At 40.0% G+C, this 72,089-nt stretch overlaps 1 protein-coding gene and 1 long non-coding RNA gene across 2 annotated transcripts; one reads left to right on the top strand and one right to left on the bottom strand.

Moving 5' to 3' along the window:
- Positions 1-32,744: 32,744 nt before the first annotated feature.
- LOC148412847 (uncharacterized) lies at positions 32,745-37,342 on the bottom strand. The gene is made up of 3 exons (XR_015867711.1): positions 37,246-37,342; positions 33,789-33,938; positions 32,745-33,109 (listed from the first exon to the last, which is right to left on the bottom strand). It is a non-coding gene; the product is annotated as an uncharacterized LOC148412847 (long non-coding RNA).
- A 24,755-nt stretch (positions 37,343-62,097) lies between these two features.
- On the top strand, positions 62,098-65,255 carry sox11a (SRY-box transcription factor 11a). Its single transcript, XM_088433270.1, has one exon. It carries the CDS (start codon positions 62,258-62,260, stop codon positions 63,410-63,412), a length of 1,155 nt encoding a protein of 384 aa, XP_088289396.1. The 5' UTR covers positions 62,098-62,257; the 3' UTR covers positions 63,413-65,255.
- Positions 65,256-72,089: the final 6,834 nt, after the last annotated feature.

The following is a 72,089-nucleotide window of genomic DNA, read 5'->3' as shown; positions in this document are numbered from 1 at the left end:
TATAGCATTCAGCCACTAAAAAAAAAATGCAGTGATTAACTATATTTTCACAAGCAAATCAAAAAAACAATGAGGTCTGTATGTATACAGTATATGATTATATAGTGGGCGCATTTCGACATACCGAAATTCAAGACCCTGTGCATAGCTTTTGACTTGTTTCAAGCAGTCACGATTCACTTGTTTGTCTCTAAAATGGTCTTAACACTGAATGCAATCAGTGACTGACCTCTCTTACATGAATTTGTTAGTCTTTGGGATTTGGGGAGCCCGCCCGTCTGTGTACATCTAGAAGAGTGACAGAGAGAGGAAGGAGGCATGCAACTAACTCCCTGTCCTCCACATGAACCCCTGATATTGTCCTATATGTTATATTCAGCCATTTCACTTGTCAAATGGTTGATGTGTAGAGAACAAACATGTGCGATGAATAATGCTATGCGGCGATTTGACCTCTATGCGTATTTATGCGCAAGTACATGTTTTGTTTGAATATAAGCAATCTGTAACCTGAGTGACACTGCTTGGTAGACTCCCACCCGAAAAAAAAAATAACCAATAGAAATGTGATTGGAGAATTAGAGGAAAAATAGGAAATAAAATGAAGGGACAAGAGGGTGGGTACGTAAGGAATATATTGGTCAAGCACACAAGCGTGTCAACCAAGCGGTGTAAAGATATGTCACTTTTGGTCAGCGCTCTTACTGCTCGGCGACTGGCGAGGAATGCGTTGGGTCATTCAGCTCTTTAGAATAGGCAGTGCTCCTTTGGCCCTTTCTCCCTGTGCTCCACCATTGTATCTGCGAGAACATTGTTCATCAGGTTCTTTTGTCCCTTTGGAGGTCCATTCTCAGACGTCCACCAAGACCCCCTGTGCAGTTCGACCCTTGTTGGTCTTCAAACAGCTGTGCAGGGTCTAGCCAGAGACACCATAAGCCTCGCTCCAATTTGAGCCAATGCATTACAGATGTTTATCCTACAGAGTTAGGCTTCAGACCAGATGATAATGCATACCTCTATCTTTTAGCGCTGAGGTCTTGGACCAAGTTGACCTTCGCTAAGGATTTCTCCGTTCTGCCCTTTCCAATGTGATTGAATTGAGCCTAGCTTAGTGGGCCGTAATAAGCTCTTCCCAATGCTCCGCAGAGCAGATCTCCAATCCACAAACGGTGACCTGACTCCATTGTAATGTTTACAAGGTCAAGGTTGAGGGGGGTCACTGTTTCTGGCTTAGTTAAATTGCAGTGCCCTTTTTCTTTTTTTAAGCAATGGATTACCAACTTGGTGATGGTTTCATGATCTGTGTCAATTGTATCAAGGGCAGTGGAATATTATGAGGACCAGCAAAGAATTTAAGGCTAAATGCAGACAATTGTAGCATCACAATAGATATCGAACACATAGCGCAGTGGCGGTATGATTTGCATAACCTGGACGGAGGCAGATAGTGTAGGAACACACTCTCTTGGAGCTGATCGTCTGAAGGAACATTTGAGTGATTTATGCAGGAAATTGTATTTGCGAAGCAAGGGAGATAATTTAATAAAGCGGGCCTGGCCAAGTCCTTAAGAACAGGAGGGGGGGGGGGGGGGGTTCTTTGCTGAAAAATGATACGGCCTCCTGTCTGAGGGGAATGCAGATAGTGAAGGCCAATATTTACTGTGGATCTGTGCTCCTTCTATTTCCTGTCTTAGTCTTAAACATTATCTCGCCTTGTTTCCTGAAATGTATTATAGGCATACATATAAATGTTTAATATATGCAAATGTAACCTCTTTCATTTCCTTTTATGCAAATGTTGTTTCATTATTATTTGCGGGGAAAAGGACGAGAATATCAGCGAATCACCGTGCGGCTTTAACTATGGCGGTGAATAATCACACAATTACAGAGGCAAAGAGAGCTGATAACGTCATGTTCATCACATGCGCAGCGACAATCCTTGACACGTTATTAGGTACTTTGTTCAAAATTGTTATTTTGAAAACAGCGGGCAGCAGTAACAAGGCAGCAGGCATCGACAATGAGCTGAAAAGGCCCCAGGATCATATGGCTTTTCACACTTGTCAAAGTTGGTTAAAACGAACTCTGGCATGATTGCACTGATTGTTCATTGGTCACGTGTGAATCTTGGTGCGAGCCAAGCAAGGTGACTGCGGCCACTTGATTGGTTGGCATTGTCTGAAACACATGTTTACTCTCAATCGCTCACAGCAGTGGTGCCAAGTTGAGGGGGTGAGTGATGGCAACTCAAAAGGCCCATGAATGGCAGCTATCAGAAAAAAAAAATGTCTGGAATACAAGGCAAAGACATGGAGGGACACAAAATCATTTTATTTTTTCCCTGGGAATTCCTGCTGAGTCTCATAGCACTTGTGTTAACCATAATTTCTCAAGAATATCCATCCATTCATTCATTCTCTAGAGCCACTTATTCTTACTATAATTGCAGGCTTTCTGGTGCTTATATATATATATATATATATATATATATATATTTTTTTTTTTTTTTTTTTTTTTTTTTTTTTTTTTTTTTGACTTAAACTGTGGTCCCTAAAGAACAATCTACAGAACACATAGTCCGCGAAGTGCTGCGGTAAAAAATGTGTGCATTCTCATGCTGTAGATTCAATTGACATTACACATTTGCTTTCAGAGGAGGAGGAAGTCACGTAATGCAGAAGAGGACAGCACCCAACCTGTGCTACCTACTGAGGGTGAAACAAGTACTTAAAAATGAATTTGGAGGTTAAAAAAAAAACACCATTTTACATTAATACATTTACTGTATGCTTATTTGAAGTATACCAACGTGCCAAGGAAGGCATCACAACGTAATGTTGCCAACTTCAAAATAAACACAGCACATAATAAATGGACGTCATTGCAATAGCCTTGTCAAAGTTTTAATTTGAATGTTTTCCTTGAAGATTGTTCCAATTAGTCTGACACGTCCTCACAACTCTTTTATTCCGAGTGATTGCCATCATATTACACAGCCATCAACATCAACACATCACCATTAAAGAATCATATTCAACCCCTGATTAAAGACGCTAAGAAGGTGCTCGTCAGTTACGCTATCATTGAATGATAAGACAAGTCTCCACTAGCAGCCAGTATGAGGATGACATGTGGTGCATTCAAATGCTGTTGGACTAAGTACCCAGACAGATAAAAAGGTTATTGATGCATTGAAGATTAATGACTGTAATACTACTACTACTACTACTACTATAATAATAATAATAATAATAATAATAATAATAATAATAATAATAATAATAATAATAATGATGATAATATTCATCACCATCATCTTCATAATACTCATAATTATTGTTATTAATGTCATATTATTGTTTAATGCAAAATTTTGCTTCGGGTCCCTGGAAAGAAAAGTGAAAAAAAAGTGCCACAAAATTGGACAATTTCTTCTCAAATTAAGTCAGTGATTGACAGAACTTCTCTTTAAGAGTGATTAGCACATAAGCCTCACAGTGAAGAGGTCGCTGGTTTAATTACAGATCAGTCTTCCTGTGTAGACTTGATAGGTCCTCCTCATGCCCATGTGGATTTTCTCCAGGTACTTCGGTTTCCTCCCATATTCTGGAAAACATGCAATGGTAGGAATAAAAGACTCTCCAAATTGCCCTTAGGTCTGTTTGTGAGAATGAATGGATTATGGTCTATGTGTGTCCAGAGATTGAATGGCAACCAGTTCAGGGCGTACCTAAAGACAGCTGGGATAGCCTTCAGCACGCCCGCGACCCTAGTGAAGATAGGTGGCTAAGAAAATGGATAATTCAAGCCTTGTGATATCATTTTCCTGGGAGTATGGAATGTTATACTCTGGAGTGGAAGACCAGGTTGTTTGCATTGTCTCCAGACCCGTTGGCTCTGTGATTTACTTGAGGTGGTTGAACCTCGGGTGCCTAAATTTACCCACAACCACGCTGAAATGTGAAGCATTTCTTCTAATGGTCACCATGCTGCCCGTCAAGAAATCCCCGTACATTCATTAGTGGTTGGTTCAAGTTCCAGTGTGTATGTTTTGACTGGGCAACTTTTACTTCACGAATAAAAATGCCCACAGCAAGGTCCGTATTGGGTCCATCAAAACAGTTTGAAACATTGTCCTCATGCATGTTAACATATGTTGGGAACCGTTAAGATATGTCCTTTTTTTTTTCAATAACATCTCCATTTTTACTCAATACACTGTTTCACCTCATTAGTGCACAGCTGGCTAGAGCCTTGCTGCTTCACGGTGCTCCTCAAATGTGCCTTTGCATGAACATTTAGGAGGTTTCACGATATTGTATAAGTACGCCGAATGACTTGGCCCCCGCTTAATGTTGCATGTCAGCCGAGTAAGGGTCTCTCTCGTTCCTCCCGCGGTAAGTCTGTTAATGTTTAGAGTCAGGAGGCCCAGGGGACTCTAAATCCCATGGACACAAAGAGCCTCTGTGTGCCGGCGAGGTCACATCTGCCCAATGACTCTGCGTGCATATAGGGAGCACTCTATGGGCCATCACAGGGGCTTGCTGCAATTGCCCCACTTCCATAATACTCGTCTGTGTGCACCGCACTGGCCAGTGGGCTTGAAAGAGCTTGACATTTCACCGCACGCTCTTAAATTTGCTGTCACGTACTGCCCCATCCACTTAAAAAGCTAAGTCAAGTAATTTGACATACAGTAAATAATTTTTTTTCTTTATGTTGCATTTGTTTTTTATGGTTGGTTACATTTTTTATAGTTGGCCATTAAACTATATGCTAAATGCTATTGTAACTCACTTTTCACTCGACTCCGTTAACTTTATACATCACTAGTATTTTTTCGAACGATAAAATGAAGTCTTAAAGTGATTGTTTAGATGTAAAGATGACTGTAAGCTGCGTGAATGCAGCTCCTCTCATGTTTGTGCTGTACTACTTTTCCAGCGAAGTTTGCATTCACATCACAGCTAATTTGTTATGAGCGTTTATATTTCTAGAAACATATACTCACATCTGCACCAACAAAACACATTCAAGCCAGTTTGTTGCTTAAGGGTGTTTCTATAACAAATGTCTTTCCCAACTGCTGGTTTAGCATGCAAATTCCAACTATTGCTTTTGCCAATCAGGGTTGTTGCCAATCAGTGATGGGTTTCCATTCCAGTTTTTCACAAAATAAAAGTAATATTTGTATAATTTTGATCAAGTATAATTTCAACTTGTGTTTCCATTGAAGTGTTTTTTTGTTTCTCAGTCCAATCAGGGTGCCAAACCAGCTGAGTGGGTGCCAAACAAAGGGAAACACTTTTTAAAGAATCTTTGATTTTCCTTCTTTTATTTAACTTCAAATCCACACTCTGGGAGATAAGACAATTGGGAAGGCATGCACACGGGCATCCACACAAAGCCCTAAACATGAGTATGCAACACCTAAAGTTGTTTATTAAACCTCCGTGGTGTTGTTAGGATTACTTATTTTTTCGCTTCATGTTGTGGAGCCACCAGGAATCCAAAGATAAGACAAATAGGAGCCGTGTTCTTCCCGTGGACGTGACTGGTGGGTCACATGACTAGTAGTAATACATAAAGGTTGGTTTTTTTTCGTGACACATTATACTTGTATTTCCACCCATCTCAAAAGACTCATGAGAGCGTAAAAACTAATTTGTAATATTTGATTTTTCTTTCCAATACAAACTTGCTTTTGCGCAACTTGGATTTTTTTAGTGTTAGGGTTGTGGAAATAGTCCTGGTTTTGACTTGTGATTAAAAAAAAACACATTGCTTGATAGTCGCACAAACACTTCTAGTTGGACTGAACATTTTCTTTCACCATGTCTACCAAAACAATGTCAGCAAAGTTTCAATCATCAGATGTGAATATGTTGTTGTGTGGGGTATGTTGAGAGTACACCTTCCTACCTGATCTGCTCAAATTATATTCAAGGCTGACAATTGCACATGATAAAACTAGTCTGTTCATCTATGAGAGAGTAGAAGGTACAATAAATCTGGGAATCCCCCTGTTGCCATTACTCTACATACTTTAGGTTCTTACACATTAGAACAAATCCATTAAAGCCACTAAAACTAAGATGAACTTAGTATTCTTTATAGATTTTTTATTATACATTACGTCTTATTGTTCTAATTGAGTTTAGATGAAGTCATTCAAATAATAGATGTTTCCTCCATAGCTTACATTTGGGACTCTTTTCTTTAATGAAGGTCTTTAAAGGTGAAATTAAAGCTGCAGATCCAATTGCATCATCTTTTTTTTTATCACCCGAAACTAAAATACGCTAAAATACTCTAAACGGTTGTTCTTGTGTATCTGTTGTGTTTGTCAGTATTTTAACTTGCTTTACATGACGGGCATTGCATTTGATTTAAAGTGCGGTTGACAAATGTGCACTTTCTTAATGAGGCCTCACTTTGGCCAATCAGTGAGCATGCAGGACAGTCAGCGATGATCAAAAATCATTAGGCCCAGCCAGAGGAAGCCACCAGCGTACACTGGATCCAGTGTCGGCTCGATATGGCGATATCAATGAAAGTCTTTGTTTCACCGAGCGTAGCAAATTAGACATGCTACTGTGCTCGCTTAATGTACTCTGCTGCAATCCTGCCTGGCACATCCATGCTGAGTTTAGTGCCGGGATCTCATACAAAGTGCAAGTTAAATCCTGTTGACTACACAAGGCTACATTGTGGGTCAAGCGACCAGGACATCAGCTGGCAGAAAAATAATCTCCAATCATACAGTTAAAGTAAGTGCTGCTTTGCTAAGTAGCCAAGCAGCTGGAAGAAAAAAAAAAAAGCGAGAACCCAGAGCCCGGTTGACCTGTGACATGGTTTTAAAGCTTAGCCACTGGTCAGTAAAATGCACTCTTGCTGCATCCAGAGGGGTGGCACTCCAGGGACAAAGCGGAGGAGACCTTTAAAGGGGCGCCAATGACAGCGGAGGTTGGATGAGGTCAGTAAGGTTTGATACCATGCTATTGAGGCTTTAATTGCTCGTGGAGAGCCTATAGGGCCTTCTGTGCATCCACTGTGAAACGAGTGAAGCAGCCGGGGTAATTTATTACCGGCCGGGCCGAGATTACGGGAGTACGGTGTCCTTAAAAGCATGGTATGCACGGCGTGGCCCCTCTCCTCGGCTCAAGTGGTTGAATAGACGGCAATTGAGCTACTTGGGAGGTGGACCTAACGTTCTCATCCTGCTTCTTGTTGTCTAACGCTGCTAGGCCCACTCGCTCGCTCCAAAATGGCCTCATCTGGTTGCGCCGTGGCGGGATATCAATCTTAATGAAGCTGCCAGGCCAGTGTCGTATCAACTTTAGACTACAGGCCTTGATAAGCATACCAATTCTGTGTAACAATAGCTAGGGTAATAACCAGGACAATAAGGTCTTACAAAGGATGGAGTGTGGGGACATCTGAATTTTATGGCTGCTGTCCGGGTTGTTGTGCTTGTGCATAAATTGTCTCTCAGTGTGTGTGTGTCTGGAAGAATGTTTGTCTGCGGAGAAGTAGAAGACAACATGAAGCTTTACAAGTCATGGACTCCACACATCCAAATCGAAATGGAACTGTAACATGTCAGATTCACCACAAAGACAGATCACATGCACAGTGCACATGCTTATTCAAAGTAATTGAATGTCTCTAGGAAGAGTCTACAGGTCATGGTGTGAATATCAAATTATAGTGGAACCTCCGAGAGCAAATCCTAACCGACTGAATGCACAACATTTCAGGAGTTTATTTTTTTATTTATTATTTTTCCCAGTACAAACCCCCCAATAAAATACATTTTTTTGTGTTCTGAATGATCAGTGTATCACTGCTTAATAAAAACAAAATGAAACATAGTAACATAATAACATAATAAACAAAGACGAGAATATTGAGAATTAATAAACTTGATTAATAAATGACTGTATGTTAATGCTACCCAATTCACACCATCAGCTTTTAAATGGTGTGGCCTCGAGTAATATTATCAAGAACATGGCAATATACTTTCATGCAAGTGAATTTTGACCAACTAACTGCTTGTAAGTGTTCTCATTTTTTTTAATTTTTTTTTTTTTAATGTTGTGGCTGAAGGTGCATTGCCAACTGTAGTGTTCAGTTTTTTGTTTTCCATTTCACTATAGCACAGGGTCATAATACGATTGGATTTTTCACAAGTTTTTATTTAATTTGGTTTGTCACATGAGGAGCAAATTTTAGCCCCAAAAACATACAGGACACGGAAAGGGGAAAAGTAGAAAATTATCATGCACAAAAATCTAGCATAACCACAGCACATATCAAAAAGTATTCTTGGAAAAGTAGGGCTGGAAAACTATATTCGAAAACTAATCTGGGAAATTAGACTTGGAAAGAAACTAGGAAGGCAGCTTGGCATCTTCACCTGACTTTCTGACTGCATGTTACTGAGAACTGAGAGCTTGAATACTGCCAAGTATCAATTCAATATGTCATATTAAACCAAACTAAAAAGGCAGAGAATCTGCATGGCAACTGTAACATCAAGGAACCAGTCACAATAGTAAACATAGGACCCAGTATGACGACGGTTATGAACTGATAAATACGAAAAGAGTTTGATGGATACATATGACCATTATGACAAAGGTGGTGAGTATGTGTCCTTAGCGACTACACATGAAATGTATCACCACATGACTTTTGATTTTTAAATTTGTTTCAGTCGGATTTTAGAGCCATTTCATTCGTTTTTGTTTTTTTTTTTTACTTTTTTTTTTTTTGACCATCCTTCTTTTGTCCGAACATACAGCAATAAACGTGTTAGCTATTTAAGATAGGTTTGGATTCCCTGTCATAGAGTGAATTAGTTTTATAAATGTACTATAAAATTTGAGTTTTTTTTTTTTTTAATTTGTTTCACCTTTTACTCAATTTCGTTTTTGGAAAAGTAAGCAAAATATTGACCAAGTGATGGCTCGTGACTAGAAAGGCTCATCAATTGAGGCATGCTTAAGTCAAGGGACTGATATAATTGTATTTACAGTATGGTGTTATCTCAGCCGCCAGATAGACAGTCTAGAGTGGGGGGAAAACACGGTTGCCTGCTTACTGACTGCTTGTGATTTGGAGGGCATTAGAGGACAATGTGTGACTTTGTGTTTATATTGCGTCTCAAGGCTTTTGTCACATGAGGCCAAAGATGAGCGCCATTGCTTTTTTAATTTATTACGGTGGCTTTATATGGCTTTACCATGCACATTAGAGGCATCAGTTGACACTTTCATTCGCTGATTCTCTAGGATTAAATATTGAGGAGAAGACGTTAACCGCAAACTTATTTGAGAGGAAAGGAGGGGAGGCGGGAATTTCCATGCTGACTTCCTCGCAAGAGCAGTTAGACTTGTGGTTGGATGTTTGATGTCAGCTTGGAGGAATTTGTTTGCACAAATGGCTTATATGTCATTGAGTCCTTTTATTACCTTTCTGGAACCATCTAATTGTAGGCATGGAATTTGGGCTGAGATCACATTTTCTGCATTTCAAACAGCTTTGACGCTCCGGCTGAATCTGAAATCACTTTTGATTTAGAGCTTTACGACACCAAGATGTGTGATGATCCACTTGATTCATTCATCGGATAAAAGCTGACAGACGCCACCGAGCAGACTCGCTTGTCACAGTCGGCTTTTTGAATGGCAAGCCTTTAATCTCGCTTTTGCGGTTCAAAAGAGTTAATTAAAACGACACCAGTGGGCTTACACTGTACAGACCCGCATGTACCCAAGCCGTCGTAATAGGAATTCTTCTTTCCCCTTATCTGTTTTGACACTGATACAGAAATAATAAACACATCCACACCATGCAGGTAGAAACAATTCACACTTGTATATCTGATCAATGTGAGGATGATTGGTGAGGTGGCTTCACGCAGTCTATGGCGAGGCTCAGCTGGACATATGAGATATTTATAGATCCAACCACTCTGCGGATTGATTGTCTGGTGGGTTGTTTCGTATCGATCCCAGTTTGAGGAAACAGCAAACACGCCACAGGTCGGACATCCACGCACACCTTGGGAATGTGGAGGCTGGAAACATTTCATGGATGGGGTGGTGGGAGGTAGCGATACACAGTCGCCTCAACAGTCGAACCTCTCTAAGGTCATATAATTCACAATTAATACAGGGAAAATACCACATTCAAACTGTCTTCAAACAAGACCACACTGATCCATACTAAAGCTCATTGTGTGCACAGTAGTGAGGGACTGGTCCAACACATAAATTGGAGCAATGAATGAAGTGGAAGGGTATGGAGAGGAAAACAAATCACCTGGGATAAGTGTAGAGCATGGAGTCTAACAAGTTGATTTTCATCATAAGATGTACATTTGCTGACCCAGCAACCCTCAGATGCATGCTAGTGGGTCAGGTACAAAAAAATCCTGAAGTGCTTAGCTGCTGAAATTGAGAATGAGAGGGTATCTAGTGTCTTCTAGTTGCCCAGCCAACTTTCCCACAGAAAACCTTCGCCCAGGAAAGGGAGAAACAGTAGACCGAACTAACTCTTCAAACCAAACTAATTGGTCTATTGAGCACAGCCCAGGACTAGGAAATGCAGGCTGGGCTCACTTTTGAAATCGCAGCAACCAACCCGCAACCAGACCCGATCCTCTTGTCCAAGACCTCCGGCATGTCTTCATCATTTAGCTGACTGTCCCGGGGGATAGAGGGATACATCAGAATCGGGCATTTTGCAAGCACCTGCATTTACTTGAGAAAACAATGACCGAACCGGTGCTTAGGTGTCGATTTGTTGTTTTTGTTTTGTTTTTTTTTTCCTCTAAACAATGCTAAAAAGGAAATTGGTCAATAAACAGTAATTGGGGAAAATTGTTTTGGATACAGTTAAATGCAAGACGGAATTGTATTTTTTACTCAATGAATCGATGAAATAATCATTAGAATAATCAATTCTAAAAATAAAAATGGTCAGTAGTGACATCCCTACAGCTGGGCACATGCGAGTGGGGTTACATTCCCTGTTTTTCGATCCAAATAAGAATGCCCTTTCTGTCCACACAGTGCGGCTTGGCCCGGCTACTCGGCAATTACGCGGAGGTAAAGAAGGAGAGCGTAAGGGAGAAAAGCCTGCGTGCCCCCGCTGCTATAATTTAGGGCGCTCTTATCCATGCCATCAGTTCAGATTGTAATTCAAGAAGCAACAGTGTGGAGGGCCTGCTCCTTTTTTATGCACGGCCATTATTGGGGGGTGGGGAGGAGTGAGATACAGTAGTGGCTTTTAGCACACGAGAGGCCAGACACAGATTGGCTGTCGAAGTGTTTTACAATTGAATGTGCTAAAGCGCTGCCACCAGCCACACAGGAAGCCAAGCATGCGGGCCCTGATTCAGGCTTTCTCTCACTTGCCGCCCCTCCAAGCCCCGTCCACCCCTCCCGCCGTCCTCTACCGCGGGCCTCAGTGATGGCCGGTGAGGACCGGGGCTGTTATCCCCCTCGGTAATTACCACCATTAAAGCTAATCCTGCTCCAATTCAAGCTGCTTTTGTTTTCAGCTTTATCTCCTCAGTTATGGAGAGTTTCTCCTTTCAGAGCAGCGCACAAAAGACACAGTTTCAGAGTTGGTAATTATGTTATATTCCCCTCCTCCTCTTGCAGAGACAAGGATGGAAAGTAGTCGAGGTGGTGGACAGGTGTATACGGGATGGCTCTCCATCTTCTTTGACCTTTGTCTGCTCTTCATATCGCTAAACTCATTTTCACTTATTTTCATTCTGGGCGACGAGAAAGATTAGCGTCAAATTTGGCGCTGGATGAGAGATTAACAAGATGGAGCGTGAATTTATCAATCTCTGTGACAATACTGCCGCACATGTAATTATTCCGGCACTTATTAGCATGATGGTAATGCTGCCGGATAATTTTTCGCAGTAATTGCGGCTCTATTTTTACGACGCCTTAACTGCTATTAATCACATTGATGATTCGGTAAATGTAGCGCAAAGATTTCCATTCACTTCCATTTCCTCTGACCTATCGCTCAGCAGATCAGCCTCTTATCACACGAATAAAAAGATCATTGTTACATAAAAGAGACGGCTCCTGTCGTGCAGGACCAGCTTTGATGGATTTTTTTTTTTTTTTCAAACAAAATTTTTCCCTAATCAACTCTATGTCATCATTTTCAATTACCACCCTCTACATTTTTTCCCCTATGAGCTAGCAAGTTAAAATGATATTCAGCTGTTGAAATTTGACTTGTTTTCTGTATTAATAATATTCGAATACTGCGTGCGAGTACTCATACAGTTATAATTGTGTATCATTTTGTGTAGCAGTATTCAACTCATTATCACATTTCATTCATAAATACGATAACACAATTACACTGAATGTTAAATTGATTTTACTAAGGAGTTATTCAATAGTAAAAAGATAAGCCAGATAATAAATCCATGTAATACAAATGAAACTGAATCGCACAGTAACCTTTTACAAATAACTCGCTGGATCATTTGGAATTTCAATATTTGATCCCTACAATATGTATGGGCATTCATTATAATTGTATTTCTTATGGGTAAAATTTGATAAAATTCGAGGTTTCACCGTATTTAATAAATTACAGCAATACATTTCTCGCAGGTTTCACCTGATTTTTTTTTGTTGTTTGTTTTTTTTTTTCCCCACCAATGTGAGTGACGTCACAGTTTCTGCAATGTCTGGAAAAGTACTACCTCTGTATTGCTCCCACATCAGCGCCATCTGAAAGAATATTCTCAACTACTGGGGAAAAATTAACACAAGGGGATGCTTGAAAAAAATAAATGTTTTTGGTTAATGTTCATAGATGTCAGTGGTGTGCTGCTTTTGAAAAATAATACATAGAATTTGTCTATTCCAACAATTTATTTCAGTTTTTTTTTTTTTGCAGTCATAGTTAATATATATGCCACATATAGACACAATATATATATATATATATATATATATATATATATATATATATATATATATATATATATATATATATATATATATATGCATAAATAAAGGAGCCACTCAGATCTATTCCATCTCTGAAGTAGATGCAAACAAGTAATTTGCCAACAAGCACCGGCTGCTCACGCACATCATTAAAAAATTACCATCTGACGAGCGCAACCATGAACACAATTGGTGTGACAGTCACCAGGAATCCATCTACACGGCTTTCCTCCGGCATGTTATCATGTTTGCCGGAGTCACCCACTCGCAGCTCATCTTCGCTCCAGATGGCGCTTCACTTCCTGGTCCCGGGCCTGCTGTGCTGGGACCATCTCTGATTGGTGAGTCCACCTGCTCCCCCTTCCTCCGCCGGCCAAATGATTGACAAGCACCTTCCCCAAACAGAGGCCCCGACGCTGGCGGCGTTCTGTCGCTGAGTGACAGCCCCCATGGTGCGTGCCTCCCCGCTGACCATTCTGGGCATGACATCATTAGTTTCTCTCTATCAAACAGCTGTTTGGGATTCCTGGTGTTCACTAAATCAGACGTCTAACTGCACACTGAACGTAAATAACACCAATTAGGTATCCCACAAATATGCTGTCAGTGGCGGGATGCATTGCACATTTGTCGATGAGGTAAATCACAGCTCATGTTTATTGATTTAAACCAACAGTAAGGTATAATTGAGAGTTTTATTTTTATTCCCTGGCTACCCTGACGCAAATAAAACTTGGCAGGGTTGTAACACATTATAACACCGTGTTGTGATATAAACTTTCATCATTCAAACATGCGGCATAGTTGGTACAAGTGTTGCACATGAAGGAAATAAAAATATATCGTTAACAGATTCTAGTATATCAAAACACAGGAAGTGTCCTGTCCGATGTGCCGATGTATGAAACCCCTAACGTCGTTGTTTTGAAATATTTGGGGAGCCAGTGGGTCACCTGAATCATGAACCATCCTGCCAGAAAACTCTCCCTTCAAGCAGTAGCAATTTACTTTTACTAAAAGCTAAGCCTTTGAATGAGTCACTCATCGTTTTTCACATAAGATTTTTACTTTATGTACAGTACTTTTATGCAGCTATTTTCCACCCTTCAAGGTACATCTAAAAGCCTTCAATCTTCTCAAAAAATGATAGTGCACCTTTTAATCTGGCGGGTCTTATACAGCACATAAATCACCTGTTTTGATATTTGCAGAACGAATTAATAAAATTACTCGATCGCTATGTAAATGCTTCCATTTTTACCTCTGCATTACAGTTATATATGTATTTTTTTACAATTGAAAACCCCCTTTTAAATTTTTGTATGCTATATATGCTTCATCATTTTTTGTGATCATATGGGGACAAGGTGCAAAAAGTGCAAGTTTTTGTAAAAGAAAGCGGGATTTTATAAGACAAATCCAGAAATTGTTTTTAAATCAACAAAACTATATAATTTAAGGGTTTTGCTTTCCATTGAATTTTAGAAAATGAGTTCAACATTTGATTGAATCATAATTATATTCTTTTAAACTCTTGATTCATCTTGGCATTGATCCAAACCATATTTTAATATAATCAAGACGTATGTTTTCTCATTTTATTCTTAACTGATCACCTGTTAATAAAGTTTGACTTTATTGTTTGATTGTTTTGATAATCCGGTGCGCCTTATAGTGCGGAAAATACAGTAGTTGAAATCAGGACTGAACCCTGTGTGATATTATGCAGATACAGTACTGTTTTTGTTCTCTTTGTTGAGCACCGTGTTACTTTGCGCTATATAAATATTTCTGCCTTACACTGTGATTTTGAAAAGGTGGTCGTCACTCATCTTACTCATTGCAGCAAAATCTAATGTACTATAGTTGAGGAACTTATATATTAATTTACAATACAGTATACTCTCATGAAACACAGGAGACAGGCCCCTATGTGCATTGTCGAATGAAGTTTGAGTGAAGGAGTATGTGGTCAGTTGAACTTTTAGGATCATGATCCTTTGTGTAAATGCCCGCAGAATGTGTACGTATATATCGTACAGTAGATATGCGCTTGTGTGTGTCATAGAGGAAAGAAGGCAGATGCATCAGTCCCTTGAGGAACACAACACACACATATAAACACACACATACAGTTTGTACAATAGCTAATGGCAACATGTCCTCCAGCACCCGCGGGCATCCTTGGGCAATATGCTGGCACAGCACCTTGAGCAATGTATCCAGTTATCATTGAGGCCACAGGCTGTGGTAGCCATAAGCAGCAACTTTGCCTTTTTTTTTTTTTTTTTTTTTTTTTTGAGGAGGGGAGGTCATATGAAGGCTTTCATCTTGAGAGAAGATGCACATTTTGAAAAAGAAGTTCAATAATGCAAAATCAATGTTTATTTACATGTGTTTGTGTTTTATATGTATGCTGTGGAGTGTGTTTTTTTTTTTTTTTTTTGGACTAGAGCACACTCTGGATTATAAATTATGAAGTGTGAACATGTTTATCTTCTTCTTTCCAGCTCGTTCATAGACTCCATCATGTTCTTTCCAATATGTGTGAATCATAATTTCAAACTTTTTGAAAAGTAAAATAAATAACAGTAAATCTTCTGTTTGGGTCTTTTTCAGTTTGGCCCTAATATTCCTTAGTCAAAATTGTTTCTTCAAGGAAGGCCATATAAATAATAAATCTGACATTTTTGTGAGCCGTCAAGCAGGACTTCACAACCACCTTAAAAATGACAAATTATTTCAATTTGAAGAAGCAGCCTTGAGCACTCGTGTGTGTTTAATGCTGTTCCAGTCTCTCAAATTATTGAAAACACTTTGACGTGAGGAGACTTTGTTTAATGCTGTTGTCACCTCATTGCAGGCAATTTGTGACCACAAGGCATTTGGATTGTTATCGTGCCGTTGTAGATATTTTTCTCAACTGTGAGGAGAAAGTGTGTTTCTTATTCTGTGGAGATTAGCCATCTGGCTGTGGGATGCAGGGATCTCTCTGCTTGTTAGTGACTCGCTTTCACAGTTCCTCCCTCAACCGAGCTCAAAGCGTACTGAGTGACACCGCTGCCCACTCACACTGACAAAAATACTCCACTAACTGGATAGCATATGTGAGGCATTCACCGCAGGCCTTAGGCTTTGTGTGTGCGTGCGTGTGCGCGTGTGAATGTGTGCATGTACAAAAAGTAAAAAGAAAAACGGCCAAAAAGTGTCTTTCGTTTTGTCCTTTTCCATACTCTATGGGAGATGGGGGAATTAAAAGAGAAGTCGTGCAGATGTCTTTCCTCGATAAACTGGCTTCTCTTGTCAAAATCCTAGACGTTTCTCCCTCCGAGGGTTTGCGTGTGTGAATATTTGTCCAAAGTTGGCGCTGAAAGTCATGAGTGGTGAGCACATGTGGGAAAAGGTAGGCTGAAATATATCGGACAAATTGGACTTTGTCAGCTGGTGCCTGCAAAGTTCTTTCGATGGTCTAATTGAAGTTGACGCGGCTTTAGGTCTGCAACTTCCTCTTTGGCTTGCCCTCTATTTGTCTTTTTGCTCATGTTAGAGCCATTCGTCATATTGCGCTCATTGCTCTGCTGAAAAGCTAAAAAAAACATGGATCCCATCGAATACAGCTTTCATTGTCGGAAAATGCTATATCTGGTAACTAACTTTTGCTACTTGGCAGGGAGTGGGAAATGTGAAATGTCCACAGATAATCATTTGAATGAACATTAGAGTAAATTAGGCAGGAACAGTAACAGAAAGTTTAATTTTGTTTTTTTACTGAGTCTCGAAATAACAGAGAAAACATTCTATATTACTTTTCAACACTTAGAGATACATACATTTGCTCAATCTCATCTAATCAATTCTAATTTAATCTTGTATATAGCAATTCTGTTGTTTTACACGATTGCACACCGTTGAATAGCAGTCAATAGAGCCAAGACCCAACTTTACAGTATGAACAATGAAAATGCATTTTCTGGGTTGTATTCATCAATAGGATTCTAAACTAATTTAACCATTTTCAGCAGTAAAATGAGTACCAGCCAAAAGGAGGGGACCACTCTGTGAAAATACTTATTTTATAGATGTGTGAGAAAAGGTCACGGTCATGGTGACCAACCAAGTAGTGATCTCGAAGACAGTCAAGCAGTCGGTTCATTTTCATGCAAATTTGTATGAAATTTTCTGTTTTTAAGCATAAATACAGCATAAAACTGATTATTATGCAATGACAATTTTTTTTTGCATTTTTCCTAAAAGGAGGGTTCCCAGATCTATAAATATTCAAATATTTATAGAATATAGTATTAAAATCCCAAACAAGGTTTTGACCTTGGGTTTTCAGCACATTTTTTCTCTATGTACAGGAGCAAAAAAAGCGCCAAAAAATAAAAATAAAAAATTGAAAATACCACCATGTGGTGACCCATTTTATTGGCCCACACCCAAAATGTTAACAATTTGTCTGTAGACAGATTCCTTCCTTGCTTCCTTCCTTTATCTTACCCACTTGTCCTCACAAGGTTCGTGGGCATGTTGGAGCCTATCCCAGCTGTTCCCTCTAAGTATGCTGTGTATACTCTGAAATGGTTTTCAGCCAATCTAAGGGCACACAAAGATGGACAGAAATTCACACTCACTAACAGACTAACAGACCAAAGGAATGCCGAACGTGCCCGCCAGTCTTCCACCATGGCGCCAAGTTCAAAACCATTTACATTTACCTTCCATTATAATTTATACGCAGCCCTCCATAATCAACTTAATCACAAAACTAACTTTAACTGGCATTTAACCTTTTTAAAAACACTATTTACTCCTTCTGTGTTTTGTCATATGAAGTTCACAATCCATCCATCTGTCCATTATCTGTAACCCCTTATCCTCACTTAGGGTCACTATCCCAGCGCCTATCCCAGCAGTCTTCAGGCCAGGGACACCCTGGATTGGTTGACAGCCAATCGCAAGACACACAGTGATGAACAACCATTCAAGCACTCAATTCCAACTAAGGATAATGTTTTTGGAATGAGGGGTAAACCGGAGTCCTCTTAGAGAACCTACGCGAGCTCGGGGAGAACATGAAAAGTCCACACAGGAAGGCCTAAGCGAGCTAGATTTGGACTCGGGACTCTGACCTGTGAAATGCTAAACACTTTTTCACCGAACCACACCCATCATTTCAGTTGGCAGGAAATGTCAAAATATGTTTTCCATTGTATTAATTCATGAAAATAATTGAGTTATCTTAATATATATCCACAAAAACTAACTATTTACTGCTGAAAATTGCTAAAGTTCAATATCTCTTAGACTTTCTCACAACATTCTACGGAATAGAGCATTAGTATAGTAGTAGCTCATTTCATCAGCAAATCAAAACAAACCCTTGGATCTATGATTTTTCCATGATCCATTTCAGACATTTAGTGAAATTGATGGAATTGATGTGAATGCAATAATTCACAAAGAAACGGAAATGACAGACTTACCAACAAATATACCTCAACTTTGGCAAGGGGACATCTCTCTGCTAAGCAGAACTACTCTTCGAGCACAGTGAAGTGAGGAAATGTTCACAGGGGGGCACCCGCACACGTACACACACGCATACACATGCACACACACGCACACACAGTCTGCTAAGGACCTATAAACAAGAAACCTCTTTGACATTTATGCAGGGCTGCTGCTTCTTTTCAGATGCACTGTGGGGTATGACAATACCCGCTGCAGGAGAGGCATTGAAAAGACTTGCGGGGAGACAGGAAGCTTCCACTAGCACGCTGCACCTGGTCTACCTACACAAGCAGCACAAAAACATCCACTTGATTGAGTGAATGCTGCAGGACAATAGACCCAATAAAAGAAATAGAGTGATGAAACAATGCCAAATGATGTCACCTGGCAGTCAAGCGGACTCCCGCCTCAGTGCCGCTCTGCTCGGCCGCCGCTGACCGTTCCGAGTCACTTATGCCCTACTTTGTTTGCGCTCCAATTTTCAGCTCTTGCTGTTCAAATGGCTCGCCAAGGCAATTTTTCAAAACACACTTCACAGATATTACGGGTACCCATGAAAGACCCCCGGAGGAACATTTGCATGGAGGAGTGTTTATACTTCTCATTGATAGTCCATTTACTCCGGCAAACATCAAAGCACAGAGTATCAGCTTTGTTGAATGCCATTTACGCTGGCACGCCACGTTGATGAAACAGACCGAAAGAGGCTCACTCTCAATGCCTCTTCTATACTCTGAGGAAGCCACAGAATTGATATGGGCTGCATGACAAAACAATCAAATGAATAAAAAGTAAGTTCATTTTGACATCTTTGGCTGATTCATGCTCCCATTTGCTAATATGAAAATGCCTTGCTCCTCAGCGAGGAACCAATTTGATGTAGTGGAACTGCAGTACTGATGGTTTCTTACAATAAAAACCCATCAGTTTTGGGCATGAGTTTGAATACTTTTTCTTTGAATCTTCATGTGACTGCCATGCCTTGCCATTTTTGTGTTGATGGATGAGTTAAGTCACTTTTGACCGATAGGGTTCGAGATCCCAAGAAAACAGGATACATCATCCAAGTACTCCCCTCAATGTGAGGAGGTTTGCGGCAATCTAAAAACTGAGTTGCTTGTGTCCGTCTGTCCATCCTTTTGTAATGTCCGTCCAGATGTCTGTCCGTCTGTTCATCCATTCATCCATTTCACTGCTCTCCTATCCTCATAAGGGTCTTAGGTGTCCTTGAACTTATCCCAGCTGACTTTGGGAACAAGGGTGGATACATTCTAGATTGGGTGCCCAGCAGTCATAGGACACAAGACAAACAAGCAAACACAATGTCAAACACGCGACCTAAGATAAGCTAAATTAATTATGTTCCAAGCACTGACCCCTGTGGGACACCACAGGAAGCCCGCTAAAACAGGGTTTGTGGTGCAAAGTGATCCATTTCCTGGTACCAGCCTGCGGCCCAGTGGTTGGGAACAACTAGACTCACACACAAAAGCCTTAGTCTGTGTATTCAGGTTGACTGATTTCATGAGTATCACATAACCAGGACCTTAGTTAGCTTCCTGTGTTCCTTCTCCATTTGGTTCCCATTTAACTCGCTTCAAAGCCAATAAAACACTAGTCAATTACAACAAACTGGGAACTTCATATTACGCAAATAGGCCAATTATATTAAACCCAGCATGCTAGGAGTCAAAATGAAAAAAAAGAAAAGTGTTTAAAAAGACGACGTAAAGAAGCAGGGATTCGGGTAGAAAAGCGACCGATTTGGGGATTTCAATCTGCCAGTTAATCTTCAAACAGCAAACTGGCAGTGTGCTGGTCACTGATAAAGGCTGTTGTGGTCTGTCATCACACAGCCTTCAGTGCTCCTATCAGGACGTCATTTGGAATCAGGGAAACCGCTAAGGGCAAGTGGTGAAAGGCCACAGAAATAAGGTGCGTCTGTCTGTGCTCAGTTCACTTTTATTCCCCAAGCCTGCCAGAATTTAAATGCGCTGCTTTGGCTTGCGCCTCGGCGGTATGACCCCTGTCCGAGACTTACCCTCCCCCCACCTTTTTGTCTCCCAGCATGCACAAACACACACTCTCACACAAAAACACATGCATGTCCGTGTCGTAAAGTCAATCGCTGATCGTGTGATCGTGGGTAATTGTGTGAGGCGAGGCCATAAAGTCTACCCAAAAAGTGTGTGTTAGTGTTTTATTGGAAGGTGTGCTTTTACGTCTGGGGACGACGGTGCTGAAAGGTGAGACGGGGAGGTATCAAAGAGCTGACTTTGTTGTTTAAAGACAACCCACCCTCGATTCCCTTCACCCTCTTACCTCGAGGTGGACTGCTGGTGAAAGACAGTGTTTACTGCGCACCGACTGACACTGTAAAGGCGCCCCGGCTGGGGAGCTAATTGAATACGGCAGAAAGAGTCACCCGTCCTTGTGTCCGTATAAGATTTCATAATTCATCCTGACAGAAGATCATTTGAGATTCATACATCAGTTTCAGATAACTTCATTCATTCAGCAAAACTTATTACAGACATGAATTGCTGGAGTAAATCTGCTCCTTGGCTTCTCTGCAGTATCTCCAGATACCTGTAAATTTTGCAAAACTGCTTGTTTGCAGATCAATTTTCCAGTCATGGAGAAAATATGTCAATTATATCTTTACAATGATAAAAACCATGCAGAATAATCTTCACACTGTGTTTTAATCGATACCTGCAAACGTAGAACAATAACCTTGAAGTTGAGTCTTGCATTCAGAAATGGTTTTCTCACATACAACTTCTTCAGATTTAAACAAGCAGCTACCAGGGGTCATCTTTTACAATATGTACATAAAGTACATTTTTACTGTGTATGTCGGCACGCTATACATATATCCTAGTGTGACCTATTTGCATCCAAACAAGATTACATGTAGCCATAGCCTTGGTGTGTGACCTCCAGCACAAACACAAAGTGTGTGATACTTGTAGGTGTACAGGTCAACTTTGGCCTCAGTAAAATACACCGCGGCATGTACAAATGATTTATACATGCAAACCAAGGTTGCTCAGTATACATATGGGGCATTGGCAGGGGGTGGGATAAAGCCTGATTTACTGTATATGGTCTTAAATCAATGCCCCTGTATCACAATGTGAACGATATGTCAGAGAGTCCTTTATTTTGATTTTAAGAACTGAATATTTAGATCTTTTTTTTTCATCTGGATTTATCTCAATCAAATGATGACAGCATACAGTTGAAAAAAAATGTGTGGAATCCAAAGAAATGACATTAAAGGTATTCTTAAACGGGTTATATATTACTGTATAGATTGAATTTTAATTACATGTAGACAAAAAGTCGGGTCACTGGGATGCCTGCCCACCCATCAAGTGTGAAATTAAACAACCAAGTAAGAGCCCGATTTATTAAAATCCCAAACAGCAGGCATAGAAATTGTGTGTTGACTTGAACAGATTGCTGACACTGTTGGTGAGCATTTTGCAAGTGAATTGCTTAAACTGCGATCTTTAGAGGAATCGTTCAGGACATTCTTTAAGAGATGTCCTCATTGTTATTCTGGGAGATGAGCACAATCTATCGCAGTGTGCTGAAATCCACTGATCCAGATGCTCAAAAATACACAGTTGGAAAGAGTTACAGTATGTCAGGTGATATGGCATGTCTCCTTCTTGAGACTGGCTTCAAGTCAGCTATTAGATCATTCAGAGCCTCCACCGTACCGCAGAATAGAAACTGTCACCATCCTTTTTGTTGGTATTGTTTACACAAGTGTAAAAACTTTCCTTTTCATCCCTCATTTTGTCCATTATGCTGACATCACTTTTCACCAGCCTCTTATATCTAAAGACATTGTGTGTATATATATATATATATATATATATATATATATATATATATATATATATATATATATATATATATATATATATATATATATATATATATATTGTGGCGGACACTAGGACCATGTCTCTCACCCAGTAGGCATGTCGCTATGATCCTTTGATGCTTTGAACCTGTTGGCTTTGTCTTTGCTGTTTTGGACTTTGTTGTATCAGTTTTGTGATGGCATGCGAAGAGTAAAGATCTCCACTAGCACAGCAACGTGTGGTTTCTTCGCCTCGCCACAATATATATATATATATATATATATATATATATATATATATATATATATATATATATATATATATATATATATATATATATATATGAGCCATTCCTGATTTCATGAGTTTGTATGAAGAAGTAGCAACAAGCTTAAAAATTCGGTGACCCCTGTTTGACTGTTCTTTAATTTTTGATCATTCAAGCAGTGGTTCTGAATTTTTTGCGGCAATGTACCCCCTATGAAATATTTTTTTTCTCTGCCAAGTACTCTTTAACCAGTGCAAAGCATTTTAGGATGAAAAGAAAAAAAAGACTTAAAACAGACTGTTCCATCCGTATCTGATTTATTCATCTTTGGAACTACATTTGTAGTGATATATCTGGTCATATTTTATTCAGCAACTCCTGACGATAAAACTTGTGGCATCATCATTTTATGCCTGGATTTTCTGATGGAAAGGTATCACTGACAATTTGCATCCATATAAAACTTAAAGGCATACAACATTTTGTAATACGTTGTTTCATGTTACATATTTGTGCTTAATATGAAAAGGAAAATGTACCGTTCGGTTGTCTGATACCTGCAGAAGCCATGTTAAAATCTCACATACTTACTTGTGACACCAATTGAGAATCACTACCTTGAAGTATTTTGCTGAAAGCTACTATTTTAACACCTGGGAAGTGTTTAAAATCATGAAAACAAATGTGTTGTATGACGCTTTAAAAAAAATAATAAGTGAAGCCAACACCTGTTTGTCATTAGTGTGACATAACAGAAAGATTGCAGTTCCATCCACAGAGCAGTGACCTGCATAGCAACAAGGACTTCCAGGTCTTTGCATCTAATAATATGTGGTGGCACATCGAGACATGCTGGCATAGCCGAGCGAGTCAGTCAATCTTTCATTAGGCCCGAGGTGAACAGGGTCACGCGCCACTCACTTCATAGAACCAAGACGAGCAGCACATCTGCTCCGAGGCTGATGCTTGGAATGATAATACCTCCTTCTCTTCTTTCTCCTCTCAATCCGGTTTGCTCCGCTCCCTGCCGCTCTTCCGCTTTTCTCTTCCCAGTCAGTCCGTCTCCCTCCGATCTGCTACTCCCATCATCCGCTGCCGCCGTATGGGGCATCGACATTGTGTGGGAGGCGATTATTTGTGATCTGCCGACTCAGACTTGACCTTTTCCGTGTTATCCTCGCGACTGAAACCAACCGACTCCACCCCGTGTTTCCAATCTGGCCGTGCTCTCTCTTTAACGATTGATACAGATCTCGTCGACCGCATGCCTGAAGTAATTAGCCCGCCTCGCTTGTAATCCGTGTGGTTTTGCCTCTTTACAATTTGGGGGAAATAAGGATTTTAATTACAAGTGTGGCTGTTCAAGGGCGCCATAAAACGAATAAGTGAACTTAAATTATACACGTGGCATTGCCGAGCCAATTTTTCTGTCGTAAAACTCTGTCTAATATATTTGTACTGTATATGCTTTTAATCAGTCACATACTTAGCAAATGAACACAACAACATCACGATAATTCACTTACTCGCTCCACTTTGTAAACATTCTCTGCCATCTGAGGCTAACGAGTCCAACTTGTGTGCAATTTACTCTGTTTTTCGTATGGGGCTGCGAACACACGCCTCTCTCCTGCCGCTTCCTGTGAGCTTTGCTGTCACAGCAGTTGCTGTCAGTTTGAGGGCTGCCTGCCCCCAAATATAATGGGGTTTTCTCAACTGCCTCCCAAGGGAATGAATGGCGGGGAAGAATTCACCATGGCTCATTTGGAGCCTCCAAGAGTAGCTCCTCCGTCAATCCCGGCAGGTTTGTATCTTTCCCAAAAGGAGGTGTTAACGCCAGCGATAGTGCCTTCACTGAAAGCAAATGCAAAATTTGCGTGTACTGCATGGAAAAACACTTAATTTCAGTTTGCTCTTCTTATGTTTTGTGACATTTTTATATGGTGTTTTTGAGGTTCGTTTGCACTGGGAAAAATAAATCACAGTAGGTGGTTATTTTGTAAGCCTTTGCAGTGGTTCTGAAATGGTACCCCATTCGTGTATGTCTGGGGCTACGGTACATGAAGTCACTTCAGGGGGTATGTGAGATTTTAAAAGGGTTTCTGCTGGTATCAGAAAATCTAATTTTTTGGGACAGGAACAATGTATTGTCGTTTTCAAATTAAGAACAAATTAATTGAAACAAAGCAGCTTAAGGCTAAGTTGTGCTACTTTTTTTTCAACATTTTCAATACCTTTATTGAGCCAGATGAGCCAAAAGTAAAAATTATACCATTCCAAAGATTAATACTTCAGACACGGACAGTGTCTCCATCCCCAATCCAAAAATGCTGAAAAGTAATATATCACAGGAGGTACATCACGGTAAAAGGTTGAGAACCACTGCTTTAGAATAGTAGATATCTTATGCATGCATTGCGAAATCTATCTATGAGATTTTTCACATATGCACACATTTTGTCCATGTTCAAAATAGATTTTTTCTCATACATCTGGTTAGGAAAGTGAATCGTCCTATGTGCTCCCCCAGTAGCGCTGAAGAAAAAAATATGACCTCCCTCCATCATTTAAGTTGCCCTTTCCTGATCTAAACCTTATGGCTGCTCACATTATAATGGCCAACACAGGGTAGACAAGTTCTAATGCAGTCCGTTTCCTTCCTAAATATGAGAAGTATATTTCAATAGGCATCAAAGATTCACAATCTTTGTACTATAGTTTATGAATCATCCCAATTGGCGTGCCAACAATGAACACGAGGGCGTGGGTATCCTCATGCCCAATTCGCAACACAGATGTCCTTCCACCATTTTAAGGCTATAGTGCACAACTAGTGTGCCACATTTAAATGGAGGAGGAGCCACTTTGAAAAGCCACAATGGAAGTCAGATGTGACTACGGCAAAGTGATGCAAGTCTCTCTCTCGCAGGTCTGCTATATGCCACTTCATTTTGTTTATTTATTTATTTTTTATACAGGTTAAAACTAGCTTAACATGCCTTGAACTAAATATCTGACGTCTGCGTATGATTTATAGCCTTTAACTCCTGGGAGAAATTTTGACCCGACTCGGGCTTTTTGATGTTTTTGATGTGTCATATCAAAGAAAAATCATACAGGAAAAAAAACACTTAAGAGGCTAAAATATTGCATGGATTGTCAAAACATGACTTTCAATATGCCACACTGCCCATGTCAGGCTCATTTACTGCCATTCAAAAATTTAAATTCAATTCAATTTTAGACATTAATTAATTTTTGCTTTAATAGTTTCAATGGCAACTCATAAACGGGTCACAATAAAAATTTCTGTGTTGACACCCCAAAACCACTGGGTGGCGCTAGTGGCAAACATGGCATTTGCAAGCCTTTCAATGACTTAGTAGATTGGTTTAGCCTGGACTCCTATAATGCAAAATTAATACTCTAATTATGACACTATAACTATTCCTATTTCAGTTTCATAAATATATAAATATAAACCATAGTTACTTTTGCAATTATCACATTTTTACCATTTTTGTACATATAGGCGTTGTTCCCTCATATATATATATATATATATATATATATATATATATATATATATATATATATATATGATAGAGCTGATGCCACTGAAAATTTTGAGGGGTTGAAAGTAAATGCATGTATATTTATATTTGATGATGTTTTGACCCTTTCATAGTCAGCCCAAGTTGGATGTTAATAAGGCCCAGACACCCCATTTTTTTCCCTTAACTTTATTTAAGAGCGATCATTGAATAGACGAAACACATTTTTCATCCTGTAACATGCATAAATTCTTGGCTGTACACCTCATGTCTCATCGGGTGTGATATTCATTCTTGTCCTACTTTCACAAGTCACCGTCACATGTTTAGACACCTCACATACGCACACTCTTGACGCACAGGCTAGCATCTGCGTTACGAGAGCTCCTTGTTGCTAGACAGCTGCATGCCTCGGCCTCTTCACAGCGGTGGACTGAGCTCCGAGGAGCTTGACAAAGAAGCTTAAAGTCCTCCCTAAGTCTCCGGCCCCTAGGTCGTCTGCATACCCCGAGCCCAGCTTTGGAAAAAGGCCTGAATGCAAGTTAAGCAGCTATGGTTACAGCGCGACAGACCCCCGCCGCCGCACTCACTTGCATTACCATTTTTTCTCCGGGCTGCTTCAGTCTTATAGCCCGGCAACAGGTTCCTCTGGTGCTCTCCTCTTATTTCATAACACCATGAAAGAGTTGACAGCCATAGTGCTGCTGCTGCCGTTGGGAAACGTGGTACAAGGTTAACCCCTTATGGGAATGTGCGGGTGTGCGTGAGCATGTTAGTCACTGTGCACACGCATGCAGCGGGACGATCAATGTTCTTTGACGGGACTGTCACACGACAGGTTTTCAGCTTCTTTGCATATGGACAGCATCACATTGCAAGCAGATTATTGTTGCAAATTTGCTATTGGGAAGTCATGTCACTATCAGTGCTGTGGTTTTAACACATTTCTATGAAAATGTTCCACCCTTTATGTTTTTATTTTTACAAGACAAGAGTGTTAAAATGTGACATGTAGAGCTGCAACAATTAATTGACAACTAATCAATTAGGTAGTTTATCGCTAACCATTTTAGATGGATGAATTACTTTGAGACCTGATTTACTTTAGTATTGTCTAAATCTTCAGTATTCCAGACTCTTTCCAGTAAATTTGGAGAAAATGAAGCCTCATGAAGCATTTTGGATATTTTTTTTTGCTCCTCTTGATGGCTTCCTTGGTTTACAGATGCAATGGAAATGTGTAACATTTACTTAAACTATAGCCATTATCTTTAAACCGAGAGCATCATATAGTATGAGCTAAACATTATTGCAAGTGATTCATGAGGCTTTATTTTCCCATCAGTAGTAAATAGTCTTCAATTTCTGCAGACCTCTATGTAAGCTGATCTAGGGTGTGATTTTTAATGAATCAAAATATACAGTAATGTGCAAACATTTGCATTCACTGGAAAAAGAAGGGTCATCCGTATTTTTGTCCATTTTTGTTTACATTACAAAGCAATCCAGTAAATAAATCTGTTTATTTTTCCTGCACTGTGAATTTCAAATGTCCTGTTTTTGAATAGTGTCTGTTTTTTTTAAATCAGATTAATTGATTGGCACAATAATGGACAAATCAATCAATCATTAAAATAATTGTCAGTCACAGCCCACTGGGCTCACCACTTACTGAATTTGAATAACAATGATGATATGATACATTATTTAACCACATATTGTTGCTGTTTTACTTTTGTTTTCTTTTTCTATTAACACTTGCATGACCATTTAAGAATGTGAAATTTGACCCACAATAGTCTTTTGCTGCCCACTGATTGACCTTTGGGCAGATTATTTCAATTTCCTATGGGAAATCCAGCAGACCTACATCCAGGAATGCCTTGAGTTCAACCTTAATATAAACAATTTGCACCAACTGGGAACATACATGCACTTACTCACATTATGTCTTACCTCTTCAGAAAGTTGTAGTGAAAAACATCCATGGATAATTTAGCAAATGAGGGCTGTAAAGTATGTGCATGTGTATGTGAATATTCTGTATTACACCAGTTTGTACCTGCATGTGTGTGTAAACTGAGTGTGCATGTGTGGGAGGTGGTATTCAATGTCGGCAGCTGGAAGTACTCAGAGCTAGTGCTCCTGCTGCAAACAGAGAGCGAGAAAGAAAAGAGAGGAGGCGCCTGCACAAAAAAGAGAGGCTAAGAGAGGTACCAGCACAGACTCCATCTTTACAGGGGCTAGGCTCTTGCAGAGTGAAAGCCCCTATAGAAAGAAAGCAGAGTCCTCTGAGCTGCACACACACACACACACACACACACACACTTCAGCAGTCGACCACCAGGGCCAGCAGGAGTGCACAGCAGTACTCCTTCGGAAGGCCTTGTTTGGACTCGCAGCTATGTGTAAAGAATAATAAGAAGCACGACAAAGTTGCTTCAGACACGCAACCTCTTATGAGTGCACAGTCTCCTCTGTCACTTGGACAGATGCCCCCCTTTGTACATGAAAGAGGATTAGGCATACCTATGTTCTGGTCACTTCTGAGGCTGCCACCCTACGATGCCATAACACTCCTCGGTTAAAAAGATCTAGCTGATCGCTGCAGGTATTTTGCCCAAGATCCCCTTGGAAGTTATTGAGTTTCATATCTGTTTTAGACGTTCCTTTCTTCTTCTTTTGACTTTTTACGAGAAAAGGTAATGAAGGAGAACCAAGCCGCTTGGCTTGGGATCGCTACGCTTGCCATTTGCACAGCGAAATTACGGTGCGCAGCTGATCTCGTATATTGAAACTGTTAGTACGCTTTAGGCTCCCCCGGCGAAGCCACATGTTTCCAAGTTTCAAAGTTAACAGCGAAATGAACAGGTGTCACAGGCTGTGTTACTGTTCTTCATGGAAATATGTCAAACTATTTGGCCTCCTCGACTTACAGTTCTTTAAAAACAGGTTAGGCCGGCTGTTGGAATCATAACTTTTCATTGAATACCAATCCTCAACATCATTGTAATGGACACCTGCATTTTGTTGGAGGACACACAGTCCTGTTCTTTGTGTTCAGGCACAGTAGGCCCCCAGGCAGAGGACAAGCAGTAATAGTAAAGTAGTAAAGGGACAAAGAAAAGGTATGCTTTTCAGATGATAGTGCAGTAGAAACTCCATGTGGAACGCAAATTGTTTTGCTTCCTTATTTAAATTATGTGTTGCCCAAATAAAATAATAAAACTTGTCCCGTCATTAAACTTATTAACTCAACAGGAAATATTTTAAATAATGTTTCAACATTGCTGAATTTACCACATGTATAATCAACATAAGACCTCGTGGTATTACTGGTATTGGTGTATAATTGAAACAAGCATGTTATGACTGGAACAGTGTTTGTTCTCAGAAGCAGACAGGACTCAGAGAAGTAAAAGATCCTTTTTACACAATATAAACACAATAAACATCAGAATCTAGCCTCAGAAACTAGATTCAGAAACTAGGCTCAGAAACTACACCCAGAAAGAAACGAGGAAGACAGCTTGACATGACAGCTTGAGAGCTTGACGTTGGACGATGTGTCACTGAAAACTTACAGCTTGAATAGTGTCACACAGCGGTCCTTTTTGAGAAAATAAAACTAAAGGACCATAGCAACAGCATGGTAACTGATATGTCAAGGAGCAAACCATTCACAGCAGTAAACACGGGACTATATTTGACAAAAGAGATACATACATAAAAATGAGGAAAGGAACAAATCCATGAGCATAGTAACTATATAAAAATAAATATAACAACATAGTAAGCAATATGATAATAATATTTGATATTTAAAGGATTGTATTGCTTAATGTACTGAGCAGAGAAATACACAAACACATGCGCACAAAAACCCCATATGCTCATTGAGCTGAAGTTTCATGATTTGCTGGATTTTGACACAGTTCTTCAGAAATTTTTGATCGAGCTCCAAATTGGATCTCTTTTGGGCCATTAACCTTAAGGGGTTCCATTGCATTATGGAAAACGAGGAGCTTAATGTCAATTGAGGATTGTTGCAAATGAAACAGTGCCAGAGGAAAATCTCGCCAGCCAGAGAAGGTGTGAGAGCACTTAAACTCTGTGGAAATCTTCCATTTCATATGGTGTTCCAATCAAAGTCCATTGACCCGACGGGCCTGCGACAAATTATCCCAGCGGCTCTACATATGACTCAATCAGTATGGCGAATCGCTTTGTGATGAGCTATAGGTCTCCTTTGCATATAACAGCCAAACCACCCCCCGGTGACTGCATCAACATGTGGCCCACCCACCTCCAAGCACAAGGTGAAGGACAATCATGAAATCAAGTACCTGTTGTTTGGAGTGCACCCTTTGGACTGAGGATGCACTCCACTGCTTGACTGCCTCTCTTGTGATGCATGATTTTGGGTTGTTCTCTGACAACTACGTAAATCACAATGCATTGATTTTTATACATTTCTATTATTTTGACGCACACTGGATTATCAGGTGCAATGAACAGTTCTAGTTTGGGAAATTTCCTCTGCCAAATCCTGGATCTAAATTGTATTAGTAAGAAAAGTGCTCTGAAAGTCACTTGAATATATTCTTCTCTTCTTATATAATGAAGACTATGTGCTCGTATTTTCCTGAACAATACAAAGTGGAAAGATTTTCACCTGAGATTGAGAAAGTGTTTTCAATCACCATGAAGGCATATTCAGCGCTTTACAAAAATCAGTGAAAGGCAATGCATAACATGCAGATAAAAGTGTAAAATGCATCAAATCAAACTGCATGGAAACGTGATTGCAGTAAAACATGAGTGATTGCACTTCTATCTTCTATCAGTACGGAAAAGAAGCGCCTGGTTAGACATAGTGCCTGTCCGTCGCCCGTGCATTACATAACGTCCACAATGAGTGGTTATTAGATGCCACCACATCAGGCACGGTCCCATCTGCGGCTGCAGACACCAATCACACATGAGAGACATGCCAGAGGACACCTGATATGCCGGGGAAACCGAGTGGATGGATTTACTCGAGTAGAAGCCAAACAGGCCCGGAGCAGCCGTAGCTTTGAGCCCCCGAGAAGTCTGACATCTAAAGGCCCACCTCTCCTCTTGTAATTGAAAGTGCACTCACCGGCAGAACAGCCACGATGTGTATACGTCTGTCTTGCTTGAGAGCTTCTCCCAGAGGGTGTCTATGGGGGCGTTTCATTTTAAAGTTGCTATCTGTCACATGAGCAAACTAATCAGAGAGACGGATGAAAGGTGGTGGGTGGGATGGGATGGGATCAGCTCCTCAGTGATGGCTTCCTCTGATGGCTGGATGACCCTTCACCTTTGCTGCGGCATCATGGGTAAGGGCTAAGCCATGTGTGATGATGAAACTGGAGTGCTCGCTCCTGGGCTCGCGATGACGTCACTTACTTCATTTTAATGTGCCTCGAAAGTGACTGAGTGGTGCTCTGACTTTTCAAACAGTCAATTGCTTTTCAATCATTGGGTTTCTTTCGTATGACGGGCAATCCAAACCCATGTTAATTAGTGAATGCGTGCAACGCGTGCAAAAACCTTGGGTAAAAACATCACGACTTTATACACATATTAAAAATTAGTAACATAATCTACTGTACAGTTAAATTAAATATCATAAATATACAAAGGAAAAATGACATTTACTTTTGGGGCGACGTGACTTGAGCTGGTGGTGGGTGGAGGCGGAGGGGAGCAGAGACGAATGCGCAGAATTTATTTACTTTTTTTCTTCAACAGAACTTTTCTTAAATGAGAACATATCACCTGCGATTTCCTTCTCTTTAATCCATAATAGAAGAACCCTCTCCATTTTGTTGTTGACAGAGGTCCACCCTCGGGCAAGGAAAGTCTTGCCCTTAGAAGACTTGCTTGCTTTAATAGTTTCCTTGTTCTTGAGAATTGTAGCGATTGTTGAGCAGTTACGGCCATACTCACTCGTAAGGTTAACTATGCGTGCGCATCCTTCGTATTTTTTTTTTTTATCTCCTGCTTCGTGTCTATTGTCATCATCCTCTTACTTCTTCCTTTACCGCCACTTGCAATTTTAGAAGCCATGTCTAACAGATAAAGTTTGCATAGTCTTCACAACACTCCGACCAGCTCATGCCATCATGCTAGATGAGGGCGTTCGGCCAATAGCATATCGGCATTTCTGTGATTGAGGTGAGGCCGGCCAATAGCATATCTGCATCTCCGTGATTTTTAGTTGAACTGCTATTTTACGCTACTATAGTCTGTCAGTGTTGAAAATATGTTGGTGCTAAACATGCAGGCATCTTCGGTCTGTTGAAGATAGTTTCTGTAAGCAACTAGTTAAAAAAAATGCAAATAAAAATAAAATAAATACAGTCAAAAAATAACCCCTTCCATATACCATCTTTCTAAATAAATATTTGATGTTATGACCTGCAGTGCATAGTCCGGTGCAGGTTATCATGACAAAACATTGTTTTTTCTCAATTTTCAATTTTGCGGCTTTCATACCAATGCATCTTTTAATCTGAAATTGACCCTACTTACAGCACGGTACTTAAAAAAATAAATAAATAAATAAATAGCAGTACTTATTTAAAATTATAAGTGTAGACAAGCCTGATTTCTTTCCTCAACAGAACCAGACAGATGGCGGCAACAGGAGCAGAAGCAAATAGAAACTATCGTTACTCGTCGTGTTGCAGCGAGTCTTGCCTGAAAACAAACTCTTGTTACATTTCGGATAAGGTGTCGGTGTAGAGGAGCAAACAACGGCAGCAACTGTCTGGGTCAGGAAGTTCAGCAACGTGATCACAGCAGCGTCCCTTCACCACCAGCGGCCAGATGAAGCGCTGTGGCAACTGACTTCTAAAAAATAAAAAAGGAAAAGTTAAAAGAAAGACCATCGCCCCGCTGAGCACAAAGCAGATTTCCACAGCCTTTCTTCTCAGTGTGGATTTAATGCCCAGTGGGCTGTTTATGCCTTATTAAATGTTTCTCTGGGATTGTCCGACTACTGTTAACTACCACATAAAACATCAACACGCTCACAGCATCTGCATGTGTCAATCTAAACAAAACTATGACAAATACTTTCAGCATATTCTAAAGGTTTGTACTTTTGGCACAAGTAGCCCGGCAGCTGCTCCGACCCTCGGCTCCCCTCACTCTTGTCGGCACATGTCCACTGTTAGGGCCCGGTGCCAAAAAACCACCACTGTGTTCAATTATATGACCGTAATTATGTCTGATACACTTGAATCAAATCTAATAATCAATCTTCAACGGCATATGCGTAGCGGGGGCCTGTCAAGCGGACGATGGCCGCGGAATACTCGCCACGATCCCGAATTTAAAGAGTATATTAAGTTAGATTGCCATAATCAAGTTGAGAATTACCATAAATGTAATTTGGATGTCATCTGAGGCTTACGGATGCAAAGCAGCAACAGCTGTCTGAGGACGTGCACGTGCGAGGGGCATAAAGCACGGATGCGAAAGTGAAATGTGATGTCATTAAAGGCTGGCCGGGCAGCACATTATTTACATGATGTAACCTTCCTCTGCCACCGTGTGTCACTCAGGACTCCATCTGCTGCCAGCACAGTGTGACGCCACTCTCTCTCCGTGTGCGTGCGTGTGGGTGGGTGTCACTAATATGTGACCCAGGTGATGGACCCAAGCTGTCATCTGTTACCTGTGAAGAATAGGACAGCTTAACAACTGATTATCTGATGCACTCACCCTCAAGTACTACAGGCTGTAGCTCACTGGAAAGAGAACGTCTGTGCATCTGTGTTGCAGAGAGAGATAATAGGGAGCGTTGATTTATATTCCCGTATGTATTATTTATGCTTTCCATATTGTTATGATCCTCATTTCCATAGTTATTGCTATGACTACACTACTATTACCACTACTCTACAACTACTTGTACTGCCGTGGAGTTGTATGAAAGAAGTGTGTGTTCATGAAATGCCATATTAGTCAGCATTCCTATTTATTACTAGGAATACTTCAAAGACTGTTATTACCGTGAACCTAACAAGAACAAGCACTATAAAAAAGATTAAGAACAGTAATAATAATAGATGACCTCACATACATGCAAATGGTTTTGAACAAACTTGTAAATATGTTCATATTTGTAGGCTATTTTTACTGATAGTTTATCCTCATTGCCAATACATTGCACCTGTACATGTACAGGGCGGCAAAATGAACTTACCATGCTGGAACTGAGCAAGAAACATGCAAAGACAATGTTCAACAGAGGGATACAGGACAGAAAGCTCTGTTGGTACTTGCCAAGAAGCACCCCGAATTCTCGGTTGAAAAAAGAAAAACATAAGGAAGAAAAAAACATAAGGAAGAAAAAACAAGACTCGGCCCATGTCCCATAGTATAAACCTGGAAAAACCGTTGCACACGCCACATAAAGGTGCATCACCAAAAATCTGGAGGTTGGGCGTGTGATGGGGGGATATGATGCAAGCAGGCTGACTGGCTTGTAGCAAATGCTAATAAAATAGCATTTTTCTTATAACGCCACGAGGTATTGCCTTGTGCATGTGCCAGTTTTTTTTAAGTTTTTTTTTTTTTCAGCATTTGGCATACAATATCTAAAAGTTAAGCAAAAATGGTTTATTAGCAGAGCCAGGCAATATGTCACCAAGTTGACAAGCTACTAACTGAACGCCTGCCATCAGCAAGTGCCGTATAAAATGAAGTTGTGTTAAAATACACAGACTAAAAATGAGTCTTTGTACTAACCTCAATCGACAGATCTATACCTGCATCAGTCCGTATATTTTTATGTTTTTTTTTCAAGACAATGCACACACCAAAAAATGTGGAAGTGTTTGCTGAAGGTGGGCATTACATCGGCAACGAATGAATTGGTGAAGGATTGCCCAGCTGTGTTTATCAGTAATGTTTACAGTTTTATTACGACCATTTAGCCTTTTTTCCCCCATAATGCCACAGTTAATGCACACAGTTAATGCACAGCATATTGTACCGTTTGGGGGAAAAAAATAAAAAATAAAAAACTGTCCTTTTTAGCTAAGTTCATTCAAACATATTTTTAAATATGTTCAAACATATTGGCAAGAATTTTTGAATCTTTTTGTCAGTCAAAATGTTTACTAACATTGACAGCTTCATATTTTTCAATAATCCTGTATAGCTTTATTGTTGGAGGTCATTGAGATTGTTCAGGTGCACCTAATTCCATGTCCGGTTGGTGTATTTCCGACCACTCCATCCACAAAACACGGGAGGGTTTTTTTTCTCCATTTTTTCAACTGGCTTCAAGAGGCTTTATAAATTGTTCAAAGACTTCTTTGATGTTTTTCCCAATTCTTTTTGCTTTCATCTTGTTCCTTTTTTAACATCATCTTTACACGGGTGACTGAAATGTCCTATTCCAGAAGAACACCTGCGCAACAGGCCTATCTTGAACTCTCTTGAAGCATGTAGATATTAATGTGTTCCAAGTGATTTAAACAAGAAAGCTCCAAGTATTTCCTGTCTTTCTTGCATGAAAGAGAGTGGCTGGTATAAATGCACATTGTTGACATTTTTAATCTTTCCCGCTAATGTATATTCGTTTTTTCATTGGATAGCATGTTGTAAAGGAGATATGTAAGAGTGTGCTGCACTATGCCGGGTGTGTCAGTGACTGAGTTTTTTTTTTTTTTTTTTAAACGTTCCTCCAGCACACCTGACAATTTGATGGATGAAAGTACACAAAACCTTAGACTTTGATCTGGGTAAACTTGATTCAGCGGATTTTGAGTTCTGCAAATATGCGTGGCGGATGCCATCATATTTAATTTACCAATGTGTGAATGAAACCCTCTGCATTATTGTATAAATCATTTCATTTAACACATTATATTTATATCTTTATTATATTTTTAACATCACCCTCTTTGTTATAATTCAACAATCGGGTTGGAAAGTGTTATCCAACTGCCCATTTCACAGAGGTGATTTGTGATTGCCTTGGGGACCTTTGTATGATCTACCCATCCGGGTCTGCTTGTAGTTCTTTTAAAGATACTTTACACTCTTTTCCACATGTTTTCCGCATTGATTCCAGTGAGTCTATTTCTGCTCCTTTTATAATACAGACTCTGCACCTCTATTAGAGCGAATGTGAGATGTTTCCATTGATTGGAAAACTAATACATTGTGTGGCCAATGTCCATTTCTAATGGTGTACATCTGTGAAAATACATAAAGAAGATAAAAAAAAAATCCACCTATGTGCAAATTTTGAGCGCACTTGTGTGAGACTTGCACTGAGCACAGAAATAGTAGCCCATAGTGTGAGCTGTAGCTATGAAAACACCTTTTAAGGAGCAAAGCACCTGTGAGGCATAGTTTACACGTCTCTGTAAATGTCTCTGGTTTGCCCTATCTTCTCTAAGTGCCCAGGGAGTTTGTTTTTTTTTTATTATTAAAAAAACAGGTCTTTGAAAACTGCAACCAAAGAGGAGATTTGCCAAATTCTCCGGATCTGTGTTTGTGTGTAGCAATCATAAACTAGATTTCTACAACATCACTGTGCTGACGTCATATGCGCGAATAGTGTTGGAGAATCAACATGGATGCCAAACCCATATAATCTGTGTTCTCTAATCTCCAGGTGCTAGCTGCTTGCTTTTTGTTGCAAGCCCAACTAGGGTGCCACTTTGAAGCACTCACGCAACGGACGGTTTGGTTCCTTGCTGGCGCATAACAACAATCCATCGAAGGCATATTTCCTGCCAAAAACTATGATGCCGCTGATGTGAAGAAACAGAAGTTCTTTCTGTTTGGAGAGAATTTTGGCAAAACGACTGCCGCTTAGTATCTTGGCATACTTCGAAATGAATTAAACCACACTGTGTGGATTCCTGTAGCAGCATTTTTTAATAATAAAAAAAAGCAGCGAGAGGAAAATTATCCGGTTTTAAATAGCTCTGGTTACGTGTAGACAAGCCCTAAATTCATACCGTGTCACACCAGCTGTAAACACATGGGGAAAAACACAGATCACCTCTTGTCACGTAGCTAAGACAAGCGGCCGCTCGCATGTTTTGACGGTTGCCGATGTCACGACTAGTTCACGTGTTGTTTTGATTCTTGCTGTCGGAGCCCGGTGAGCTCACACAGTCACAGCTGGCTAGGGTGGAGCTGCTGTGGGGGGGCTGCAGGGGGGCGAAGTGGTCGAGCGCAGGGAGTTGAAGGACATGGATCTTTGCCAACACATTTCATACATAGTGCATATCTTACAAGTGCAGCTGAGAATTAGAGATAGGGGACCCTCACCCTACTCTGCCCACCCCGCCATCTGCCCGCCTGGGGCTGGAGGCTCTGTGGCTTAGCTTCCACATTAGCAGGCGTGACAGCTCTGCCCTCAATCAACCTCTCATACACACATACGTACACAGGCACACACTCACACAGACACACCTTCTTTTTTGCCTCTCATCTCTCCTCTATCCTCTTACTATATTAATGACAGGAGCTGGTTAGTGTGAGTCTAGCTTTTCCTTCGTGTAAATGAGAAACCATTACTGTTCTTCCGAGGAATGATGTCGAATTCCTCTCCTGTCTAATCCGCCGCTCACTCTTGGAGACGATTGTCGATATAAGTGCTGCTAAATAAATGTGTAACAGAGTTTGACTGTTTGAGTGAAGGCTGGATTTAATCTTCAGTAGATGTTCAACGGGGAAAAAAATAGCTTCACCCGGGCTGTTTCTCTTTCATCATTTATCTCCTCCAGTTTTGTGCCCCCGTTTCATTTTTGTGCCCCCGTGAACCTCACATCCTGTTCCCGATCCAGCAAAATAAACAGTCAGGCTGGGAATCCCCAGAATCCGTATACATGAAGACAGAACCTCATTCCTCCCGACCTGGGCCGAGGAATTAAAGCTGTGGATGACTGAAACAGGATACAGGAAAGGAAAAACATGTCTCCCATAAGTCAATGCTTTGGCTCACCCGTGGTTGTCTGTCTTAGGGTTTTGCAAATATTTAACTTATAAAAGTCATTATCAGACCTTAAGTGGTGCTTTTCAGATGTTTCGAGGCAATCTGTTAAAGTTTGCTTCTACTGGCGGTTCTCTTATTTTATCTGAACGGGACCACAGTGGTGTATTGATGTTCAAACAAGTCCAAAGTTTTACAATTTGGAATTTGGTCAAAATTCTTTGTGGAGAATAAAAATGTCCCAATGAGGTCACATAATTTATTTTTTAGGTTTGATCCCTAATAACTGAGCTGGAGGGCCGTGCGTTAGTTAATAGAAAATAATCCCAGCGGAGAAAAAAGTCATTTTCAACAGATTGTTACACGTAATCAACTTTGAATGACTTGAATCATAGGTGCAGTATTATAGAAGAGGATAGGACAAATGAGAAGAAAAAAAAGGTTGGTAGATTCTCACTTCTCAGAATAGTGATTTTATTTTCAGTTAAGACTCTTTCTGATTCATCAATTTGAAGTCAGTATTCTGACTTTATTTCTCAAAATTCCCAGAATTCTGTCAACAATCTGACTAAAATAAATTCAGACTAAAGTCGGAATTCCCATGTTTGTCAAATTCTTGTTTCTCATAATTCTAACTTCATAGTCAGTCTGAATTTAAAGTCAAACTTCTCATTCTGTTATCAGAATTTGAAACTTAGTCTTGGAATTTTCTGTTCAGGGTTAGGGTTTCTCAGAATTATCACTATCATTCAGGACTATTCTCTAAAAAATTGAAGGATTCTGAATCTATTAAGAGATCATTTTGAGAATAAACAGATTTCTGAGAATAAAGTGATAAATCTGATTGTAAAATGATAATTCAGTTCTCATTTTATTCTGAATTTGAACTTGTCAGAATCCTGACTTTAAAGGCAATCTGACTGTAAATACAGTGTTCAGTTTTTAATCTCCTAATTTGCAATTTTGTCTCAGATTTTTCTATTTGTTTATCTTTTTATTATCATGTTTCACTTTCTCCATGCAGCACTTTATTCTCAAAATTATGGGAATAAATTCAGGCTGACTTTAAAGTGAGAATTTTGTGAAATCAGAGGTTTAAGAATAAAATGAGAACTCTGAGAACAAAACCAGAATTCTGATTTTAGGAAGGGTATTCTGACTTTAAATTTAGAATTTTCATTGAGAGTAACTTTAAAGTCAGAATTCTGAGGTTTAATTGAGCATCCTGCCAACCTTTTGGGTTCCCTCCGTAGGCCCTATTCCTCATTCATAATGTCAAACTATTTTTAAGATCTTTCAGAATTCTTTAAAAATTATCACCTTTCATGATGCAAAATTTTGACCCTCTTGCAAAAGAATTCTATGCATCATCATCATCATCATCATCATCATCACATCATTACTAAGATTCAGAGATGATGGTGCACTTCCAAAAGCGTCCACTCTCACCACCTCCTCCATCACCATCTGGTCGTCTTCAGCCTCTGCCAAGGACAAGGGCAGACTGCGGTGTATCATTCACGCCATTGAGAAGGTGATTGACTGCAATCTGCCATCTCTCCAGGACTCCTGAGTCAAGAGGAGTATTTTTTGACCCTCCCCACCCTGAACTTAAACTTACAAATCCCCAAGTCCATCAGGACCAGAAACTCAGAACACTGAAAGTGAAATTATTGACTGCTTAGCAACCTGCTCAGCAACCTTAGACCACAGAGATCCTACGAAATTGCCGCATTACAGCCGTATAAGTAGATGAGGCATTTACCAGCTCGCAACTTTCGAAGTGGGATATCGCCGCAACTGTCTCACTTATACGCTGACATGAAATCCCACATTCAGGTAATCTTATGCATGACCACGTCAGCGCGATCGTCTAGTGTGATGTTGAAATTGCGTTCAACACAAGAGTGTGTTGTAAGTGATTGCCAGGTGTTAAACTTCACACCCCCGTTCCGGTTTTCCACTATTTCCTTTCACACAGAGACCTTCCTGCCTCTGTTATGTTTCAGGAAATCGGGAAATAGACCAGTCGCCTTCGCACGCTTGGTGCCTTTCACACAGTATAGCGACATAGGGGGGGAAAGCTCTTTTCACAGGCAGTGTATAATTTTACTGTTGTACTCACGTACAACATCTGACTTGAACTGACATGTGGAAACTTACAAATTTGGATCCTTCTAATCAGGTGAAGCTAGTTTGAAGATGAAAGACAACACCGGCTTCTTTTGCTGTGTGTGATTGCTATTTGATTCCTGTTTCCAACCACGAGTCAAGACTGCTTCTGACTTGTGTGCGTTTGAGTGAAACTGTAACGACAGACTGCTGTTCACTTCCTTTCCAAGTGCTGGTGAAGAAGCTGTAATGGGAGACTGCTGTTCTTTCCTGTTTCCAACCGCGAGCCAAGACCGTGCTTTAAAAAGTATGATTGTCTACCAACCTGATGCGAAAGGCTGACTTTAACCCAAATGAAGACCCTTTAAAAAAACATGGCTACAACTGATAGCCAGTTGGTGGCATAGCTTCTCAGTAGAATGGATGACTCATGAATGTTTGTGCTGTTACTTCCTTCAAACATTAAACAAAAGACAGAATGGTTATTAGCAGAAAAGTCAGTTCCTCCATGCGCTGTGGTTCAGTGAAGTAGCCAACAATTAATTCTAAACATGGGTTGAGTGACTCAAACCCTATTCTTGCTGTTTCTAACCCACTTACTGCCTGACATGTTTTGCCGCATTCACAAATACTCATACTGTAGCTTCTCAGCTTGTTCCCTGTAGAATTTGGTAGAACATCAAAAACACACATTGTAATGAGTAGGAAACAGCACAAGTTACTTGAAAAGCCACCTTGAATTTAGGTGAATGTAATATTCCTTGCTCTTAAAAATTATGGCATTTTATGATGTTTTTGTGACAGATTATAACAATTTTTAATGACATGGCCATGTTTGTTTGTTGAGTAAACTGTTTGATAACAGCCAAATAACATCGATGACCCACATCTACGTCGGTGCTTTCAATGTTCACTGAAGCGTTCAATGGATTTACACATGTCCATTTCTGTTGTATGAATGTTCAGAGTGGCAATGTTACACTTATTTACACTTTAATTGTCATAGAGCAGTGCTTCTCAATTATATTTTGCGCTGACTATAAATAAAAAAATAAATAAAATTAAATAAAATTACTTTCGATAAAAGTTTTAAATCTAAACCTGTATCCTTTTTAACGTAAACAAAACAAAAAAGAAATATAAATCAACTTTCAACAACTGTTAATTATGTTTTACAGTGTTTATACAGGTTACAGCTTAGTCTAAAACAGAAAAAAAATGACCAGTGCATCAAAGTGCCTGAAACTAAAAAACGGGTTAAAATTTCTTATTTTATTGCAATTACACTTCACAAGAAAAAAAAAAGCCTTTTTCCCACAGGTCAAGCCGCACCCCCCTGGCATCATTTTTCAGGTGTAACTATGTTTGAACAACACCAGTTTGAACCCATACATGTTTCGCAAGATACTGGGCAGAAAACGGAAAGGAAGTCAGCATGCATAGGCAGGGAGTGAGTTAAGCGCACCTCGGAGTGTCTCACTATGCAAGTTTCTGACATGACATCACTTTTGTTCTACTGTCCTTGGAGAGTACCAGCCACTGGGTGACCAATCACTGAGTATGTCACTCTTCATGGGCTGTGGCACATCAAGACAACTCAGAATCTGCCAGGACACACTATGTTTATCTGAAACCCATCTGTTGGGTCAAATGGGTCTATATTTTTTTAGATCTGACCTGGGAATTAGTTCTAAATTTGATGATCCATACACAATGGGCTGTTTTTGTTTTGTCTGTTTTGGTGAGTATTGCAAATTAAACATTTTAATCAAGGGGGGAGCTATATTGAATTTGATCTCTAGTTAAGAAAAGAAGGGGTCAGAGTTAGCGCATACCACCATGATTATGCTTGCTTCAGTAGAGCTGTCACTCACCCTGCAAGCATCTACTCTCCCTCCAGCCCCTGTCAAGAGAGGACTAGTAGAACAATGAGCCCAAATCCCAGACTTATAATTAGTCTCATGTCGTCTCCTATAGACGTGTCCACTCTTTGATTAAGCAATTAACTAAATGCATTAGGCCCCGGTGATTGAGTCATAATCTTGAATAAGACGTAACCAGTTATGGACTCCTATGATGAGCCTGGTGACTGGGTCCTTTGCAAAAGCCCCACCTGCTCTGACAGGATGGTTTCATTTTAGTCACAGGCTTTACCAATTGCATGATCTCTCAAGTTAAACCAAGTGTGTGAGGGTGCATGTGCGCAAGACGACACTATGCAAGCATATGCAAATGCTTTCAAACGTGCGTCTGCATTCTCTTGACATGTGCAGCTCCTGGCATGAAACACACACCTAACACACACAGACACTTCCCTTCACACATGCACTTGCAAACAAATGCATCTGCCCACCTGCCCACCCAGCACTCCTACACCTCACACGTAAACAGCCTGGCATCTGTCACATGAGGCGGGGGAGTGCACTTGGAGGGGGGTCTCTCTCATACACACACAAACAAGGGGACACGCCGACACCATCTTGCTGTCTGCACCCGATGTCCCCTTTTGACCTTTTGACAGGTACACGAAGCATCTCAAAGTGAGAAGGGGAGGCCAAGTCAGAGATGCGCCCTAGCTGTAGGTAGCTGTCCAACTCCTTGGGGCTCCGTGGGGACGGCGTTGCCTCTCCCAGGAAGCCATAACTCTCCTCTCAGGAAGTGAGGTGTGTCTGGAGCTTTATCTACATCAGCCTGCAAGAAAGGCAAGAGGACAAGAGGTCAGACAAGAACGGGACCACTTACAGTATATCATGTTTTATGTATGATGTTTGGCATGTATTTGAACACTTGCTTGTGTCTCAAGGTGAGGCAAAAAGGATTAAATATAAGGAGGATGTTTGGGGATCTGTGTTTCTTGTTTCCTATTTAGGATTTGGTACATTGCAAAACACACAATGCATATGAAACAATCAAGGCCATGCCAACAAAGGTTACGTTTTGCAGTCATCCTTAAAAATTTAAGGTATCCTTTTTTTGGATTATGAAGAACACCAGGTTATAAGGTGCAGTCTCAATGAACAGGACTATTTTGGAAAATGCCCATATATAGGGTGAACCGGGTTACACTGTAAGATGCACATGAGGGCATAGATGCACCAATCAGAAGTCAGGAAGATTGTATATCCATTTTCTGGGTACCAAGGGGAGTTTTTTAATTGGATTTTTGCATGTTGAATCAGCATCAGACTGGTGTGACATTTGACCACTCTGATTGGCCGGTAGCCATTGAATCAATGCACAGGGCTAGAATGGGAAGTAGCAAATGCGGATAAGCAATAAGCAAATGAATGCCTTGACAATTTTGCTCATTTTGCATGTTGTAACCATCTGACTTTTGACAACGATGTTTGTCTAGATGGAAGACAGAACGACAGTGAGAGAGAGACCCAAACAGTATTTATTTCTGTCAGGAAATGTCGACAAAGTGAAAGCATTTAGGTCAGCATTGCATAATTCTGTGTCAACGTGAGGGTTTGCTTCATGTGAGGGAAAAACATTGTGAAATGCCTTGTTTATATTTTTATTTGCAACCCCCTTTAAAGAGCTATTGATTGGCTTTTTTTAACAATGAGGACGTGTAATTACAGCCACTCATAGTATGGAGAAAAATTACTTTTCATGCACTTAATCAGCCAGTGTTGTTGCCATGTATTTCCATCTTTTTTCGAGCATGACATGCCGATGGTTGGGCGGGCGCCACAGGGTAGGCGTCAGTCACATTTGGTCCGTGTCTAGTGTATTTACGCCTTAGACGAAACAAACCACAATAGCAATTTAGTCGAACATGAGGACTTCAATTCGACATTTCGAGAAAATTAAATGATTTTAATTCTGCCTTCTAGTTTGAAAATTACTGGAAATAGTCGTGATAAATGCAAATCACCTTGGATTGATCAAATACCCCATCAGTCTTTTTTTTTTTTTTTAAATGAAGCTCACCATTGAGCACAACAATAATAGGGGTGCTATGTTCATCTGCTATATCCATCTGTGATTAAGCTATATGAACATGTGCATTCGAAATAAATAGTCCAATTAATGTGTTAGTACATGATTATTGTCTTGTGATTAATTAATGATGAAATAAATAATGTAATTAATGACATTTAAACATTTAGCTATATTTTTTGTATATGAAAAAAAAACACTGAAAGATACATATTTTACTTGTTTCAAATCGACTGTGTTTTATAATGTATTATGTACGAATGTCGTATCGAAGTTGGTTAAAGTTTGACATAGTTGCAGTGCTGGTTTGTTTTGCTTAATGTGCAGCAATGTACTTAATAACCCAGTGCACCATATGAATGGAAATTTGCCCCAAATAATAGACCTCTTTATTGACAGTGCGTGGGTACATTTTATAATCCAAAATTATATAGCATATAACTTTAACATGATAGTGTTTTTTTCAACCTACATATAACAAAGATGTCCTTCAGACTCTTCCCTTCCCTATTCCCAATGGTTTCGGAAACTCGCCGCTCAGCCTTCGGCATGTCGAACGACCCATGAAATAGCACATCTCAAGAATATAAACGATCAACCCACTCAAAGTCGAGTTAAAAGCTTTTGGGGCTGATCTTTTGAACTCTTTGAACACTCCCAGGCATATAATTAAAAGGTAGGTTTTAATTTCTGGCGAGAGTAAATTAGCGCCCCGGCTCATTGTTAAATCACGGCTGGCGGCATGTAGCCTGGGGAAATGGATAGAATGGATCGGAAAGGCTTGGACAGTCACTGGGTGATTTTGACAATGGGGTACAGGGGGTATCATCCATCACTCAAGGGCTCGCATGAAAGTTTTGACAGGTAGAGGTCATGGCAATGTGGCAGGAGCCAACGGAGATGGATGCCTTTAATTTGGGTAATGACGAGTTAACCATCTTGGGAGAGCAAGAGGAGCGTTAAATAGGGAGAGCCATCCGCCATTAAAAGAAAGTCTTATTTAATTCCTTCAAGCCTAATGAAAGACATGGGAACACAATCCTTGATTGACAACAAGACCCTCGCTGTAATTCCCCGCAGACAGTTCACTTAAGTTCCCTCCCTTGTTAATCTCAAATATAATGAATTGCAAAGTTAAGGTTAAATGTGGCAGTGTGAATTCATTATCACTAATACATTAGACCATAAGATGATTTACAGTGCCTTCCCCCTCTTATTTTCATTAACGGTGAATGGCTTTGATTTAGTCGAGATTTTGCTTCTCCACTCATTCTCGCCATCAATCTCAGCAGCTTGGTCATTGTCCTCCTTTATATCTGACCTTTGGGCTCCAGAATGGAGCAAAGAATGAAAATATGTAGGTTCAGGTGAGCTAATACGGAGAATTATTATTCCGATTTTTAACGTTAGACCCCTTCTTTATCACACCCTCGCAAATTATATTCATCCTGAGCTGTCATTCAACTTCATCCCTGACCCTGGGCTTATTGTGGTTAGCTTAATGGCTTCGCCTTTGCCAAGATAATGGTTACCGCTTAAGCGCGACCACTCGCATGGACCTGCAAAGATTCCCTACATAATTGTTAGTATGAGAAATAGGTAAGATATGGAATAAAAAGCATATCATGAAAATCGTATGTCACGGCACCAACAAGATTCCTGTTGTAACGTAATCCGATGGACAATTCCCATAAGCACTTAGCGGTTATTTGACTTTCATCTGAAATTTCACAGCATGTGATCAATCATTACACTTCTCTGGATGTCTATGCACGGTATACGGCTTTCTGTGACCCCAACAGTCTGTCTGTATCCCTACCTCCGATGAAATTCTGCTCAGTAGCCACTTCCTTCTGATAACGTCCTGTTAGCAACACAAACATAGATTGCAAAAACATTGCCAAAATGTATTCTGAAAATATTGTATATCCCCACGCAAAAATGTTAAATCTCACCTTCTATTTTTAATGTGATTCATTTATATTGCTTAAATCAGCGGGTCTCAAATGGACCACATGGAGTACATGAAGGAACTTGAGGGTTCATCTGGAATTTTAACAGGGTATCAACACATCCAATTGAATGTTTTTAATGCACAGAACATGAACAGAAAGAGTACTTTATTTTTCAAATTAGTGACACTGTTTTCAGGCAGATAAAACAGAAATAAAATAGATGATGTTACTTCTGGAACTGCGAAATGAAATAATCTTAGAGATACGACTTCAAATGTAGTTCTGAAATGGTTTAATACTTAGATGTGGTTGGAAAAACACACTCTTTTAACCCCCTCCCCCCATCTGAAATGCTTTGCACTGTTTGGGTGGTTACAGGTTGAGAACCACTATTCTAAATTATTAGATTTAGCTGTTGCTGGACGAGAATGTGAACTTGATTATTTCATGAAAACTGCTGCTGTGGATATTGGTGCTACTGGAACTCTTCACAAACAACGTTTTTTTGTTTTTTTTTGTTGTTTTTTTTTTACATTTTCAGGAAAACACACTATGCATGTCAACTGCATAGATAGCCTATGGTTTACTGTGCATGTTCTCTTCCACAGTCATTAGCCAAAGACGTAAAAGCGTGGCTCTTTCTGAGGTTTTTATTCAATTCGTCAAAACAAAGTAGAATGAACATGCTGTAATACTGTTGGCCATTCTGCGGCTTGGCCTGCTCTACCACATTTATGCTCAGAGGATATTCATGTCAAACACTCTCATGCAAGACAATTATCTCTTTCAAGTCTTTTTCTGTCTTTACGCATCTGTTCATACATGCTATGTGTACGCGGGTACAGTGCACCGAATCTTGAGGCCGCAGCAGAAACACTGAGTGACAGGGAGGTTATGGGATCCTAATGACTGGGTTTTAAAGCTAAAGCATCCGCTAATTGGGGTGATGTGTCCATCCAGTGTCCCCTCCCACTCCAAGACGTGTCTTGCTTGCTTGCAGGGATTAGCTATGATTAAGGTACTGGTCTTCCGGGTGCTTTGAGCAAAACAGTCAGATTATTCCAGTAATGGACAGACACTGACAGTCAGAGCTCACTGGGGTCATGCTACAGTAGAGGCTTATTTTGAAGCCTATTATAACTGTCTTGTTTGATTTCGAAAGTTTTAAACATTTATAAATATATAAATGAAAAGTATATTGCGGACAGAGAGTCAATGTAATGTTTATGCAATCATCTTGTTAGCTAAAACTGGTTCAAAAATACCGCCTCAGGATGTTTTTCACATTTTCTTGTTAAAAGAAAGACGAGACGCTTCTTATACAAAACGCAATTAGTGTGTGTAAAATCATTATGTCGGTGCTAGCAAACAATTTAGTTCGCTATCCTATTAAGTAGACTGTAATGGCTTCCCTCGATTAACAAGATGCTAATTATGTGCCGCTTCCACCTAAGGTTTATGTGAAAATCTAATATTGTATCACCAAGGTGTTTTGATAGGAGGAACGAGTCACAACACAAGCTGATCAAAAGTGCTCTACTCCTTGTTAGACCCTGTCTGTTTCACCAGAGCCTCTCATGTGTTTCCATTTGTGAACAAAGCTATGAGTTTGAAGGGTGCGGGGAGGAAAATGTGCACCTTGTTAAAGTGAATCGTCATGTATGCTTGACAGACACTTGTTATGAGATTAGTGTTGTTGCACAAATGTTGGAAATAAGAGATGAGCGCCTAGTTACATGGTTGTATTTATCGTGTTTTTCTCACTTAATAGAAAACTTTTAATATTCATTGTTGGAATTTTTTTACTGCTGATGATGAAGGAGCATCTTAAAAATAACAATCTCATTGTGAAGAAATTGCTTCATGATCAGTTTTTTTGGTTTGGTTCCTGTTGCGACACGTAGGCCTACACAAGTTTACCATCAACATTTATTGTACTCATGCAAAATGTACAGTGAAATGAGACAAAGCATCACTGTATATACTTTAACATAGAGCACAAAGACGGACATAGTTATAAATATCCAAATGTATGTATTGACATAAACTTAAAAAGGAAAGTCAACCCAAATACATTCTTTACAATAACATGTTATATGCCGCTAGTCTAAACACATTCTGAATAATATTCGACTGACAGCAAGTGGCAAAATGGCCACCTCCTGATATGCGTGGAAATTTGCTGTTTGTCATATAACCGAGAGGCTGTGTGTTCAATCCCTCGACCGTGGTGAAGTTTTCTTGAGCAAGACGCCGAATCCCTAGGTAGAACATCACTGAAGGCCTAGGTGTGAAACGCACAGACCGTCACCTATTTTGGAACAATTTTAAATTGCATCACACATCCATGCACTCTTTTGTGATTACCTTGGCAAATAAATATAATTTATGGTTTAAAAATGAGGCTATTTTTCCTACATCCTGAATTTTCTTGCTCATACAAAATCAAGTGCAGCGCTAGACAAAAACTATTTCTCTTTGACATGCAAACATCAAAGCCATCTGAAGGAAGCCCGAAGCTCTGTGACACCCACGTCAGGAAGTGCGATTGTGATGACACATTACCTTCCATTATTGATCTCTGGTTGCTAAATGCTCTGCCATGCACACAGCTTAGCCTCACACTATCCCCCTGTCTCCTCCACTGACCTTTACTGCTGGCACACAGATAGTGTTAAGGCTCATTCAGAGGATATGGAGGATTTGCAAAAAAAAAAAAAACGACCTGCAGTTATGAAAATCTTTTTTGAAGCCTGTCAAAAATTTCAGTTGGAGACTTGAAGGAAAGGTCAAGAGTCAGTACATGGAGAGATGCAGATATGGAAAAGAAAATTGCAGTCTATATGTGCATTTGTAAATCAGTAGATAAAAAAGAGGACTACTTCTGGCCATTTCACAACATTTTCTAGAAAGGCCACAGAAAAAAGAACAACTTTTTAAAGAATTTTCTTCACTGCTGCTTATTAGAAGTAGTAATCTTTGTCTCATTATTCAAGTTGATTCTGATTTTAGGTTTTAGGGAAATGAATGTGTCTGCAAATGGAGAAATTTAAGCGTCATTATTATCCTCATTTTTTAAGTTTCAGTTGTAAGGAAAGTAACTTTTCCAAAAAATAAATAAATACAACGATGAAAACTATTCTGTTCTTTAACAATGATGTGCGATTACCCACTTGAATCCCCGTGACCGTTTTCCTTCTGCCCACCATGATTATGATGTTTACAAACCTGTTCTGTGTTTACGTGCCTTGATGCCGGAATGATTGTCCTTTACATCTTTCCACACTTGCTATCCCTCAACCGGATGGAGCTGTTGCGGGTGAGACTAATTCCTCCATGATTTTTGGTGGTTATTTGTCAACACGTGGTTTGAGGAATTGATTTTCTCCCTCACACTACACTGATGAAACCCCTCCAGGGGAGTCCTCTGGGAATTCATCTCACACTGATAACTTTGAGCTATCTTATCTGGTCACTGTTCAAACATGACTGAATGCTCAGATTTGCTTTAGGTGTTTGTCTCTTCATGAGTCTGTTTCTTCTTGTTTTTGTTTTCAAGGTTGAAGCCTGATTGATTCTTCAGATTTGCTCGACTGTGTTAGAACTTGAAAGATTGCCTTCCTCAATCATCTACTATTTTACACTATTACAGCTGAAAATAGTCCAGCAACCTATGTTTTTTTTTTGTTTGTATAGCTTTAGTATGGCAGGGTTGCAAAATGAATTACAGGTCAAATTTTGTTTGGGTGATTGAAATAAAATGTTGGAATGTTTTAGAGGGAGCGCCTGGGGAAGGATTGATTTGTAGTTTTCAAAACGTATCCTTAATTACACTCAAAAAAGACACTTATAGTCTGAAAACCCATGTGTGAATTACATTTAAAAAACAGTGACAATACAATTCACTGTGTTTCCCAATATTATTTGGAATCTGTGTGATTGTTGACAACATTGTCATTGTGGTGTTGAATAGACAATCTTTTAGAGCAGGACGTCTATCAAAAATTGTGTTTTTAAGAACACAAGAGTACACTTCATAGTCATCATTGGTGTAAGTGTCTTCAAAAGATTCGGCATTTGACCTCCTAAAACCGAATGGGTGTATGAGGTCATTTTTATTGAGAATCAGAAATAGGGCTTTGTGAATGACGCTTGGGATTATTTATTAATTTTTATTTTTATTTTTTTTTTTTAATTGCTGTGACAGTCACAGCACATTAATTGGAACATGAGACAACTCATTGCTTTATTGTGTTATAGTTACTTCTTTGTTAAATGCGGTATGCCTTTATTTTGTTGAGTTTTATGGGCTTTATATTTGTATTTATAGTTTGTTGAGTTTTATAGGCGCAAAAGTATTCAACAGTGGGTACAAAATTGGAAAGAAAAATCAGACCCACAGCAGTCAACAATATTATGATGCATACTTAAGCAATATGATCCCAGCAAATCGTTGAGCGGACTGACATTAAATGGACTTTCAAGAGTTATATATTGTCATTTGGCTCTATGTTCGTATAAATGAGAATGAAAGCCTTTCACTTTGTGTTGTTTTCATATAAGGAGAAATAAGTCAACTGATGCAAACAGAAGTCCGATTTGCACCTTTATAATCACAAGTCTACTCTGTCATTTTGCAAACATTTGACTGCATTCACGTTAACCTTAAAACAATCCCGGATTTGAATTTGCGCTCACCCTTGCGACTCATTATGAAGAGGTCCACAGGGCACAGATTCTCAATTTGTCATGCTGCTTTGAACTGTCACTATTCTTGGGACGGTGCAAAGATCATAAACCAGTAAAACTTCAGAGCACAGGATGCGGCTGAGGGTGACTAAGCACAGCGGAGGCCCCCCACCTCTCCTACTCACCACCAGTCTGCGCACACTGGCCTGCAGTCAACACTATCTTATCTCGGGGAGGGCAAGTCTGGGCTGGCCAGCAGGAAGGCAAATGCACATGGCTTCAGTGGGAACATGGCCATGCATATTTTTTTTTAGTCCTCGTGAAACATGGTAAACAAATCCATTTTAAATCCTTTTTTTCTTGGAATTCAAACTGAGCGATGGAAGGATTCCACAAAATGTTTGCTGGACAAATCATTTCATATATATATATATATATATATATATATACATATATATATATATATATATATATATATATATAAATATATAGACCCTGTAAACACAACTTTGCGATTGAAGTTTGTATCAGTAAAGCGTCTGCTATGTAGCATTTAAGCTGAGCACTTAAGGTACATTCGTACTTAAGAAAGTAAAGGAAATAGAATATGTATCCATCCATTTTCCACATCGCTTAACCTGTTCAGAGTGTTGGGTGATCTGGAGCGTGTCCATGCTGACTTTGGATGAAACACGGACCACATCCTGGACTGGTTGCCAGTCAACTGGCCATTTAAAGAGACAGACATCTTTTTAGGGCATTGAACCCACAATGTCTGCACACAAGTCAGACAAGTATAACAATTCACCGACAGTGACTGTTTGTTTTTGTTTTTTAATAATTGGATTCATATATGTTTCATTTTTTTAAAAATAGCTCAATATTAGCCCTGGAGATTTTTTGTTGAATTTAGCATACAAGCTCAACAACTGATTGCAATTGTGATTTTACAGTTGGAATGAGAGACCTTGCATTAACATGTAAATGATGTTCTTGAAGACTGACACACATTTTATAGACTAGCAAATGAAACTTTCCCTCATCCCTAACACCCAAATTGTGTCTTCCAGTGTGTGAAAGAGCACAAGACTGGACCTGCAGCCATACGATCCATCAGCATTAGTCGCACACAGTCTCCAGACTAAACACACTCTCATTACAGAGGCTGCGAAGTGCCTGGAGGGCTCTTCCTCTGCAAGTTTATTAACACAAGACACAATGTGCAATACAACCTGAGGAGCGCTGGACTCGTATGGTAAACAATGTTTCCGTGTCGCCAGCACTGCTGCTTTATAATTAAAGGATTTAAATGAGCACTGCTCAAGGAAGACGCGGCAACATGTTGTACAGTGTAAGCTGTGAGATGCCGTCTCATTCTGACCACTGCATCCTAGCTTAGTGGGTCTAGATGTTGGGAAATGCAGGAAATACTTGTCATGCTTTTTTTCACAGAACAGTCAAACACTTGTCACCTTTACAGAGACACTGCACTTTTAGTTTTATATTCAGTCTCTTTATTTAGTTATATATTTCCTTGGATTCCATAATATTTATGTTGGATTTTCTCATGTGTAGTAGTTTAGTTTAGTTTTGGGTCTGCAAGAGTTATAGTGCTACCTAAATAAAGAAGAAAAAAAAGATTTCATGGAGAATTTTCCCTTTCGGGATCCAAATCGGGCTAGTCTTTCTGCCTCACAGTCAAGATGTTTTGCTTTTAAATCTTTGCTCATGTTTTATATCATGGACTTTGTACGTTCTCCCTGTGTTCATGTGGCTTTTCTCAAGCTACTCCTGCATCCTCTGTCTTTCATAAAATGTACATTAGAAATATTAATGAAGACCCTAAATTGTCCCTAAGTGTGAATGTGAGAGCGTATGTTTGTCTATTTGCGTTACAGGTTTTAGAATTGTGTTCACTTGTGTTGCAGTGATTCAAAATGTCAATCACTCTTCTAAATTGTAGTCCATCAAATGCATGAAAAAACAAATTCTGGGTATCAGAAAAAGACAGCCACCAGCAGCTGCAAAGACATAAAAATGATATAGCTATGTGTTTGATTTGTACCTTTGTTTAAATAAGTAAGCAAATTAAAGATCGAGGGGTCCTGATGGTTCCAAAAGCCCTGTTTCTATTGAGGGGTGAATTTTGGCAACAAAGGTAGCAGCTCATTTGATTTCTTCAGGGTGCGTTTAAGGCCACCAAAATGTCCCCAGATGTTCACCTGTACTGCTCTTGCAACAAGGTAATTTTGAACATGTTCAGAATGTTCTTGTAAGAAGAACGTGGAAAAAAAAACAAAGATTATTGCTGCTCAGGAATATTTGGCAACTTCCTGTAATACCTTAGTGACCTTTTGGCAATGTTGCTGACCGTGAGATCAAATGATTTGAAGAAGATTTTCTCAAATAGTCTGAATTGTTTTTTTGTTTTGCCAGGAAATTTTGAAGACATTCAAAACGTCCTTGCAACATGATTAACAATTAAAGGATTTTTCAAAACTATTGTAACATATTAAAAACAAGTGTGACCTGGAGCGAAACCTGACAAGATTGAAAAAGCCGCAACCTTCGCCAGACACTCGCTAAGGTTCGCCCCACAGTGGGATAGGGGTTCAGTGACACCGCACAGTGTGTGACGGCCATGAAGAGAAAAGTGGATATACGGTACTAAAAGACGTGGCTTGCTCTCATTCACTTTAATGGACTCAACATGAGCGACATGTGTGTGCCATTCCAGCTTTGTCCTGTCCCTGACATATAATAATGTCTATGTTTTAAATGATCCCTGTTAAGTTCGCTGTGCCAAATTTCTGAAGACGTCATCTTGCGCTGTTTCCGTCTTACATATTCAACATTCTGTTAAACCGTTGCACCTCTGCCAGATGGTTGTAAATTGTGATTCGTAGCAGCTTACCAATGTTACCTGAAATGGCTTCAGACTGAGATTTACTTGGGGTTCTCCGCACAACTGCTTAGATAAAATAAAACAGCTGAATAAAAGTTCTTTGTATGAAATGATCCCAGAACTGACTGAGGCCAAGAAAATACATGGCAATTATACTTTGATTTACATTAAAAAAAAAAAAAAACTCTCAAGAAATTATTCAAATACAGTTATTAATCAATCCATTAATCAACGCTTTCTTTGCATTTTTGTCAGATACATGGATTCACTAAAAGCCCACCACTGGCTACATTTACAGGCTGTCAAGATTAAGTTAGGGTGAGAAATCTGGTTTATGAAACATTCAGCATAAGCCATTTACATGCGTGAGTGGACAGAGTTGGTCCTGTGAACATGGTCGCTTTGATATCCCAATCGAAACCAGGATGTACGGGTGATCTCATAACACAAATAGACGCCATTTCCACTTTTTACTTTTATACCACATAATAGTGTGTTTACCATCACTACAGAAAAAAGAAGGAAGGGCGATGTCAGTGATTCCGTCTTACCTGAGCCAAATGTGCTATTGTTCTGGGAGTTTCTTTTTATTTTTTTTGTTCGTAAATCCTAAATTAGTTTTATTTCCAATATAATATATAGTGCATAAATCTGCAAACAGAAACATTTCCACTTACACCAACACATCAGTTGAACCAAACTGTTTTGTTCCCGCTTCGATGCCACACTTCCACATGTTTATGTAGGTGAAGGGTGAAAGAAAAGGATGTTTGGCATGGGTTTGGGATATAAGAATGGGTGGGAGCTGACGCTGGTGCTTCCATGCAAGCTGATGGCAGAATAGAAAAGGTAGTTTGTATCCAGAAAAATAATGTTAATATAAATGTTAAGCATAAATTGCAAATATCAATACTTTAGCTTGAGGATTGATACTTAAAATTCAGCAATCTGAATTGAAATTGATATTTTGGTATCGACCCGCCTATCCTAAGTAATAAAGCAGGTGGTTTCCTTCTTGCTCCAAAGGTATTTCTCTGTACTAGGTCTGAGTTTTACCAGGTAAACACCTCTGTCATCGGTGGGGTGTGTTGAAACAGTATCACTGTTACAAAATTTGATCAACCTGATTGGCTGCTAGCTAGCGAATCAGCGCACAGGGCAAGAACAGGGAGGACATAAACAGTCGAAAGGGTAACCCTTAACAATTTTTGCTCATTTTGCAAATTGTCACCCTTCACATTTGGTCTCACAATGTCTGTCTGGACTCAGAAGCATACAAGCATGCATAAGGTTTGCAAGTTGTGAGTTCACAGTGTTACGCAATATTCTGTTAAGATCGTGACGATTCCTTTTGCACAGGAGTTCATTTTGAGCAAAAAGCATATCGGTATGCCTTGTTTACGTTTTTATATCCCGCCACTGTAAAGAACTTTCCAGTTGGCTTTTTCTAACGATGAGAAACAGTGACTGCTGCAGTTGATAGTATTAAGGGATATTACTTCTCATGCATGCGCAGAAGGTACTTAATAGTCAGTGTCACTGCCCGCCTGTTACGGTGTGATTCCCGTCATTATTCCAGTGTAATGTGCAGTTGGGTCAGTCCATCGTACAGGAGATAGGCGTCATTCACGTTTGGTTGACGTCGGATTGGTGTATTCTAGGCCATTAGACACACTGACACATACCCACATATATATTTATCTATAGACTCACTGTGCCATCTTTGTCGTGGAGAGATAACTTGAAGACGCCGCAGAGACATCAATTTATTCATGTTGGGCCTGCTTATCAAGTGCCAAAGTAAACCTGGTGCGGCATTGCAGCATGAACAAGTACATCCTGAATTTAAATGACCAAGGTTTTTTACTGGTTGAGCAATTGCAAAATACAAACCAATGTTCTGTTCAATCAAGTACCCAGATTGCACTTCTATGACCAAATATTTGGGTAAACAAAGGGTAACCCAGGGGGTTTTATTTGGGATTTTGCTCATTTTCTTGGCCTTTCTGCTTTGATCGGCCAGTAAAAAACAGTCTTTTCCCGATAGAGACTTAGGCCTTTGCACGTGTAGACTATGCCTTATAATAAATGATAAATCTTGCTGACACCGACTGTGGACGGTCGGCGTGCTGTGTGACAGCCTTTCAGAGCATATTTTTCTCAAAACAATAATGTGGTTAACATCCCACTGCTTAATTCAACTTCAGAACTATTGGTGTATTTTATATTTGAGCATTTCAGATCAAATTTAGTAGTAGTTTGACTTAAACTTAGTAGTTTGAATGTTACTTATTTTCTGCAATTACTGTGAAGAACATGTTTACACGAGCGGCTTTTCTTATCCATGGGTTAAGTGTCGAAAAGGGTGGATGCAAAAAGGTTTTGTCGCACGTCGTTTACTCCTGATTGCATTTGGCCGTCTGCAAGACGAACATTCCAGCAGTGTTCAAGCATCAGCTGTTTACATTCACGATGAGATACTCCACTCTCAAGTATCTGCTAAGCATCAGGCCTTTGAGACACAGAGGCCACATCAAGGAGGTCAACAAAAAACCTGACACCTGGGAGGACCATTTGCATTGAATCGCTGATGCAAAGCTGTAGGAATTGGAAGTTGGGGGATCGTGGGGGGCACTCAAGTGGGTAGCACAACAAGTTCCCAACTGCTCTTCATTGTCTTATCTACAAAAAAATGAGCAAGGTAGACAGCATGATGTGTGAAGAATGAGCTCATACAGCGACAGACAGACAGCGAAGCAAATTGCGTGCGCTGACTTGGCCGCGTTTAGTGTCGTCTTCAAGACAAGGGCTGAGGCCGTGGGACTGGCTCGTGAACTGTAAATCATCACATTTATAAAATGAGATTGGATTCCCCACGTGGGCTGTACAGGAGAAGCAATTCACCTTCTGCCGCGGTTGAACTTCTGGAACTTGTTAAACAAATTCAAACACATGGCAAGTGTGAAGTACGTCCACCAAGTACGGTTTGAGAAATAGCGCTTTGCACCGTGGGCAATAAACACTGTAACCTGAGCACACAGGATACTCAAGAATGTGTCTGTCAACTGAAAAGTTCATTTGCGTTTTTATGCAAGCGCCCTGCCCCCCCTACCTCATCCGACTCGCCCATTGTGAGGCCATCAGATAGCAGCCTCCAGAAGTCCACACCTGTCTGAGGGCTATGCAGAGGAGATGGATCCATGCATTTTGAAAATCAGATAGCCTCCAGCCAGGGTTAGTATTGATCTAACGCTTCACTGGCCCTTTGTGAGTGCAGCAGCTGCTTTCAGGGGGCTTTTAGATAAGCAATGCAAAGAGAATTGTTTTGCTTTTTCCAGCCTTCCCTGAAACCTTCTTTCAATGCTCCTACATGAAAACCATCACTTAATTCAACACTCCATCGCCCTAGAATAAAAATTCCTCTCCCTTGACACGAGGCAGCAAATAAGCATTTAACCATCCGCCTTGAGGGGGTGCAATGGGAATGGGATGTATCAGAATTCACAGTGTGATAATGCAGATACATTGCAAATTTGTTTTATTTAATCATGTGTAATCTCTTAAATAAAAATGATTGCATGGTTCACTGTACAGACAGACGGGGCAATGAGTCATAACAATATTTTTGATACAATGCAAGAAGTAAATTTTGGACTTTTTTTTGGGTATATTGTTTTTAATGTATTAATTTTGCCATCTGAATCACATATTTGAATCAATATAGAATGCAGACCTAAACCGAACGGATTAGATTAAGTTGTTTGAATGGTTGATAGTGTGGTTATGGCAGTAACAGCAAAGTGTCTGCAAGAAGTCTCAGGAAGAAAATGTAGCACTCTCTGTATCTGGGTGTCCAATAAGTAGCTACTGAGCTACCAGTGTCGGCAGCTCTGATATTAACTCAATCACTGCCAGCCCTTCAATTTTTTTTCTGCCATTGATAGAGTAGCCTGTCAACAGAAGTTAAAGAGTTCAAAAGAAAGAAATGAAAGCAGACTCACCTATCAACCAGTGTAAAATTTGTCACTTGATTGACATGTGGAGAAGCCAGTCATTCACCATGTAGTATATATATATATATATATATATATATATATATATATATATATATATATATATATATATATATATATATATATATATATATATATATATATATATATATATATGTATTTACAGTGGGCCCCCATGTTAGGAGCTTAATCCGTTCCGCGGTTGGGGTCATAAGGTGAGTTCGCCATATGATGGGCAATCCAAACCTATGCTAAATAGGTAATGCCTTTAGAACCTCAGGTAAAAATATCAAAATTGTACATACATATTAAAAATTGGTACCAAAATAGTTTAGTAAGTGCTACGTATATACTGTATAATATACATGTATACAATCAGAAAACATCAGAAATAAAAATTATAGAAAGGATTTATTTACCTTTGAGTGCTGCTTGTTGTGCTCATATTCCCCAATTATGGTTATCTCCAGCATCGTTTCCATATAAATCATCTTCTTACTTCTCTCTTTAACATCACTAGCAATCTTGGGACCCATGGCTAACCCTTTCAACTTTGAATTAATCAGTAAAATGCACTATAAATACGTTTTGTAACAACTCACAATCAAAGCTTTACCGTTCCGCCATTTTAAACAAGTGAGGTCAACCAATAGCAGACCACCATCTCGCTGCAGAACAGCACTGTGTGTGTGCGTGTGTATATATAGCAACTGAATGTATGTCAAGCTATATCATGGCATATCACCTATGAAATAATAACCTTGAAATTTCATATGTGGAGATCATTGTCAACCAACTTGGAAAATTAATATTGGCCAATGGATCAATTCCCTTGGAATCCATTCGTAGGTCACACATTGAGGTAACCATGACTGTAAGTCTATGCTATGAAAAGCAACATTAAAATGTTAATAGAAAGAGCCACAGGTAGTACTTGTAGAGTGAAAATGAAAAGATGCATGAGAATTCCAAGCAACTCTTCTGTTCAGTCTGATCACTGAGGCAGTCAGGTGGGTGAAGCAAGGGGGATGGGGTCTGATGGGGGTGGGGTTGCGTTGCATGAAGCAGACATGGCGACCGGCCCCTCCCTGAGATGACTCATAGGGCCGCATGAGCTGACACCACACCTCATTCACAGCCAATAATGAGCCATGCTAATGAGTAGGACAGCCACCCTGCATGCTCATCATTAAGCAGGCTGGTGATTCATGTGTCCAGCCTGGAAGCATCATAGGGAGATAAGGCGCAGGAAGCAATAGGCATACATCACAAAAAGGGCCTTTTGCCTTATTATTTTCTTTTGGATATTTAATCAGCTTTTTAGCAAGCAAGATGTCGAACAAAATACCTCGAAAAGGTGGAATTTGATTTTATTTAAGCGCGATTCGAACTAACCTCGAACTATCATGAGATGTGACCTGCTGTCATACGTCTGATGAAGCATCTATATGGATCATTTCAGACAGAAACTGCTCAGGAAATGTTTTCAGCATCTCTCTCCCATGTTGCAACCCCCTTTCCATCTACAAGCCACGCCCCTTCCTCACTATGTTCTCCCTGACCGCCCTGGTAGAGACACTCCTAAGCCCAGCTGGGGGAAATAAGGTGACAGGGTGTACGTGGGGGGAAGGGTTTCAAAAGGGTAAGTGATTGCCCTCTAGGGGACAAAACAGAGAGAAAAGAGAGGGACGCCTTATCTGCCCGCCTGCCAATAGCACTGTTGGCTACCACCCATGGCCGGGAGACAGAGAATTGGGGGAGGGGTCATTGGATGGGGGTACGAGAGTAGCCGACTCGATGCGGCTCACTCTTGACACAGCAAATGTCAACAGAGAGCTCCCTTGCATATACACCCAAAGGTGGAAAAAAAGTGTTTGTTTGTTTGGGAGAAGACACAAATACACACGACACTAAAAGCTTTATGGAGGGGCGGGGTTTCACTCAGATGCAGTTGTGCATCCTTGCGTTTGGGGTCATTTAGTATTTTGACTTTTAAGAACATGTGCAAAATGCTTAAATCTTACTCACAAAATATACATACATTTGCAGACTGAGGGATATGACGTCATGATTCCAATAATTTGCATTAACTCATTCACTGCCATTGACGGCTACAGACGTCAAAACTCCGTGTTAGCATTCACTTAACAATGAATGAGTTATTTTATTGTAACGTTTTTTTTTTTTATGACTATTATTTTACAAATAAATACTCATTCACTGTCAGCACCGTTAAAATTGCTGCACTTCTATTTTGGTCTGTAAACTCAGTAAGAATGTAGAATGTAGTTGTCAATGGTAGTGAATGATTTAATAGCTTATATGTTTTCAACTATTCTGAAATGCCAAACCTTATGTTGCGTATCTTTTTGGTCATTTCCCTTTATTTTAAGTGTATTGTACTTGAACTATTAAAAGATGATTAAACTTACTTAGCAATTTTCAGTCGATTAAAAACTAATCTATCTTAAATTATATTTAAGATTTTTTTTTTTTTTTTACAATTGATACCTTCACAAACATTTTCCTGACTGAAAATGACATCACATGTGCTCAAAGTGCCAGTAACGACCAATCATGACTCACTTGTTTTCCGAGTTTGATCATGTGACTTTCACAAGCTGAGCTGTGATTGGTTGATACCTTAGCAATGAGCTCTTATGTCACTTTAAGTTATGTTTATAAAGGTATTCAATGGATACGAAAACATACTTTTATCAAAGTAATTGTCGCAAAAATAATATTTTTTCTGGTAAAAATGGCTAAACAAAACTACCGTCACTTAAATTTCAAAAGTCAGACATTTGCACTCATTGCGTGGGTATCTGTGAGGGTGTACAATTTGTGATGATCCAAAATTGTGATTTTTTTTTAATTTTTTTAACCAGTTCTGAATTGTCAATCTTGTGTCAATAGTGTACTATACAAATGCACAACAGGCAGCTTGAGTGCTTCATGAGGCGTTTACTAACACTTAGTGTGGCCCATGGACACGTTTGAATGTTCTCACAATCGACCCCTCAAGGTTGAAGCCAAACTGTCTCTTTAGTTTTGCCTTTTTTCTGCCATTTTATCACTGCAACTTCAATGAACTATTTTGTTTTTGCATTTCTCACTTTTCTCTGACACTATTTTCCATAAATTCTCAGTGAATTATACAAACATATTAATGTCAAAAATGTTTGCATGGCACATACATCTAGGAATTCTGTGCTTATTTAAACTATTTAAGCTCTACCTATGAGCAAGTCCAAACCATGCCAAAAACAGATATTGACTACCATATTTGAGTTTTTCACTTTCATTAAATGTCGTTTTAATTAATTTATGTATTTATTGAATAATTGAATAATGATATTAGATATATATAATTTTTAATCACAAAATTCAGCCTACCAAATGAATATTGTTGCTCCGAAATTGTTACAAATCCAAGACATGGATTGTGCCATGAATCCATGTATAAATCAAAGCATATACTCACTTGCATTTATTTGACCCATATTCTTCCTTAATTAAAATGTGCGAATAGATAGTTACGCGCAACACATTTGGGAGAGGAAAAAAAACGACCTGCAAAAAAAAGAAAAAAAAAATACTGTACTACTGACCTACTTCTTTCCTTCTAATGCAGACACACTCAAACAAACGGGAAACAGACAAGCCCAAAATAGATTTGCTGGGACAATAACACTTGGTGAGATGCATTTGAGAGAAAGGAGTTGATAAAACGAGATTGTGGTTCCTTTTTTTTTTTTAACCACCACACAAACACGTAGACGGACAGCATGCGTTGAGCGCATCCAGTCGTCTGCAACAGTGTCCAAGCGCCACCTTCAGTATCCAACCTGAGGGAGAGGAAGACGGAAAAAGCAAATAATCTCATGTGATTGCCGCACAGACATTTACACAAACCTTGTGCATATTTACGACTAAATGACTAAAACCAGAAGGAATGCACTTTTGCCCACATTTTTGCGCGCACTGAAGCTGCACGATGGTCATCTTGGTGCGTTTATTCCGCTCGTCTGTGCCGAAATGTTGGCCCAGACACCGCGTAGCCCCATCGACCCCCTCTTCCCATCTTCCTCCTCCTCCTCCTCCTCTTCCACTCCGACAGGGAGGACCAAAAGGGTTAAGAGGAGTCTTGGATGGAGTCTGTTGGGCGGAGTGCAAGCGATGCGATTGGACGTCGCATCGTGACGCAGGCCAGACGAAAAAGCCGATAACTAGTTAAGAAGGCAGTTTGGAAGTCTGCAAAAAGAGTGCAGAGCTTGAGACGCGCGCGTTTGGACGCCTCGAAATAAAAGACCGGTGCCTGGACACTAGAGAAAGGGGGGAAATAGAGAGGAAAAGAAAACGAGGAGCAGCCGGGGCTGACAAAGTGTTGCGAGACGTTGGGGTGGCACCATGGTGCAACACACCGACAACAGCGAGACGGACGGGAGCATGTCACGGGAGGCGACGGACTCGGAGGAGAGTGAATTTATGGCGTGCAGCCCGGTGGCCATCAACCCGGACTGGTGCAAGACCGCCACGGGCCACATCAAGAGACCCATGAACGCGTTCATGGTGTGGTCCAAGATCGAGCGGAGAAAGATCATGGAGCAGTCGCCGGACATGCACAACGCCGAGATCTCCAAGCGGCTGGGCAAGCGGTGGAAGATGCTGAAGGACAGCGAGAAGATCCCGTTCATACGGGAGGCGGAGCGGCTCCGGCTCAAACACATGGCCGACTACCCCGACTACAAGTACAGACCCAAGAAGAAACCAAAGCTCGACAGCTCCAAGTCGTCGTCGGCGCTGTCGCCGGAGAAGTGCGGCAAGATGGCAAAGACCCCCAGTAAGAAGTGCAGCAAGATGAAGAGCAAGAGCGGCCCCAAGTCCTCGCACGGCTACGCGGACGAGTGCGTCGGCGCGTTCCCGGCGTTCAAGGCGGCCAAAGTGATCAAGAGCGAGCCCAGCGACGAGGAGGACGACGACGACGACTACGAGGAGGACTACCATATGCACCACCACATGCACCGCCACCACCACCGGGTCGCGGGGATTAAGGAGGAGCGCCTGAGGCCGTACAACGTCGCCAAAGTGCCCGCCAGCCCCACGCTGAGCTCCTCGGCCGAGTCGGAGGGGGCCAGCATGTACGAGGAGCTCCGCGGCTCCACCGCCACCAACAGACTCTTTTACAACATCAAGAACATTTCCAAGCAGAGCACATTGCACGCTGCTGCCGTCTCACCAGCATCCTCCAGGTCGGTCTCCACGTCCTCCTCCTCCTCCTCCTCCTCTTCCTCATCCAGCAGCTCCTCATCCGGCGAGGACGCGGACGATTTGCTCTTTGACTTCAGTTTGAATTTCGCCTCCAGCGCCTCTGGCTCGGAGCTGGGCAACCCCAATTCAGGGAACCTGTCGTTGTCCCTCGTGGATAAAGACCTGGACTCGTTCAGCGAGGGCAGCCTGGGCTCTCACTTTGAGTTCCCAGACTACTGCACGCCTGAACTCAGTGAGATGATCGCAGGGGACTGGCTGGAGGCCAACTTTTCCGACCTGGTCTTTACATACTGATTGAAAAAAATAACGTAATAATAACAATAATAATAATAATAATAATAATGATAATAATAATACAGATGGGAGAAATTCGAAGATATGTTTGTCCTGATCAAGTTGTCCCCGATGACCCTGCCTTCCCTCTTCTCTTTTTTTTTTGAGGGGGGTTGGTCCTGTGCTGCAGGACCGAGAGGCAAGGTGAGGTTTGAGATGCTTATGAAGCTGGTAGCAAAAAAATGTAAAAACAAACACCAGTCCGCAGAATTTTTTTTTAAATTGTTATCTGGCAGCATGACAGGGTTTTATGGATTTTCCCTGCCACATAAGGGGGAAAAACATGAACTTCTATGCATCTTATCCTCTTTTTAGACAAACTGCAGGGAGACGAAACTTGTGGACTGACTCGAAGCAAATCTGTGAACTGTTCAGGATGTTACTTTACAAGAGAAAAAAAAACACACGGTTTCTATTACTTCTAAATCAAACATTTTTTTTTTGTTTTTTCTTTTGTAACCGGTTGCGTTTACCTCCTCCTTTTAAATTTGAACAAACCTCAGCAGCGTACACACAACACGTGGAGGAAACATTTTGATACATGACAGACCTCATCTTTTTAAAAGAAAAAGTAAGATATTTTCAGGCATATTTTTGTACAGTCCAAAGGGAATGTTCTTACTGTGCTTTCAGTGAGTTTCAGGCACTTCTTCCCTTTATCCTTTTTTGTTTTGTTTTTACGCATGCAAGGGAGTCCTGGTTTTAAGGATTAAGTTAAATTAAAACTTGCATCAAAAATGCCTTGTGATTTTTCAACTAGGTTTTTTTGTACAGTTGTAGAGCAGATTTGGTGAGTATTTGTAGACAATACAATGGCATCATGGGGGATACACATACCTCAGAGCTGGAACTAGTTTCAAGATTGTATATGTACTGTAATATAGTAAAGTTAGGAGTTTATGTATATCATACTCGTGATATGTGGATGGGTCCCGATCGCAGGTGTGAAACTGGATTTTTTGGTATTTTTATGGCACATACTGTTTTTTCGCCCCTTCTCATTTTTTGTGCAATATAATACTCTTTAAGAAACAGACCATCAACAATTGTAGCAAGTGATGGGAAAATTTGAACAGACTTGTGCACTGTCGACATCGTCTCATGTTATGATGCTGAAGCCTGTGCGGGCAGACAAAGAATAAAACAAATCAGCTGGAACTGATGCAAAAAACGTTCGTATGGCTTGTGATGTGATACATACAAACAACGTTTTTGAATGTTATTTGGGAAACAAACCAGTTGACACGATGATTACTTCTGCAAAAGGGCACGGTGTGATACACGGTGGTGGTCAAAGCAAGCAAAAAAAATACATTCCACACTCCTGTTTCATTAAATGAAACTTTATTTTAGAACTGAAGACTGCCTTCTTTTTTATCATAAACCATAAACCTGTATTTTTTATTTCTTGCACTTAAAAAGCAGTTTATTTTTATGTGAGTCTCACACATGAAGTCTGTTTGATAAAAGAAAAAAAAAAGGTTTGGAATATGACTTAATTATATGCCGGGACTTTTTTTTTTTTCTTGTTGAAAGTTCTGGGCAGTAGTTATTTCACATTCCGAGTGTGAACCTGTCATCTTTTTTGAATAAATAACAACTTACCACCATAGACTGTCCTTTCAGTTTGTGAATACGTGTTTATGTACACAACTGTGTTATTTGTTTTGAAAAAGGATCTTGTTAACAGTATGAAGCCTTGTTTGTGTTTGGGCAGATACTGTGAGAAATGGATGGGCTCCAAATAATGTGAATTCACATTTAATAAAAAAAGAAAAGAAAAAAAAGGAATGAGAGAAAACAACATCACCAGTGTTGAAACTGATTTAGTCCAGCTTGAAAGTGGTTGCTGCGCCTTTAAGCAATTGAATCGCCCGCCTGTTGGCGCTCAGCGACGCGATTGGTGGGTTCTCGGTCCCCTTGGAAACGGAGCTGGAAACAGGAGCCGCTTCCCCCACCCTCTTTCCTCCCTTACCCAGCATGTGGGAGCACTCAGTGTGTCTGGCTTCCATTCAGAAAAGTAGCTCCATGCTCAACGCTGAGCCGCTTGAGAGATGTGCAAAAAAAAAAAGGGGAAAAAAAAGCACCACATCTGACATATGCTCACTCAGAGATAAACATTTGCACTTATTCCAGGCAGATGTTTTCTAATCTTTAAAAATGTGTTGTTAGGAGCATAATTCCACTGTGCAAATTCAGTTTAGCGATCCATTAGTTTGAAAAAAAAAAACAACACTGGGTATTCGAGACATGGATAGGGTATTACCTAGAAGTAAAGACGATTTAAATTTTTGTGTTCATGTATTACATTACATGAAGTCATATTTTCTAAAAAAAATATCTTACCTAAATACATTACTGTCACAATATAAATATGTACAAAGGATTGCTGGTGCCAGAATTAAAAATGATTCAGAATGTTTTGAAATGTACATGAAAAATGAATAACATAAGTAAATACCTGCATGGATAGTACTACTTTTTTCAAGCAGTCATTTTTTTTTTTACTATTGGTATGAATGAGTATTTGATTTGTTGTGAAATAAAATTTTACAAGATCCTCAACAGTCCGCGTTGTTACTATGTCTGCAGGTTCCGAATATTCGAAGAAAAAAAAAACATTTATGAAAGTCTGCCAGGACAAAATAGAGAGCGAAATAAGCGAAATGAAAATACATTAAATACACACTCTGAAAAACATTTTAAGGGAAACAGGTGAGAATATGAAACTCAAATATCTCTCTCTCTCTCTCTCTCTCTCTCTCTCTCTCTCTCTATATATATATATATATATATATATATATATATATATATATATATATATATATATATATATATATATACATCTATCATTGATCGACCGTATGACCCAATTAATATTTTCATAACTCAATATTTCTCTCCATTCTGGTAAAATCAAGGTTAATTTTCTCATTTCTTTCTCTTAAAGATCGGTGTCGAGTAAAAGTAACCATATGTCACTCTTTGTGCCTAGATATTCCATCACCTCCCATAGCAAAAATCGGAATTAAAAGATGTTGTCATAGGTGAAATTTGGGCGTAATAAGAAAACACATCCCCTCCATAAGTGATGTCGCATTAGTACGTCAAAGAGTAAAATTATGAAGTTTAAGTGCTTACGTCTTTGCACACATGCGTCCTCCGGTCTCCTCCGAGGCGTGGCTAAAGAGCCCCACCTTCAATAGATCACACCAGCCGCACATCTCTGACTGCTGAGAGATTTGTGTTCATTACGGCAATAGAATCCAATGATTAATATTTGCCATGCATGGCCGCGCAGGTACTGGCCCCCGCATTAGGTCGGTTTGCAAATCTGTAATAAAACATTTATCCAGCTATTACTTTAGCTGACCTATTGGTCAAAGTTGCTAATGGGTTCCTGGGCTATTCCCAGCAGAATCTCTACATTGATTTTGTGTTGCTCTGAAATATCTGCTCAGGGCTAATGCCACGGCTACATGTTGAAATGAAATTAGTGACCCGTTGAAATTTCCTCCTATTTCCTTCTTAAATAAATAAGAAGGGGGAATCTGGAGATGCCGGGGCAGTCGACCCGGTGGGGCAACACGACAGTCATTTTCAATTCAGTGAGCTTTTAAATCATTCATCTACGTCTGGAAGTCGTAGTCGAACGCCCGACACCTACACAAAGAGCTTCCTCGGCCACCGAAAGAACCGAAGGTGCAAACATGTTACGATGCCTCGCCTGTCTTAGCCCCTTGTTATTAAATCCCAGAATAACAAAGCCTGTTATGTTTGCCTGGCATCTTCCTACACAACCCCTCCTTCTCCCTGCATGCTGACTCTCATCCGGTGAGCTCAGATGCATTACATCATGGCTGAGCTTCTGCCACTGTGCACTAAGATTCCGTGTTGTGTCATCGTTGATCCACGTGGGCTCAGCTTTCCTCCCCAGTGGGTTGGCTTTCTAATATTGCTATGGGAATACTGTTCAGAATCCTGGCACTTTTATAATGACAATAACAACACCACTCACCTAAATTTAAACCGGTTTACTGTCTGTTAATTTACGAGTCGTCGGGATTTATCGCTCCCGCGCCTGCTGTCTGCCGCGCCGGGTTGACTGACAGTAGTCTCTTCTGTCCAATGAGTTATACTGAAATGTCACTTTAACAGCCTATTCAAACCTAAAGCAGATATTGAATTATCTTGAATCTGGATGATAAAGGCACGTGCTCATTCTTCCCCGTACTTGAATTTGTCTGTAAAACTGCAATATTCTAGACCCAGCATCGTCTACTTCAGTCTTGGCCCGAGGGCGACGACTCCTGCTGTTGTTGATAGCTATCCATTTGCTGTGTATGGGCTGGGAGGCAGAGTGGAGCGCATCAGCCCCATCTGCTGCATTGGTATCCGCTAACCCTTCGCATTTATGGGATGGGAGAGGGTGACCAGGTGCTTGAGCCGGCTGCTAGATTTTGCATACACGTGGGCAACTACATATCAGAACGAGCTGAATAAGAAATACCAAATGGGCTAGTTGGTGACTTGGGGTTATTTTGCATCTGAATCCGTATTAATCAGAGTCTTTATTTATTTATTTTTTCATCCCTGAGGGTTTTAGGAATATTATTTTTGCCGCTTGTAGTTTTTCAAGATTCAAGAGATTTATTGTTGTATGTATAGTTGTACCATCCAATGATATTCTTATTCTGTCAGACTACATCCCGTAATTGAGCAACAAATTAATAGCTATAAATAGCAATAAATAACAATAAACAACAAACAGAGACAATGGTGCTAATAATGTAGTGCAGAATTTTAGTGCAAGATATTGTTTTTGCATGCAGTAGACGGCTTGTGCCTTGTAACTTTTTTGCCAGTCTGGGAGTCCTGGCCCCCAAGCTCCCGTAGCGTCTGCCTGATGGCAGCATTTCAAACGGGTTGTTTTGTGGGTGTGTCCTGTCCTTGATGATGTTGCGTGTTCTCAACAGAGCATTGGTGTGGTAAATGTCCGACAGCAAGGGTAAGGCTGCGCCACAGATGCGCTGTGAGGTCTTGATCACACGCTAGATACCCTTCCTATCTTGTGCAAGGACGAACAGTATGAACAGCAATGCAAGTGATGAACACATCTTCACATTTATGAAGTTCGGTTAATAAATTTGGGCTTGGATTTCCTGATTACAGATTTCACGTACTTCCCATCTTGGTACTCCAGATTCCTACCACATTCCAAAATCATGTGTTTTACTTTCAATGAACAATCCAGGTCACTGATGCTCAAATTGTTGATTGTGGTCTACTGGTCAATCACGAAGGTACTACAGGTAGATCGCGTGATGATTTTTCCAAAAATAAAATAAACTTAAGTTTACCCTTTACAGCCTCAAATGTATGGTAAAAGTTAGTGGAAAGTGTTCTATGTACACATAGTGCTGTGTCCCTGCTGTTTTTTGTTGTGACTTACCATTTGCCCACACCTTAACACATGTGTGTATGTCCTATTGTCACACGGTTTACTCAATTTAATCAGAAATGTTTGCTTTCAGACCCGCTGTAAAATTCTTTATATGTTAGCAACAAGACACTGCCTCTTTAAACCCAGTTTCAAGACGATATTTACCCTGATGTAGAGTTTACAAACATTGTGTTAAAGCTATCTTTGTAATCATTTATATTCATCAGTATTATGGAAATTCTAACCAAAAAACCCTCATCCTTATTACTACAAATTATTGTGTTTTCAGTGTTTGACTGCGAGGTACAGTCTCTGGCAGATTTCGATTCATGTAATAATATTGATATGTGTTTACACTATTTATCACATCTTTTATGTTCAGTTTCATATGTTCTGTATTGATCCCAAAGGAAATTCAGCATTTTATGTCTATTTAACAAACAATGTTTTATGAGTGGAAGAGTGGTGGTCTGTATATGAGCCAAAACTGGATTTATTTATTTTTTCTCTTCCTATGGGGGTCAATAAAGTATATCTTGCAACAGAATTTGATCTTTTGGTCATTTTGATGATAACCTCAAGGTTGAATGTAGAGTAATTGAGTGCTTAACCAACAAAGTGTGTCCTGGTTAACATTTGATTTTCAAGCTGGAAGCAAGTATCCCCTACTGTTCACATTGCTGTTTTATTATTTAGTAACAAGTAAAGAAGTTTAGAGGAGACTCAGCAGGTTGTCGGGGGATGTTCGAGGTGGCAGTATTGTCTCGCCGACAGAAACAAACAGTTCAATCAATCCTCTTCGAATATGTTCTGACACGTGGGAAGATCTCATTGGGATAAGGTCACTTTTCTGTGGGGAGCTGCCGGAGGTCATGCATCAGTCATGTGAATTATCTGTTTGGGGGGGGGGCAGGAACTCAAAGGCACACCTGCCTCTTTTTCAACTCTGAGTAATCCTATTAATTAAACAGAGTCCCTTGGATGACATTCTGCCAGTTTAGGGTTGAGAATTCTGTTTGCACTGCACACCGCGGGAGAAAACAAATAGTTTCGATACCATTTCATAAATGCCTCAATAATGGGATCAGTGTAATTAGAGGTGTTTTGTAATGACATTTGCTCAGAGAGCAATCATAAAAGTCAGTTTGCTTGATTGTGCTCAGTTTGGGATTTGAAGAGCTGTGTTTGCAATTAATTGGGACTCCACATTGGATTTTTGTATTTGCAACAGCAAAGGGACATTTCTAATGAGAAAATTGGAATTTACCCTATGCTTTAGTCCAAGGTTATCACGGGAGCAAGTGTGTTGTGTATGTGCGTGTGCGTGTGTGCGTGTGTGTGTGTATATATATATATATATATATATATATATATATATATATATATATATATCTTTATAATATATGGCAAATCATGTTTTCACAAACACGAAAATCAACATCCTATTAATAGTTAAAACTCTAAAACAGATGTGCATTAGTGATGGCAAAATGAATGTGTTTTTTCTCACAAACATGAATTTAAAAGAGGTTTTTCTTTTCCTTCAAACGGCAGCTTTTCATTTTCACAATGTTAAGTCTTTATTGCTTAACCAATGCTTTGTTTTTCATTTGGCTGTGGCCTATCACCCATTTGTGCATGTCTATATTTAAATTTGGACAGATCATAATTTTGCCATCTAATCACAGTGAATGTGTAGAACAGTACTTCATCCTTTCAGTTCAGTGCTCTCACTGCTTGCTGTTGAGGAAAGTCGGTTTGGCTATCTGCCCGGATGCATGGATTTAAGGCTACAGCAATACCTCCTCCCCCGCTTTTGGAGCAGAGATTGCGTGCGTGCGTGTGAGATTGAAAGGGAGAGCGCTTCTGGGGTTTTTGTGGCCCAGCAAGATGCATGAACTTAAAACAAATCAACTGTATATGGTTCTCACCACAAACTAATGGCTTCATTTGGAGCGTTTGAGTCGCCCTAGCTGTATTGTAAAATTGACTTAAAAGAGGTAAAGTACCTCTCTGCAAGTCTCCATTTTAATGGCACCGGCAACAGACATTCATGACCCCCTACCTGCCCACACCAGGATTAAGCAAAGCAGTAATCTAGATTCAAAAGTGCAGCTCAAAGGGAGCCCGTGCAATTTCCCCCTAAAGCTAGAGCAAAGCCAGCAGTTGGTCATTCATATGCATCTGAAATCTAATACTCGGCCGCTGTTCCCCCGCTGCGCACCGCCCCTCTTCCATCCCTCCCTGACTCACCAGTGAACCTCTACTCCACCAGGGCAATCGGGCCATTCCACACCTCATTCTCCCGCCCCCAGGACCGCTACCCTTCTTTTATATCTACTTGTGTGTTACCCAGGTGACACCACCAGGCCATCCCTTCACAGTTCAACCCAATGCTGGGTTTCATTCGGCCGCCTTTGCTGCATCAGTAAATAATTAGCACACTGAGTCCTCCATGGTTGCACACAGGAAGCATGGATTGCTGGATGTGGATGTTTCACTGATTCTTACCAAGAAGCATTAGGAACGCACTCAAATAGTTCAGTTACTGGAAAAGATCAACAGATTATGAAAGTAAAAAAAAAAACTAATACTACTATGAGAGTGCAATTTTGCAAGAAAAAATGTCTGTAGAGGAAGAAAAAAGTCTGTCATTTTAACCATTTACAGGTGAAAAAACAGATCTTGCATAATCACAAACTGTTCATAGCGACCATCATCAAAAACTATACTGACTTTATAGAGGAGTGCTAAGTGTTTACTTTATTATTACTAGTACAGTAAAATCACATTTTTTTTCCTCTACATTATGACTTTATTCTTAATTATTACGATGTTTTCTGGACCATAAAATGCACCAGATAATAAATTGCAGTCTCAATGAACAAGTCTATTTTTAGAAAACTGCATATACCTATAAGACATAAAGGGTTATAAAGCATACATTTTTCACAATTATGTCTTTTTTCATGACCTACACATTACTTTTCATTTTTACATCACTTATCAATCTCCGTATGATTATAAGCCTGGGTGATATGGCTGAAAAATAAAATCTCAGTGTTCACTTGGCATTCAGGGCAATTATTGCATTTTTCCGAGTACAAGATTTGTTTCTTTTTTTTTCTCTGTTTTAACAGATGCAGTTTTCCACATATCTCTGTGTGAATAACATTCATTCAAATGTGAATTAAG

This window comes from Hippichthys cyanospilos, chromosome 14, assembly GCF_059441005.1.
Source record: "Hippichthys cyanospilos isolate Australia breed blue-spotted pipefish chromosome 14, RoL_Hcya_1.0, whole genome shotgun sequence".
Taxonomy (NCBI): Eukaryota; Metazoa; Chordata; class Actinopteri; order Syngnathiformes; family Syngnathidae; genus Hippichthys; species Hippichthys cyanospilos.
Note: the sequence above shows the minus strand (reverse complement) of the source record. Positions and strands in the feature narration are given on the sequence as shown.

Coding starts and splice junctions, on each gene's coding strand:
- sox11a (XM_088433270.1), top strand. CDS start 62,258: ATGGTGCAACACACCGACAACAGCGAGACGGACGGGAGCATGTCACGG.